Source organism: Cupressus sempervirens, chromosome 8, assembly GCF_028749045.1.
Source record: "Cupressus sempervirens isolate cs-2001-9-10 chromosome 8, ASM2874904v1, whole genome shotgun sequence".
NCBI lineage: Eukaryota > Viridiplantae > Streptophyta > Pinopsida > Cupressales > Cupressaceae > Cupressus > Cupressus sempervirens.
The window spans coordinates 766,810,591-766,882,679 of record NC_143125.1 but is presented as its reverse complement, the minus strand read 5'-3'; the positions used below and the strand labels follow the sequence as shown (position 1 = coordinate 766,882,679).

Here is a 72,089-nt window from a genome sequence, read left to right as displayed (position 1 = left end):
TTATCTTATCAAAAAGTTTAGCATCTTGAGAGAAGATCAAAGACAATGGAAGTATACAAGCTAGAGAAAGCCATTGAGAATGAAAAGTTGGATCTACATGTGGCCATGGAATAAATCAAGAAACTAAACAAGAAACTCTCTCAATCTCTAAAAAGAAGAATATAATTAGTAGAAAAGATGAATGACAATCTATACACAGAAGAAATAATTGAAGACATTTGCAAAGAATTTTTTTTAGATGAAGTAGATGTAGCCATAGAAGATCTACTTAGAAGGAACCTTATTCTTCAAGAAGAAGTTAGAAAAATGAAAAGAGAACATGAGATTCATTCAATTGGGATGTGTGAAGTCATGGAACAAAAGAACCAAGCTAAAAATGACAAAAATATGGCAAAAGAAGACAAAAGACTACTCAACACTAGGACAGAAGAAAAATATAATGAAATCCACCATATTTTGTTACATTAGGTAGATATGGAAAATTAGTTGAATAATGCAAATCAAGAAGTCATCAATCTAAGGACAGAAAATGAAAGACTCAGGAATGATCTTAGAGAAGAAAGATAAACCAATGAAAGAATGATGAGATCACAAGGAAGCATGGATTAGTTAGCTGAAATATCTCATGATAGACACAAAGGGAAAGTGGGATTGGGCTACATTGAACAAGGAGAATCATCAAAGCAAGAAGCTCAAAGCAAGAAGCTCAAAACAATAAAAGGCCTACATGCAATCATTGTGAAAAAATAAGGAATACTTCAAATAAATGTTGGAATAATGGAAAGTCAAAATTTAATGGAAAATGTTATAGTTGTAACAAATGTGGACATAGGGCAAGTTAATGCACAAAGAAAACTAAGTTTGAAGGAAAATGTTTTACATGCAACAAACAAGGTCATGAATCTTTAGAGCGTAGAACCAAAAATTAGAATCCTATTGACCAACTTGTTAAAGTAATATTTGGTTGGGATTAAAACACTTGGTATAGATGTTATCTATGTGGAGAGTTTAGATACATTGGAGCTAATTGCATGAAGATTCACCTTACAAAGAGAAATCCTACCAAAAGATGTTTTGTATGCAAAGAACTTGGTCATCTAGCAAAGAATTGCATGGATAGAGGTAAAGTTGAAGATGAAAAGAAATCAAAGGCTGACAAGATTAAGACTCAAATAAAGAAACAATGGGTGAGGAAATCTCCAGAGAATTCAAATGAAAATACTAAGATTATTGACACCCAAGACAATCGATTGGGTAATTCAATTATCTCTGCTTGAATAGGAAAGGAGATCACTCGAGTTGTGATCAAATTCATATTCCACATTAGTTCTAGTCATCCAAGCATGAAAGTTTAGATCAACATATCAAATGCACTTGAATAGAACAAAATTATTGGTTCTAATCGTGTCACTCCCTAGGTCTAACTAAGATGTTAGACCTAACCAAGTTACCTCTTAGGCCTAACTAAGTATGGGTAGACTTGATTGAGTCACTGACTCAACCAAGTACAATTAGTTAGTAATAGCTGAGCATTCAAGGGTGGAAGACCAAACTAAGCTTTTTCTACCCACCTAGGTACAAAGCATTTAATGAAGACCTAAAATCAAAAAATTGATAAAAAGGAGAAATCATAGTTTCATTTTCACCACGAATTTAGATTTTTCTAAAAAGTGTAGCATTCCTCGAGCCCCAAAGTGATTAGGCACAAGTTTGTTAAAGGAAATTCTTAGGAAAAAATAATAGCTTCAATATCCTTCATCAATTGAGTAGTATGGCAATATCTTCTAGTTCAAAGGTCAAAGAAGGGCTCAAAAATGTTGGTAAAAAGTTTAGATTGCATTCCTCTAAAATTCCAGCTTTATCCAACAATTACTAAGGAGAAGGATCCTTAAGGAGCTCAATCATTGATCCCTCCAAAGGTACTTCTTATTCATGACATCAGGTCATTTTATCATTTCTCTTTTCAAGAACTAGGGAATCTTCAACTAGATCAAGCATATGGTGCATTGTGCAAAAATGATGTGCTGAAGCTAGAGTACAAACATGTAGAGGTTAAGGGTTTGACCCACATCATTCACATGTCAAGAAACCTTTGAGTATTAGGATTAAACCATGGACATAAATAAAAATTATATGCAAATATTAACAATATCAGAAAATAATAGATCACACATAAAAGGACACAAGACACTAAGATTTAACGTGGTTCACCCAATCCCTAGGCTATGTCCACCAAAGAACAAGTCCAATATTATTATGATCCAGTGATTAAAACCTAATTACAATCTGTAATCCCTTACAGCTCAATACTAGTGCTGCAAGAACCAATTTTTGCATCATAATAATAAAACAATCCCTAACCCTAAGCCCTTTTATACAAGTATTTTTACCGCTTTAGGGTTATAATTAATTATTACATGTCGGCCCAAAATCTCGATAAAATAGGGCCCAATTTTTTTTAATAGAATTTATGATGTATGTACAATACTTTCTTGATCAATCACCACAAACTAACAATCTCCCACTTGGGGACTAGTTAGACTCCACACTAGACAACACCAAGTCAAATGGATCAGGCTTATACTAAGCCAAATCCATGATATGTCATTCTGGCTAGAACAAACCTATTCCATCATGAAGAAGAAGATTCATAGGATAATAGGGTATCCAATGATAGATAAATCTAAGGCTACTAAAACCCTAGGTTAGGAAAAATTGACAAAGCTAATCCTAGTTGATTGGGATGGTAGAGGCATAAAGCTGAATAATGTAACTAACATGAAAATCAAGTTTAACATCCATGCAATTGCACACAAAATCTACAATTCAAGTCATGTATACAGTGTACCATGTGAGGCAGTAGACTTGACATACAAGGTTGTAAAGAAGAATTTGTCCTTCAACCATGCTGAGCTTCAATGCACCTAGTTGAGCAAGAACATGGAGAGCATTCGTGCCTCAAAGAATAACTCATGTAAGTTTGGTTCACTCTTAGTCTATGTTTTATTTTATGTACATAAATTCTTTCCTTCAAAAGTAAATGTTGTTTGGAAGAAAGACACCCCATTTCTATATCAGATTAATGAATTCATAATGAGATGGGTGAAAAATTTGAAAGCATCATGGATGCATATACTTTGAAAACTTCAAAGAAATGATGCAAAGTAGGCTTAGGATCCCTAAGCAACTTGTAGAGGATTATGAGCAAGATATATACAAGCAGTCAGACCTAGGATTGCATGGGAAAAACCTATGACATATGAGGTGAATATTGATGATACAAGAGACCAAAAAAACCTCCACCAAGGAGAACTACAAGGTCTACTCCTATGATTACTACCTCCAAGCCAAGAAAACCAAAGAGGAAACTAAAGCTATAGGATGAAGATGATGAAGATGAAGACAATACCCCAATTATATCTTTGAAGAAGGAACCCCTTGTTGGAAATACAATAGGAAGTAAACTCTAAAAGGGGGGGTGGGTGAATTAGCACTTAAAAATTTCAACCTCTAAAACTATTCACCACACATCCATCTCACCATCTATGCATATAAACTGAAATACTAAATTAAGCATATACATCCATAACATGAAAGTAAATTATTGAATACATGTATGACACAAGATATTTTGTTACCTAGAAACTCTCCAAGGAGAAGGTAAAATTGGGTTGGGGATGACACCCATTAATCTTCACTATTGCAGTAATAAAGTGTATCCAATGAAGGTTACAATGGTTGACCATGAAACATGATCTACCTTGTGAAAGGTCTACCCTGTTAAAGGCTTATAGGATTTTTAGATCTTACCCTCTTAAAGAATTTAAACACCCTACTAAAAGGACTTTAACTTATAATGAAGTAAGCACCCTATTAAAGGATATACAACAACCTATTAAGACTATTCTATTAAGAGCTATAACTGATTCACCTAGTAACCAATTTAATGAAGCAAATAAAACATATGCCTCATGCCCCAAGTCCTCTAGTTATGCATCTCAGAGAGACTTAAGAACAATGGCACTCAAAGAAAATGAATAACAATCAAAACACAAAGAAAAGATCATGACATAGATCAAACATTAAGTGTTTATGTTTAAAAATTTAAGTGTGTTAACTGATATCGAGTTCTAAGGATAAGGATTGAATGCTTGCAAATAGGTAAGATTACATGATAAAACTAGGTTAGACCAAACTAAAAAGTGTTGAAAAATACTCAAAAATGTCTTAGTAATGATTGTTCGGTTAGCACTTTGTTGCTTGATGTTAGATCATCTCTATACTGATGTGTACTTGATCCTTTCGAATAAGATGTATCTCTATTGTCCTCTGATTCCTTTCCTCTATTCTCCTTTAACCAATTCTGCAATGTAACTCAATTCATAACACCTTAATCACCATGAATGCTCTATTTATGCGTGCAAACTATCTTCAATTCTCCTTCGTAGTCGTTAAAAAGTTTAGGGTTTGTCTTCCTTAAGAAGGCCTAGGTGACTTAGGGTTAGGTATGAATCAATGATAGTGATTCACCCATATTGCTACTTAACCCTTCCCTTTTTTTGATTGGATGCATGTAATGCATGGGTATGTGCAGGATCATGGTGTGCCAAAAAGTGGCAATGTGAAAAAAATAGAGTTTGAAAACGTCTAAAAGCATTTCAAAATCCACTCTGACTTTTTTCCACCCATCCTGATACCAAAGCTAAAAAGTAGGCCCAAGTCTTATCGAGTATTCATTTTCATATCGAATATCCAATATATTATTGGATATCTGATAATATTGCACATACCCGATACCTGTACTGTGATTTAAAAAAAAAAGTAAAACTTGAGGGCTATTTATAGCTATTTGTTCACACTCATTTTGTGTTTTGAGCTTTGACATCCGATCTGCGAATGGATACCTGATATAGGTTAGTGATTTAAAAAAAAAAAAATTCAATCAATTTTATTATAAATTTGTTACTTTTAGTTGAATTTGTTAAAATTTAGGTTTTTTTGATAGAAGTTGTTGAAATTTAGATTTTTTCAATATAAATTATGTTTTGCAAATTAATAGGTATGACTGACCAAAATGATGATATTGAGGCAAGAAATATTGTTCCTTGTAACCCCCCACAAAACAATCTAGTGCCCCCTCAAAATCATCTACCAAATGATCCCCTACCCCCTCAAAACCCTCCTTGAATTGAGGATTTGATATTTGAAAATCTCACCGAATTGAGGGCTTTGCAAACAACATATAATATTGTACCCACATTGGCTCATATGTTATCCACGTTAAACACCATAGTGGATAACATTGAAACACTTACCAACAAAAAAAATGCCACACTTCATTGGCGTGATGAAATGCATGAGATATTTGATGATGGGTTGGACTATGATGAGGTTGCGGCCCTCAATATAAGTAAAGATGATTTGGTTGCCCTTTTTGCGAACCCAAAAATTGGTTTACCAATTGATTGCAAAAAGCCCAAACTATCGATTAAATGGTGCACAAATGATGCCATACGTGTGAACTTTTGGGATCGTTGGTGGATGGTTTTTGACATCCCTCCACATAGAAATTTAGAGGTTCCATTTTATTTCCTTAGAAAATTGTATGCATAATTTGTGTTGGACCTCAAGGTGAACTAGTGGAGCATGAAGCCCAACATGGGTGTAGGAGGAAGAGCTCCTTAGGATAGGTCATCTTCCTAGTGAGAGAAAGCTGGCACTTTTGTCTCCCCTACTAATGTCTCCCCCCTCCTTGAGTGCAACATCCTGATATCATTGTAGAGGCTAGCTCTCAAACTATTAGAGCCATCCATAGATTGAGTAGCCTATTGATATCCTAGGCTAGGTTAGTGCTGCCTCTCCGTGTTGATGATGCTAGCACAAGTTCATCTCGGCAAGCTCATCACATGTTTGTGTGCCCCATACTTGCATAATATGCAAGAATATTTGTCTGGGTCCCATAGGTGATCTTTCTGAGTATCAATTTGTATTTGAGGAGGATACACTAGACGTGCGTGTAGAGGCTACAAACCCTAATGTGAGAGAGGAGGGGCATTCAGAGGCATGGCCTCCTTTTGTGTCAGTATGTGTATACATTTTTTTGTTACAACATATGCAATTTAAAGTTAATCTTTATAATAGAGTAATTTTAATTTTTAAGCCATACTGACTTATACATGTATGTGATCTTCATTCATGTTTAGTTGATGACTGAGGAGGAGCTGAGACAGGTTGATGATGCCACACTCTCGACTATTTCATTTGGCCTTGAGACATCTATGGTACATTATGTCGTATTCTCATTATTTTTTCTAATTGATATTGTAGCATATATGGTTTCTAATCTTTCTTTTTTCTTGCAGGTATCACCTGTTGCTAGGTGAAAAAGTGTAGGGGACGAGCCAGGACCCATTGACAAGGGAAAGGTAATTAGGTACTTTCTATTTGATTAAATATCGATGCATTCTTATAAAATGTTTGTGGTAATGAAATTTAATTACATTCTTTATTGTATAGGGTGTGACTACTAGCAATGAGCCCATGCAGATTTCACATTGTAGACACTTTGGCATTTCCATTTGCACTAAGAGCCCCATTGTATGTATAAATATCATTTATTTTTTATTTTCTTTATTTTTATAAATAAATTCAAAACTGATTTCTGTGATATTAAAAACTAGTATTTTGTATCTCATAGGAAACTCCTAGTGCAGACAAGGTTGGACGACAGAGTTTTGTATCTTTGATGATGCAACCACTATATCTTGAGGAGGAGCTGGCACAAGTAAGTTGAAGTTTGAATTCTTGATTATATGTTATAAATTTAGCATGCTATGAATTATAATGTTATAGTTTAAGTTTTAGATTCATCTAACAAACATATTTGAACATACACAACTCACAATCAGTGAGGTACAAGCATTGCCAAGGACATATGAGAGGACTCTTGACTATTGCAGGAGGTCGACAAGAGAGGTATTTATGATGAAATTTTAATAGTATAAATCTTCATTAAAAAAAAGATCATTATGCATTTGAGTAATTCAATGTTAGATACAAAGAATCATATAAATTTAGTAGTCTAACTTTGGATTTTCCTTTTTTGTTTATGTAGGAGGCATTCAATCCACCTAGTGTAGTGAAGAGGCTACATTTTGATTATCCACCAGCAACCTAGGATAATATAGTTGTTATAAGATGTGTCATGAGACATTTTGAGATGTCATATGCCACATTGTTTATAGAAACATTGATTTTATACACATTCAGATGGCATGATCAACCACATTTTGTATATGGATCTATGTATCTTGATATATATATATATAGATGGCATGATCAACCACATTTTGTATATGGATCTATGTATCTTGATATATATATATATATACATATATGTACATGTACATATGTACATGTACATATATGTACATGTATATATACATATATATATATACATATATATATATACACATATATACATATATATATATACATATATACATGTATATGTATATGTATATATACACATAGATATGTATATATACATATACATATATGTATATATATACATATATGTATATATATATATATATGTATATGTATACATATATGTATATATATATATGTGTGTGTGTGTGTGTGTGTGTGTGTGTGTATATATTTGTGTAATTTCTTTATGGATATATGAACTTTGATATATATTTGTGTAATTTGTTTATGGATACATGTATTTTGATATATATTTTTGTCATTTATATGCACAATGATATACACATTAATTTAATATCTAGTATTGTTCAATTTATCGTGGATCATGTGTATTGCTCATGTCTATGGAATATCATTAATTTTGATCATGTTTGTTATATTCAATTCAAATGCAATAATTTGTGAATAACATTTTAACAAACTTTATTATCAAATTTGGATGCAATGTTTAATTTGAAATGCTATCATGAGTTATATGTTTTTTCTATAAAAAATTCTATAGTTAATATATGAGAGTTCACTTTCTATCATGTGATTCAGAGTAAACAAAATAGGGAAACCTTATTTATAGAGAGAAACCATAGAAATAAGTGACATATGGAAAACCATTGTTTTCCTTGTGGTTTTAGTTTTAGATTGGATTTATTCCTTATCTTGGGAGAATGATGCAGAGCCCTTCAGTACACCTTTAATAAACAATAATTTAAGTAAGGGGATTCACAAAAGGATGGTAGTCTATTAAGGAATTGGGATGAACTCAAAGGTTTCAACAAAGATCCATGGCATTTTAGACAATAATATCAACACACTTTTTAACCTCCTACACAAGGTTCACATAACCCCGAATCTAATTTTAAACTCCACTTGGCTTCAAATATAATCTCAACACACTCAAGGACTCCACTCCTCAACCATGGATTCTATTCCCAACCATGAAATCATTCCTAGACTCATAATCTTTGATAACTATCCTTATACTATAACTTTTCAATTTCAACATAACCTCAAAATATCCCAACTTAAGATACTTGATTGGATCAAACCTTTTTAACTTTGTTCCCCAATACCATATCCATATGAATAACATCTATACATTTCTCACATTGATTAGATTACCCATACTGATCCACATAACAAAACTTAGAAACCAAATCATCCAAAACATACCTTCTTTTTGTCCTTTGTATAGACCCAAACACAATCATTCATAACTTTTGAACCATACTTCATTTCCTCAATCCAACCATTGAGTAATTAGATCACTTGAACCTCCATAACATATCCAAAAGATAGGCCAATCTAATGATGGAAAATTGAGATATGGCCCCCACAAAAGCACTAATAATTCTTTGATAAAATAATCTTCCTTTGACAATCTCATTAAAAACATGTTACCAACAAAGTGTAACAATGGAAAATGATACAAATTGCAGAAAGAAACTTTGTTTTATTATTTCTTATTAACCATACACCATACATTTTTTTCCCATTATTGATCTAATCAACATCTAAAGGCCCTAATAAGACATTTTCCACCCTATATAGTACTACAAACCCTATAATCCATTACATTCCCATGATTAGCCTTCTAGGCCATATTTTGCATATAATGCAACTTTTATGTAAACTAGCTTCATTAATGCATTCTATCATTTCACACCCTATATAGGTATTTCCAACCTTGTATGGTCATGCTCAAACCCCTAACTAACTCTTTGCACTCATTTTCACTTTGTAAGAAAAAGTTGCAAAATTGTAATTTTGCAACTCTTGCATTTTGAGAAATTTTTGCTATAACTCTAAATTCTTAATTAGATGAGTTCACCAAACTTGGTAAGGGGTTATCGATAGCCCTCAGGAGCTCTGAGTTATGACCCTCAAAAGATTGACCTCAATACACACTTAGAGCACCTTGGAGACTCTTCGGTACAAGGTGGTCATGGATGATGGAGGCTCTCCGTGGCTGGAACAAGGGTGTCACTAGGGTTCACCCACCCATCTGGAATTAATGGTGCTGATGATTCAATACCAAAATCAATGGTTTCAAAGTTACACTATGGTGCACCTATGAACTAAAGCACACTATGAGTTTTGGCATCGAGCAAGATCATTGTGCCAAATCCAAATGGAATGTGATCTCTCAAAAATGAGATAAGTTATTTTAGGCCTCGACATGGACATCCTGTAGCATTCAATATTTCATCGATAGCCCTCAACACTTAGAGCACCTTGGAGACTCTTCGGTACGGGGTGGCCGCGGACAATGGAGGCTCTCTGTGGCCGGAACAAGGGTGTCACTAGGGTTCAACCACCCATTCGGAGCTAACGATGCTGATGATTCAATGCCAATATCAATGGTTTCAAAGTTATGTTGTGGTGCACCTATGAACTAAGGCACACTGTGAGTTTTAGCATTGAGAGAGATCGCTATGCCAAATCCAAATGGAATGTGATCTCTCAAAAATGAGATAGGTTATTTTAGGCCTTGGCATGACAGTCCTGTAGCATTTAACATTTCATCAATAGCTCTCATGAGCTTCGTGTTATGATCCTTGGAAGATCAACCTCAAAATGCACTTAGAGCACCTTGGAGAATCTTCGGTACGAGGTGGCCTTGGATGATGGAGTCTCTCCATGGTTGCAACAAAGGTGTCACTAGGGTTCACCCACCCATCTAGAGCTAATGGTGATAATAATTTGATGCCAATATCAATGGTTTCAAAGTTACACTGTGGTGCACCTATGAACTGAGACACATTATGAGTTTTGGCATCGAGCAAAATCATTGTGCTAAATCCAAACGAAATGTGATCTCTTGAAAATGAGATAGGTTATTTTAGACCTCGGCATGACCATCCTATAGCATTTAACATTTCATCAATAGCTCTCATGAGCTTCGAGTTATGACCCTTGGAAGATTGACCTCGATACAAACTTAGAGCACCTTGGAGACTCTTTAGTATGGGGTGGCCGCAGATGATGGAGGCTCATTGCAACTAGAACAAGGGTGTCACTAGGGTTCACCTAGCCATCTAGAGCTAATGGTGCTTACGATTCAATGCCAAGATCAGCGGTTTCAGAGTTACACTGTGGTGCACTTATGAATTGGAGCACACTATGAGTTTTGGCATTGAGTGAGATCGCCGTGCTGAATCCAAATGGAATGTGATCTCTCAAAAATAAGATATATTATTTTAGGTCTTGGCATAAATTTCCTATAACATTTGATGTTTCATCAATAGCCCTAACGAGCTCTGAGTTATGACCCTTGGAAGATCGACCTCAATACACACTTAGAGTACCTTGGAGACTCTTTGGTATGGAGTGGCCGTGAATGATGGAGGCTCTTTGTGGCTGGAACAAGGGTGTCACTAGGGTTCACCCGCCCATCTAGAGCTAATGGTGCTAATAATTCAATGCCAAGATCAGCAGTTTCAAAATCACGCTGTGGTGCACCTATGAACTGAGGCACACTACAAGTTTTGACATCGAGCGAAATTATTGTACCAAATCAAAATAGAATGTGATCTCTCAAAAAAGAGATAGGTTATTTTAGGCCTTGACATGACCATCTTGTAGTATTTGACATTTCATCGATAGCCCTCAGGAGCTCTGAGTTACAACCCTCGGAAGATCGACTTTGATACGCACTTAGAGCACCTTGGAGACTCTTCAGTATGAGGTGGCCACAGATGATGGAGGCTCTCTGCAGCCAAAACAAGGGTGTCACTCTAGTTCACCAGCCCATCTAGAGTTAATGGCATTGACAATTTGATGCCAAGATTAGCTATTTCAAAGTTATGTTGTGGTGCACCTATGAATGGAGGCACACTGTGAGTTTTGACATCAAGCAAGATCGCTATGCAAAATCCAAATAGAATGTGATCTCTCAAAAATGAGATAGGTTATTTTAGGCCTCAATATGACCATCTTGTAGCATTCAACCTTTCATCGATAGCCCTCACGAGCTCTGAGTTACAACCTTCAGAAGATCAACATCGATACGTACTTAGGGCACCTTGGAGACTCTTCAGTATGGGGTGGCCACATATGATGGAAGCTCTTCATGGCCAGAAAAAGGGTGTCACTAGGGCTCACCTACCCATCAAGAGCTAATGACACTGATGATTTGATGCCAAGATCAATGGATTCAAAGTTATGCTATGGTGCACCTATGAGTTGAGGCACACTACGAGTTTTGGCATCAAGCAAGATCACTGTGCCAAATCCAAACGGAACATGATCTCTCAAAAATGAGATAGGTTATTTTAGGCCTCAACATGATTGTCCTATAGCATTTTACATTTCATTGACAGCCTTCATGAGCTCCAAGTTATGACCCTCGGAAGATCAACCTCGATACACACTTAGAGCACCTTGGAGACTCTTCAGTATAGGGTGGCCATGGATGATGGAGGCTCTCTGCAGTTGGAATAAAGTTGTCACTAGGGTTCACCCACCCATCCAGAGCTAATGGCACTAATGATTCGATGCCAAGATCAGCAGTTTCAAAGTTATACTGTGGTGCACCTATGAACTAGGGCACATTGCGAGTTTTGGCATCGAGAGAAATCGTTGTGCTAAATCCAAACAGAATGTGATCTCTCAAAAATGAGATAGGTTATTTTAGGCCTTGGCATGACCATCATGTACCATTCAATGTTTCATCGATAGCCCTCACGAGCTCTAGGTTACGACCCTCGAAAGATCAACCTCGATATGCACTTAGAGCACCTTAGAGACTCTTCAATATGGGGTGGCTGTGGACGATTGGAGGCTCTTTGTGGCTAGAATAAGGGTGTCACTAGGGTTCACCCACTATCCAGAGCTAATGTCACTGACAATTTTATGCCAAGATTAGCGGTTTCAAAGTTATGCTGTGGTGCACCTATGAACTGAGGCACACTGCGAGTTTTGGCATCGAGCAAAATTGTTGTGTAGAATCCAATTGGAATGTGATCTCTTGAAAATGAGATACACTATTTTAGGCCTCGACATGAATGTCCTATAGTATTTAACATTTCATCGATAGCCCTCATGAGCTCTGAGTTACGACCCTCAAAAGATTAACCTCGATACACACTTAGAGCACCTTGGAGACTCTTCAGTACGAGGTGGCTGTGGATGATGGAGGCTCTCTGTGATCAGAGAAAGGGTGTCACTAGGGTTAGTATTAAAAGAAAAAAACATTATTTTTTACCTCTCTCAAGTTTTTGACATTGGGCATAGTGTAGGTTTGGTGTTAGTATGTATTAAAATCATTATTTTTTAGGTCCATCCACATAAATTGCATTAATTAAAATCATCTTTGTTTCTTAGATTAAATCAACAAGTTTACATTTACAATATATCAAGTGTTTGATCATTATTACATCAATACAGAATTGCCAAAAATTGTAGTGTCAAAAATAGTAGTGTCAAAAATCATAGTGTCAAATATAGAATAGATTTTTCTTCATTCTGGTCCTTATTTAGTTTTTTATCTTCATGCATGGCTACTCTTCATGATGTACCTACATTCCAATATCATCAAAAATATTAGTAACTTATTGTATTAAACAAGATAATCATTGGTTCACGGAATCATTATGAACAAAATAACATAAGAAGTAAATATACCTAGTTGAGTGTTCCACTAGGGTCCTCTCTCTGTTTTAGGGTCTCTAATAAGGCTTCATGATCAAAATTAGTAATAGTAAAAGGTTCTTTTAATTTTGGCCTTCCTTGATGCTTCAACAACTTTACATTTGTTGCTATAATAAGATGTGAATCTATGAGAATTATTTTGTGCTTCTGATAGTCTTTGAATGTGGGAATTCCATTCCTTCTAAGCATGTATGTCCGTAGCCATGTTCCAATGACAACCACTGAACCAGTAGGATGTGTGAATCCATCATCATCTGTGATTGGTTGTGCAAGCTTTTTTTTACCTCTTACACAATGTGTTAGCCAATAATCTGATTTCTCATCATTCCCCTGTGGTGCAACCAATGCAAAGACATGTCCTAGCTGAAGTAGATTTGATAAATGGTTATGCTCAAGTGAACTTCCCATGTCATTATTTATGATAGAGGGTATGATAGACAATGGAGTAAGATAATGTGGAGACCATGTGTCCATCCACTCACTTGACTCATAGTTATCCCAATCACACTGAAAATAACTAGGACAAAAGCAAGCTGGCTGTTATGTCCAAATGGTCCATGTACTAGAATCAGAGCTTCAGAATGAATACATTTTTGGTGAGTCTCTCACTATAGCACAATCTGATCTATCACCTATGGAAACTTCTTCAACCAACCAAAAGAACCTGCATGCTATTGAATCAAGAGTCCCCCCCTGTGATAAATGTTGAACTACACCATTCAACAATGCTACGAGCATTGAGAAGCTCTGCTTTTGAAATCTTTAATTGCTCCTTAAGTAGAGCTCTCTTCCCACATGCCCCTGCTCCATCATGTTCCCCTTTCCCATGGTTGAACTCAAAGAACTCCAAAAATGAGGCACCCCCCTCTCTAAATGCATCCTACACAACCAATAAAACATGTGAGCATTCTTGAATTGACCCGTACAATTATCTAACCAAATGATATGTCTATCCATAGCAATTGCATGCTCATTTAAGAAATTAAAATAATTCTCGAAACAATGTTGCACAAAATTGTGAGAGTGAGATCTATCATCACTCATATAAAAATGATACTCTCTAATAATATTTTGATTATCTTCTGCACTATTAGGGGCATGTCGATATGTTATGTGGACAAAAAAAAATAATAAATGGAGTTGTAATATTGAGATTGTGTCATATTTTGAGGCTACAATGTGTAGTTCTCAACAAAGTCAACAACTGATATAATAGTGCCAATGGGAAAAGTCTCCTTACACATTCTAAATTGTTGATTCAACTATTGAGACCTGTGACTATGTCTTGCATACTTGTAGAAAAGATTTGTCTTGAAATTTGAAATAAAACTAGCCACACTGATTTCTTTTGCAACCAATTCACATCTAGAGCCCTCGCCCCCACTCTTCAATGAGTATTTCACCGTTTCATATACCTTTTTTTTACTATTGTCTTTCCAAGATCTTGTTTGTACCCCTCATGGAAACATGTGTGAAACTTGGATAAGCCACCACATTTTGAACACTTCTCATTTAAGCAACCATTTCTATAAAAGAAACAACCATCAATTCTATGCCATAAAAATTGATCTAGCAAGTCTCTTGATGCATTAGAACCAACCAAATGTGTCCCTAGGGCCCCTAGGGCCCCTAGGGACATATGTTGTCATGAAATGTGTCGATAGGGGTCATAAGTTAACCTATGATCCCTCTTAACGCATTAGAAACAACTAAATGGGTCCCTAGGGGTCCTAGGGCCCCTAGGGACATGTGTTGTCATGAAATGTGTTGAGAGGGAACCTATGAGCCCTCTTGACACATTCAAACCAACCAAATGCATCCCTAGGGGTCTTAGGGCCCCTAGGGACATATTTTGTCATGAAATATGTTGAGAGGGGTCATAGGTTAACCTATGACCCCTCTTGATGCATTAGAACCAACCAAATGCATCCCTAAGGGTATTAGGGCCCTTAGGGACATATGTTGTCATGACCCTAGGGACAAATTTGGTTGGTTCTAATGTGTCAAGAGGGGTCATACATTAACCTATGACCCCTCTTGATGCATTTCATGACAACATATGTCCCTAGGGACCCTAGTGATCCTTTTTGACGCACTCCTAATGGGTCCCTAGTGCATTAGAACTAACCAAATGGGTCCCTAGGGGTCCTAGGGCCCCTAGAGACATATGTTGTCATGAAATGCATCGAGATGGGTCATAAACCTATGACCCCTCTCAACCAATTCCATGACAACATATGTCCCTAGGGCCCCTAGTGAATCCTTTCGATGCATTCCCAATGGGTCCCTATGTTGTCATGAAATGCATCAAGAGTGGTCATAGATTAACCTATGACCCCTCTTGACACATTAGAACTGACCAAATGGGTCCCTAGGGGTCCTAGGGCCCCTAGGGACATATGTTGTCATGAAATGCATCAAGAGGGTTCATAGGTTAACCTATGACCCCTCTTGATGCATTAAAACCAACCAAATGTGTCCCTAGGGGCCCTAAGGACATTCGTTGTCATGAAATGCATCGAGAGGGGTCATAGGTTCCCTCTTGATGCATTTCATGACAACATATGTCCCTAGGGGCCTTAGGACCCCTAGGGACACATTTGGTTCATTTTAATGCGTCAAGAGGGGTCATAGGTTAACCTATAAGCCATATCGACTTATTTCATGATAGGACGCATTTGGTTGGTTCCAATGTGTCAAGATGAGTCATAGGTTAAAGCCCCTAGGGATGTATTTGATTGGTTCCAATGTGTCGAGAGGGGTCATAGGTTCCCTGTTGACGCATTTCATGACAACATATGTCCCTAGGGGCCCTAGGGACATTCATTGTCATGAAATGCATTGAGAGGGGTCATAGGTTCCCTCTCGATGCATTTCATGACAACATATGTCCCTAGGGGCCCTAGGACCCCTAGGGACACATTTGGTTAGTTTTAATGTATCGAGAGAGGTCATAGGTTAACCTATGACCCCTATTAACACATTTTATGATAGGACACATTTGGTTGGTTCCAATGCATCGAGAGGGGTCATAGGTTAACCTATGACCCCTCTCAATGTATTTCATGACAACATATGTCCCTAGGGGCCCTAGGACCCCTAGGGATCCATTTGGTTGGTTCTAATGCATTGAGAGGGGTCATAGGTTAACCTATGACCCCTCAAGATGCATTTCATGACAACATATGTCCCTAGGGGCCCTAAGACCCCTAGGGACAAATTTGGTTGATTTGAATACATTAAGAGGGCTCATAGGTTCCCTCTCGACACATTTCATAACAACATATGTTTTAGGGGCCTTAAGACCCCTAGGGATGCATTTGGTTGGTTCTAATGCATCGAGAGGGGTCATAGGTTAACTTATGACCCCTCTTGATGCATTTCACGACAACATATGTCCCTAGGGGCCCAAAGACCCCTAGGGACACATTTGGTTAGTTCAAATGTGTTGAGAGGGCTCATAGGTTCCCTCTTGATGCATTACATGACAACATATGTCCCTAGGGGCCCTAGGACCCCTAGGTACCCATTTGGTTGTTTCTAATGGGTTGAGAGGGGTCATAGGTTAACCTATGACCCCTATCAATGCATTTGATGACATCATATGTCTCGGGCCCCTAGGGACGCATTTGGTTGGTTCTATTGCATTAAGAGGGGTCATAGGTTAACCTATGAGCCCTCTTGACCTATTTCATGACAACATATGTCCCTAGGGGCCCTAGGACCCCTAGGGACCAATTTGGTTGGTTCCAATGCATCGAGAGGGGTCATAGGTTAAGCTATGACCCCTATTGACGCATTTCATGACAACATATGTCCCTAGGGACCCTAGGGCCCCTAGGGACACATTTGGTTGGTTCTAATGCATCGAGAGGGGTCATAGGTTCCCTCTCAATGCATTTCATGACAACATATGTCACTAGGGGCTCTAGGACCTCTAGGGATGCATTTGGTTGGTTCTAATGTGTTGAGAACCTATGACCCCTCTTGTTGCATTTCATGACAACATATGTCCCTAGGGGCCTTAGGAACCCTAGGGACCCATTTGGTTGGTTCTAATGCATCAAGAGGGGTTATAGGTTAACTTATAACCCCTCTCGATGCATTTCATAACAACATATGTCCCTAGGGATGCATTTGGTTATTTTGAATGCATCGAGAGGGGTCATAAGTTCCCTCTCAAAGAATTTCATGACAACATATGTCCTTAGGGGCCCTAGGACCCGTAGGGATGCTTTTGGTTGGTTCCAATGCATTGAGAGGGGTCATATGTTAACCTATGACCCTTGTCGACACATTTTATGACAACAAATGTCCCTAGGGGCCCTAGGGCCCCTAGGGATGCATTTGGTTGGTTCTAATGCATTGAGAGGGGTCATAGGTTAACCTATGACCCCTCTCGTTGCATTTTATGACAACGTATGTCCCTAAGGGCCCTAGGGCCCCTAGGGATGCATTTGGTTGGTTTGAATGTGTCGAGAGGGGTCATAGGTTAACCTATGTCCCTCTTAACACATTTCATGACAATGTATATCCCGATGGGCCCTAGGGCCCCTAGGGACACATTTGGTTGGTTCCAATGCATCAAGAGGTGTCATAGGTTAACCTGTGACCCCTATTGACACATTTCATGACAATGTATGTCCCTAGGGGCCCTAGGGACACATTTGGTTGGTTCTAATGCATTGAGCCTATGACCCCTCTTGACGCATTTTATAACAACACATATCCCTAGGGGCCCTAAGACCCCTATGGACTTATTGGGAATGCATCGAAAGGAGTCACTAGGGGCCCTAGGGACATATGTTGTCATGAAATGCATCGAGAGGATAATATTATATATTTTAATATAATAATAATATAATACTATATATTTAATATAATAGTAATATATTATTAGATTTGATGAGAGCATTTTATGTCCCAAATTATGCCATATTTTAACCTTTGGATAAGCCTTTATACGCATTTCAATCCCCATCTTCTATTCCATTTTCTCCTTTTATGTTACATATGATTGAATATTTATGAGTAATATTTAATATAGTTATTAGATAGAATATGTGAATAAATAGATGAAATTGTATTTATCTAACAAGTTATGGTTCTTCCTATCGCCTGCTACGCATCTTCCTATAGCTATTTCAAAAATATAAAGTTCCATCCACTTTGAAATGTATTTCTTTCTATATCTTATTGGCATTAATTATTTCCTCAATAATTTAAAGCATTATTCCTTCCAAGAGTACTGACCAAGGAGAATGTTGAGAAAGAACTTAGCCGAAAAATTAGCAACTAAAAATAAGGATAGGCAGTTTTGTATTTCCTTTTGTGAACAGATATGGGCGAATCTCAAAAGTTTGAGACATGGGTATTGTCCAGAATGTCCCCAATTACAATGCCACGCGACAGAATCTTCAAAAAGTGCATGATGGAAAAGTTAGAGGTCATTTTTAAAATGCGAATTTTCTATTACGAGTTTTTTTTTTGTTGCTGTTACCAGCTCAGCCGAATTCTCACGTGGACCAAATTCCATTATGCAATAACCATTTCCAACTGTTAATCAGCAATCACATATAATATAGTTTTGTTGGAATGATCAAAACAATTTCCTATTCTTGGCATTATTTGTATGGTGATGGAGGACTCCATACATGGCAGCAACCTTGGCTCAAAAATGGTGGATGAAGACAATATTGTTCTAAACCGATACAACAAAGTTATCTATTCTTTGCAAGTCACATATTTTTGTTATAGATTGTTCTATGCAATAGCCATTCTTTAGATGGCATGAATAACAAAGCTGTTAATAAGTTGTTAAGCCTGCTGTGTATATATAAGCAGTGTGAGACATAGTGTGGGAGGCAGACTAGAATATAGCTTTCAGAAGGAACAAGACTTTGATCAGAAATATACAACAACGTATGATTGAAACAGTTTAGGAGAAGCAGTTGAATTTCATCACTCAGCAAACTAAGGAGGAAGGGCCCACTCTGCAGAATGCTGGTGATATTTGTAATATAATTATGGTTTGTATAATTCATAATTCAGCAATTTAGTATGGTTTGTATTTAAGGTTTCATATGAGTACATATCTAATCTAGTTAATGTTTTAATTGAGAAAGATAGTGAAATGGTTTAAAGTTTGTATTCATTTTCTTGAAGTAATTGATATTGCAAATTTATGCTCTTAAACATGTACAAGAAATTATTTGTATTAATGTGTAGATTATTGGATGCATATCATATGTATAGAAATTCATGTCAAATTTCTATTTAGAGAATTATTGTATTATTATTTTCTTTGGAATGATGTTTGTTTGTTTCTTCTAGATTAATGTTCATCGGATTTGTAAATTTTTACATTTGTTATTATCATTGTCTTTATGTTCATTTATGTTTCTTATGTTCTTGTCGCTGGGATTTATTTGGCTTTTTCATAGATTAAATTTTGTGTGTCGTAGATGCATTCATAATTGCTCATATCACAAGCTGCACCCCTTGATAGCATCTTGCTCGGACACCTTTCGCAAGCTTACGCTCTCGGATTGACACGTATAGACCAGCCAGACTTCATCATAAAATTGCTAATTGTTTATTATTATTTACCCCAGTGTTGGCCTATCATTTTGGTGTCATTTTCGGGGAAAGGTGTCAAAGGCATGTTAGTTTGATGATTTGAGTTAGGAACAATGCTTTAGGATGAACGCTTTTGCAACTGCTAGCCTTGCTTAAGTAATTAATCTTAATTTGCATTGGTTAAATCATATGGATGCATTGCTTTCAAGTTTTGTTTTAAAGTTTGCAAGTAGGCTTAGAAATTAGATTTATTAGTTTCTTTAGAAGTTAATTAAATTTTACATTATCATAAGTTGTTGTGAGTTATTAGTAAAGACAAATATATTTTGAAGAAAAATGTTAAAAATGATGCCTTTTCAATGTTGTTCAAGTATATCAGTTTTGGCTAAAAATTGTTTCAAAAATACAAGATTTGAAGGAAATACAAGAGGCAAAATGTGCTTGGCATCAGAGCATTGCCCCTTGACCCCATTAGTGGCTGCCACCCCCAGATCCCCGCCTTCAAATTTAAAAACAAAAGAAGAAACTAGTAGGAAAATTGTGCCTACCAAAGGTGACATTTTTACACCCCCTGTACCTAATGAATGCATCGTAAATGATATTGATCTTCCATTATCACATGTATGCAAGAATTCTATCTCTATGTTTTAACATGAGCAAATCATTGATGAATTCTTAGAGCAATGTGATTTTGAGGATGAGCATTTAACAAATTGTTGTTCTAACTATTACAGGGAAGATAACCAATGTATATGCCCAAACAATCCCAAGCACATGCTGAATGAGGTGCAAGATATTTCTAATCCTTACCATGATAAGGGAGGAAGTGAACAAGCATTCCTTATAAATTATGAACCATTTGAAATACCAATCCAAGAAGATCAAGGTATGCATTATGTTGGTAAGATATATTATCACTCTATTTCATTAAAAAGCCAACAAATTTCTTCAAAATATAAATCTTTACATGATATGCACAATAAATGGAATCAAGAATACTCACAACAACCACTATACCCATCCTTACCATCTTCATTTCACCTATCCTACTTAATCTCATCTATGTTATCTCTTTCACACTGATTACCATATTCATTATCTCATTCACATCATATTCTACCCACTCCACCATATCCACCAAAGGCAACTATATTGCCTCATACAACACTTCATAATAAGGTGGTTAATGAACTTTCACAAATCCCTTTACCATCTACTGATGTGCTTGAATTTGGTAAATCAACATTGAGATATATTGATGCACTTAAGGAATGTGATTTTGGTTTAATTAAATTAAAAGAACAATATTATTATTTATTGAAATATAATCAACTTTGTTCTTCTTTTCTACTTAGTGAATTCCAAATACCTACAAATGAGACCATACTTCAAATTGCATCAATTTTAATTAATGGACTCATGAGTAGGTGTGTTAATATCAATCATGCACTAAGTAATATTAAACCATATGTATTCCATATTCCACAAATGTGTTGCCAAATCCTCCAAGATCTACATTCTATTACTCTTGTATTTATACATATTGATATTTGGAGGCCTATGGTTAAAATGTGCATCCCTCATATACTTGTTGATTTGGGACCAATAATTGATTAAGCACAGTCATACAAGGTTCTATGCATTAATGACCAAAATGGTAAAAGTGGATGATTGTTATTCCTCATTGTTGATTCATTCAATTGTCTTAAGATGGGAAAACAAACTATGGATTATTTGTTTGAACAAGGATCAAGGTATTAATATCCACATATCCTTCATTCTTGGTTCTTGTATCTTACGATGATCATTCATTGATAACAAGTACTAAATCCATTTCTTGATTCCTTGGATAATTCAAATTCCCTATGCTTTTATGACCTAGAATTAATTTGGAAGTATTGAACTATTTATCTATCATTCAAAAAGGCTCACAAAATTGTAACAGATGTGTTACTCTCTTTGTGTTACCTAATTTCTTTGGTTATCCTAATGATTTCATGACCTTGTAGCATGAAGTTAAGTTGGGGGGAATCCATCCAATCTTGTGGTTCTCAGATGATTTCAATAAAGCTTCATTGATTGTTTTATTGGTCTTTTTAGCCAACTTCACCATGTGACATCTCAACAATTCAAGGTATGTATTCTCATGTTGATTGACATTGGTATAATCATTATAAACACATTCTTTTATTTTTATCAAGTGCTTATATTAATGACTCTACCTACCATTTGTATAAATGCATTTAATGGTAGGGTTATCAATTGGATAAAATTGCTTTACTACACTTGATATGCTTGGTTTTGAGAATATGGTTACAGGTCCCTTGTTGTGGTGTGATGATCTTAGAACCAATACCAGTTAATGATGCTTCTCTACACAAGAACTCCATAACACACCACGTTAGCTTTGTTCACATTGTATGGGCTTGCTAGCTATATGGTGTATATCCATTTCACTGGTGCTTCACTATTCAAGATCACATGCACATTTTAGCATAAGAGTGTTTAACACCTTGAGATGAGATTTATTGTGTTTATCACTTGGAGGAAAATATGCAACATGGTCTATGAGATTCATGAATATTCAAGAACACTTCTAAAAATACTTTGAATACAGTGCCAGCTACTACACTCCTTCTTTGAGTTGTGTCTCTCTGGAGTTCTATGGACATATTGGTGACTATTATTGATTTTCACTCTATACTCATGTATTTGGTAATGAAGGTGTGCTACTTGCAACTTTACATTTTCCTACAATGGATATTTCACAAGATTCACAAGAATAGGGTTTCATATCATCAAGAGATGTCTTCTTATTCAGTTAGCATAGAGAAATATGAGAATCATCATCCTTGTGAGTAGTTCTTTCATCCAAGTGTGCTCGTATGTTCCCAAGTTCTCCAAGTATATTTCAGATTTAGTGGTGAAGAGATACACAGATCAAAAATGTTTCAAGTGTAGTAGTTTGTGGAGATCATTTCAAGTTCCTTATGCAATCAAGTTTCAATAGTGCCTTCTATGAGGTCATGGACAAAACTCAAACTTTGGATGGTATAATTTTCCATCATCCATATCAGAATTTCTTGTTCTTTGGTCATTTTATGCAATTATTGAAAAATTGAAAAAAAATGAAAAAAAAAGGGAAAAAAGAAAAGAAAAGAAAGGAAAATAAAAGATCCAACAATGAAAACCTTCAGGTGTTGTTGGCCAGTTAATATTTGAAAACCAGTTTCTAGCAGATGTTAACTGCAAAATAAATCCTTAATGGTGAAAACTATTTTTACAACGCCATTAAGCGGTGAGTGATTGAAAATTGGCTTGCCAACAGTCACTTGTCATTATCAAAATGTGAAAAAGAAAACAAAAAAAGGAAAAAAGGAAAAAAGAAAAAAAAAAGCAAAAATTGAAAACAATGCAATAATTGGTGTTCCTAGTTTTTCTACTCATCCTTATTTTCAAGAACACTCATTGGTTTCAGTGCTTCTTTCCTTTTTGGCACCTCCTGTTGCTCACTCCTACAACTCTACTCTTCTTCAGTGTGATTGTCAAATCTTTGATCCCTGATAGTCTGAGTTGCCTATTCAGTTGAGGTGTTTTCAGTAGAGTATGCTATTTTTATATGATCTATACTAGTTCAGTTGATGATGGCAGCCCCTCCAATTGCAGTCACTCTCCTAGTTTTCTAGTTCCTTCCAAGGCTCTTCTCTTTGATGCTTTCAGTCAGATGGTGGTATTTTGTGGTGTTTCAGTTGTGGATGCTTCTTCATTCATTGTTGTAGATTCCTCCATTTTGGTGGCTATTTTTGCTGAGTTACTCTTTATTCCAGCCTTGGTCTCTCTGCACATGCATGTTGGTAAAATAATCAATTTTGTTTTTCCTTATTTTATCTATTGACTTTATTTGTATTGCTTATTATATTTGATCATTATGCAACACCCTATCCTCTCCTTGTTTCCTGTGGACGGTCAACCCTTAAGTTGGGGGGAAGACTATCATCATCTTCCATCCATCACCCTTAATAATCCCATCCTACTATCCATTATATCCATCATACAAACACCTTTTTTTTACTCTCTCATCTCCCCTATTTTACCCATTTAAACTCCTCTTAAGCAAATTGAGATAAATTTCTCCTACATGTAACCCTTTGAACCATGATGCTATAAAAAAAAAGAAAAAAAGAAAAGAAAAGAAAAGAAAAGAAACATTATGAGAAGTCGAAAGTGATATCCCTATTGAAGAAGAAACATAACAAAGCTTGTTATGTAAAGCAAAAGAAAGGGATTTGTGCTTATGAGTTATCATGGTTTGGGGTGGAGACAAAGCCAAAAATATAAATTCAAAGTGCTTTTAGTTAAAACTAAAGACCTCGTGATCATAATGATTGCACGAGGACGTGCAATGAGCTAAGTTGGGGGGAATGATGAGAGCATTTTATGTCCCAAATTATACCATATTTTAACCTTTGTATAAGCCTTTACACGCATTTCAATCCCCATCTTCTATTCCATTTTCTCCTTCTATGTTACATATGATTGAATATTCATGAGTAATATTTAATATAGTTATTAGATAGAATATGCGAATAAATAGATGAAATTGTATTTATCTAACAAGTTATGGTTCTTCCTATCGCCTGCTACACATCTTCCTATAGCTATTTCAAAAATATAAAGTTCCATCCACGTTGAAATGTATTTCTTTCTATATATTATTGGCATTAATTATTTCCTTAATAATTTAAAGCATTATTCCTTCCAAGAGTACTGACCAAGGAGAATGTTGAGAAAGAACTTAGCCAGAAAATTAGCAACTAAAAATAAGGATAGAAAATTTTGTATTTCCTTTTGTGAACAGATATGGCGAATCTCAAAAATCTGAGACATGGGTATTGTCCAAAATGTCCCCAATTACAATCCCACGCGACAGAATCTTCAAAAAAAGCATGATGGAAAAGTTAGAGGTCATTTTTAAAACGTGAATTTTCTATTATGGGTTTTTCTTTTGCTGCTATTACCAGCTCAGCTGAATTCTCACGTGGACCAAATTCCATTATGCAATAACTATTTCCAACTGTTAATCAACAATCACATTTAATATAGTTTTGTTGGAATGATCAAAAACAATTTCCTATTCTTGGCATTATTTGTATGGTGATGGAGGACTCCATATGTGGCAGCAACCTTGGCTCAAAAATGGTGGATGAAGACAATATTGTTCTGAACCGATACAACAAAGTTATCTATTCTTTGCAAGTCACATATTTCTGTTATAGATTGTTCTATGTAATAGCCATTCTTTAGATGGCATGAATAACAAAGCTGTTAATAAGTTGTTAAGCTTGCTGTGTATATATAAGCAGTGTGAGACATAGTGTGGGAGGCATATTAGAATATAGCTTTCAACAGGAACAAGACTTTGATTAGAAATATACAATAACGTATGAATGAAACAGTTTAAGAGAAGCATTTGAATTTCATCACTCAACAAACTGAGGAGGAAAGGCCCACTTTGCAAAATGCTGGTGATATTTGTAATATAATTATGGTTTGTATAATTCATAATTCAGCAATTTAGTATGGTTTGTATTTAAGGTTTCATATGAGTAAGTATCTAATCTAGTTAATGTTTTAATTGAGAAAGATAGTGAAATGGTTTAAAGTTTGTATTCATTTTCTTGAAGTAATTGATAATGCAAATTTATGCTCTTAAACATGTACATGAAATTATTTGTATTAATGTGTAGATTATTGGATGCGTATCATATGCATAGAAATTCATGTCAGATTTCTATTTAGAAAATTATTGTATTATTATTTTCTTTGGAATGATGTTTGTTTGTTTCTTCTAGATTAATGTTCATTAGATTTGTAAATTTTTACATTTGTTATTATCATTGTCTTTATGTTCATTTATGTTTCTTATGTTCCTGTCGCCAGGAAGTGACAGTTCCTGTCGCTGGAATTTATTTGGCTTTTTCATAGATTCAATTTTGCGTATCGTAGATGCATTCATAATTGCTCATATCACAAGCTGCACCCCTTGATAGCATATTGCTCGGACACCTTTCGCAAGCTTACGATCTTGGATTGACACATATAGACTAGCCGGACTTCATCATAAAATTGCTAATTGTTTATTATTATTTACCCCAGTGTTGGCCTATCAAGATTATATAACAATAATAATCATATATATTACTAGATTATATATTTAATAATAATAATAGCCATATATATTATTATATATAATAATAATCATATAATATTACTATATATGTTTAATAATAATAATATTTATCATATATATTACTATATTATATTTAGTTATAATAATAATTATATTTATAACTATATTATATTTAATAATAATAATCATAATAATCATACATATTACTATATGTAATAATAATTATAATCATATATAATAATATACTTAATAATAATAATCATAATCATATGTAATTATAATATAATTCTCACACTTCGTAAAAATAAATTTCCCTCTAAAAGTTTCTTATGAAAATTCCCTCCAAAATTTCCAATGTGGGTAGTTTCCCTCCCAATTGGAAAATTCAGAGTAATTAGATACCTGATTTAATCTCGGGTATCTGATCTGAAATTGGATACCTAATTTGAATCGATTAGGCTTGGTATTTACCAAACCTATTTGATCAACCCAAAAAACGTGTTTGAGAAGGGTTTCATTGACACTTAGACTTCAAGTAGCCATTTGAGAATGTTATTTTCATTGAAATTGAATGAAATGAAAAGGGTTTTTTAATAACACTCTCAAGATTCCATCGATATAATATCTGTCAAATTCTGAGTTTGATAAGTATTTATTTGTTAATTTTCAATGAAGATAATTATAAAGTGTTGATTGACATACTAATTGAAAAATAAATATAACTTTCAAATGGTATAACATTTTTTAAATCCAAAAGTTGCGTCAAATTCTATGCTTCGCCTAGTATAAGGAAAAAAAATAAAAATAATTTGGTAAAGTTTTCAATTAGTTAAGGTGGTTAGATAGGGGAGTTTTTTAATTCTGAAATTATTTTAGTAGAAAATTCATATTTAATTATTTATTTGGAATAAAAATACCCAAAAATATGTGTCACATCTGAGCATGAGTTTACTTTTTATATCCATAATTATATTAAAAAAATTATCATTTGATTTTGATTAAGGTGGTCAGACATACACCTACTTTTTGTTTTCGCTCTGAAATTTTCATAGTACTACATTAAAATCCAAACTTTTGACCAATCAAATATTTTTTTCATTAGATAAGGCCTAGTAGTTTAGAAACTACATTCAATTTCCTACAGATTATTTTCTTACAACTTTTTGATATAAAGTCTAGAACCACTTTAAAATTATCTATCAAGTTGACATAACCCTGATTTCCTGATTTTTCACTACCACTTAAGGCCATAGTTTGGTTGACCATGATCTTGCACATACCTGCATAGGGATTCACAATTAAGATTTGTCCTTATCAACAAAGATCATAAAACAATCCTTCAGTCAGCTCAAAAATGGTTTATATAGTAGTTTGTGCCAATACAAACAACTGCCAAAATTGTATTACTTGACATTTGAATGACTTGGCATGCATTGGTTACTCAATACTTGAACCACTTGACACATACTACCTGCTCAACATCTAAGTGACTCAACACTCACTGTTTACTCGACATTCTCTATCTTATATGTTATGCTTGACATATGTTACTTGTTCATGATGAACTAAGTAAATGACTTATAATGACTTAAGTGTATAGACACTGATTTGTCAAAACCAATCTAAGTTCAACAATTTCCCCCTTTGGCATGAGTGTCAAAAACACTTGGTCATGCATTAATGATCTTATCCTTACAAGCATAACTTAGATATCTAATATCTATTTGGCTTCTATACAAAATTTCAAAATATTAAAATTTCACAACACATGACTTATTAGTGGTACCTCAAAATTTCATAACTCGCCTTGAGTTGATTGTTCTATTCTATACTCCGTATCTAAACCAAAATCTTTCTCCCGTTGAGTAGATTTTCATAAGCTGAGTTGATACTCTATTTCTATCTATTTATCTTTGTCTCTATCTCCCACATACTCTTTTTCATTTCTTGTTCTCTTACTCCCCCTTTTCTCTCACTGCCCCTTTTTGACACTTATGTCAAAGGGTTATACACTATTAGTGTGTTTGTTCAAAAATTATTTGTGGATCTCTAGTATAATCTTTAGAGTTTCATCCCAATTATTAGAAGCTACCTCCAATGACTTGATTTAGATGGCCATCTTATTAGTAAGGTGTACTAATCCTTCAAGTGTAGAAAGATGAGGATCTTTCTTCATGAGAGTTTTAGCATAGGCTAGTTCCTTGTGTAGTATCTCTATGTGTGGAGTCAATGTAGAATAGATGCATATCATTTTAGCCTTGATGTTGGCTTCATCTACATGTAATGTTGCTAACTAGATTTGAGATTGTAGGAGGGTGTTGAAGTGTTTCTCACTTTGGGTTGGAGAGTTTGGTAGAGTTATGCTAGCTATTTGCATAATGCTCTCCAAGTTTAGGATATGACTCCTAACTTCCCTTGTGAAGAGTGTAGTATTATTCAATTTGGTATACAAAGAGAAAATATTCTCTAGTACCTTCTTCACACTCTCTATTTTGGTTTCTAATTCAACCTGTGATAGTGCAATAGCACTTGACATCTTTTCATTAACTTTATTCAGAAACTTTCTCTTACACCATTCAAGTAATTTGATATTTGTGTATAGGTCTGTGTCATTAACTATATCCACTATATTGGTTAATTGTTCAATTATTGGATTGTTTTCTTCTGGAGTCAACAGACTGAATACATCAAGAGAAATCTCTTTGATATCAATCAAGGTTTGTCTCTGCCTATGCTCCCTTCTGAGTAGTTCTTGATTTTTCTTCTTTGCTAGAGCCTATTGAGGAATGCCAATCTGCTCAATTATGATGGTTGCAAGATCAAATTTAGGTAACACAACCACTTCATCAAAGCTCACATCACCATATGATGTTTCCTCATCTCCCTTAGATGTGTTTGGACTTGGCCTTGAGGATTGTAATGGTGTAGCTTCTATGCTTAGCCTCTAAAGAGCTTGACTAGGAGGCGTAGCAAATTCTAGTAATGGTACCAGTGCTTGTATTGCTAATTGCTCCTCTGGCTTTGTTCTCAAACTTGACTCTTCAATATTGTCCTTCTCTTTCTCTGTATTACTAGTAACACCTTGGTTTTGTGCTTTAGGTGTAGGAATGCCATCCTGACCTATTTGAGCTTGAGCTCCATCTTGCTCTACTACTATAATCTCATCCTTCTACTCACTAGATTTTTCAAGTTTGTCATTTTTCTTTGCAGGTTCATCTCTGATGACTAGAGCACTTTGTACTATTGTACTAGTAGTGGAAATTGATTTCTCCTTTCTGTGATACACCACAATAGGTAATGGTGGTTGTACCATGGTAGATTGAGAAAGGGGTGTAGATGTTTCTAGTGTTTTTGTTTCCTCCCCTGCAAATGCCTTATCTGCCCTCTCAATTTCATCAACACTTACTAGGACAGGCACCTATGTAGTGGATCTTATAAAAATATTCCTCAAGTATTTCTCCAAAAGGGGATTGATGTTATGAGTGATAGTCTAAGAAACATCCTTAATCTTAATAGTGTCAATAATTGCACTTGTCTCTTGTTGAGGATTGGAACTCGACACTTGTGTATCTGGTACACTCTGTTCTATTTGTTTCTCATCTACAGTTGGTGCTTGTGTGTCTATGTTCATGTTTGTGGCTCCCTCAACTGTATCTTGTTCAATGTCTTCTTCTTTTTCTTCTTCTATTTCCTCACCCACTTCAATAGGTGTTTTCACAACTTCCTTAGATGCTAACAGTCCATATGTTAGCTTCCATATTTGTTTAGACATCAATACAATATCATCAATGTCATTCTGCAATTTATTTAATGTCTTATACTTTGGAACAAATTTTCCAATATATCTCTTAATGGCTTTTTCCATTACAACCTTACTCATTTATAGCATCACCTATGCAAGTGTTGTCTCTCTTATTTTTCTTTCAGTATCTGGACAATAGTGCCACTTCTGCTCAACTCTATCATACAAACTTTTGGGTATGGAGTTGGCAAGTTCAAGAGGAGTCTTTTTAAATATTGTCATCATGGCATATATTGTCTCTTCAACTCGATTCTTTTCAATCTTATCAAGATTGTCAAACTCAATGTGAGAGAGTCTAGATAAATCAACATTATTTCTAATATTCTAACATAGATTATCTAAATCTGAAGAAGAACAACACAATATTCCAAAGTTCACTTGCATTGGGAAAGATTCCTTGTTTATGCTGAAGAGATAGTACTACCTTTAGTATAAAGCCTTAGAGAGGCTCATTGTACAGAAGTACTTGCTGATTCTAAACTTCAAAGTGCATCTAGTTTTTAGACCAAAGTTGTTGTAATTCATGCCCAAGAGACACATAAGGGCATCTTCTAGAGGTAAGTTCCAGTATCAAGAACTTTCTCTTTCTAACCCAAGAAGAAAAATTAGAGTATCCTTATCACCAATTAGGAGTAGGATAGTAGTGCACACCCCTGCAAGATCTATCTCCACTCCTATTGTTAGATCTTAGCCTGGGATACCATTTGCTCATATCAATAGAACATTTTCTTAAATGGCTAGAGCTCATGCTTTTGCCACCTTTAATGGTGGGAGCCCCCTCCTATTAGATCAAATGCATGCCATACTAGTATTAGCTCTCAAAAGTGTACTTGAGTTTACTAGTGAAACCTCCACATCCTCTATCAAACATATTCAAGAATTGTTTAATGTCTATAATATCCATGGTGTCTCTAAAGATGATGTAGTGGTCAAGATTCTAGCTTCATCCTTGAAAGGAAAGACATTACAATGGTATAGAGATTTTCCTCATAGCACTATAACTAATTAGGATGGGTTAGGGGTAGCCCTATGTAAGAATTTTGAGGAAAAAAATGACCACCTGTCACTTTTACAACAACTACAACAACTAAAACTATCAAGAGGCCCCCCCATGAATGTATGATTGATTTGAATTATAGATTTTAGAAAACATGGGACAGAGTACCTATTGTAGTGAAGCCCTCTTCTGGTAATGCATTTTTGTATTATCTCAGAGCCTTCAACTATGATATCACTACCACCTTGCAATCTACGAAGGGGTACACTTTACCAAATGCTTATGAGGTTGCCATAAGGGCTAAAAATATTTTGATACAGGGAGGTAAGTTATCTCCAAGGCTCCAAATGCATTTCTTCCCTGACATGCTTAACCATTAGCCAACCATAGCCCGTATTCATGTTTGCTTTGTAAGTCAACCTATTGTTGTGGTTACGATAGCCTCTACATCCTCTAGTGGAGTTGATAGGATTGAGGCTATGATGCAGACATTGATGCATAATATAGATAGAAGGATGTGGGATCAAGAAAGGAAGATGGATGAGAATAGTGCAGTTGTGCAGAAAATGGGAAATGAGTTGGTGACCATGAAGAGGTAACAAGCTCATAATAATAAGCCTCTTTAACTCCAGAGTCAAGGTCCCATTCATGGTAGACCTCCAAACTAGAGTCATACCCGCTACAATCAGAATAGACCTATCAATCACCCTCACAATCAGAATAAATAAAAAATTGAAATAAAGAAAAAATTAAAATAAAGAAAAAATTCTATCAAAAGACAGGCAGATGAAGAGTTAAATTAAATGTACTTATTTAGAGTGGTGAAAAAGTAGTCAATAATTAAATGAACTATTAGTCTTGGGCACCACAATAGTGTTTTGGATTAAGGTAAAAATAGGTTTTGAGGGGACCCAAAACCCCTTTACATCATAGAAACAAAAGATATTCGAACAAAGCCCAAACATCCCAAAGGGATCCAAACAAAGGTTTTGTAGGGACCAAATACCCCAAGTAAGACCCCAAAACTTGAAGTGAGCTACCATAGAAAAACATTATAATTATATAAATAAATATTTCTAGCAACACCATTGACAAAAAGGCTAGAAAACAAAACCAATAGGAACTCTTAACCAGTCATCCAATAAGGGAACTAAGAATTCCCTTGTACTCCCTTTTTGTGGGAGCATAAATTCACATCGAATTGAGGAAGGCCCTTTTCAGATCATTTATTGGTAATAGATATTCACCCCTCCTTCACCATCACAACCTTAGATTTCCAAACTTGAGAATCTAGAATAGAGGGAAACTTGTCCAACTTTTGACAAGGACCAATTGTCATCACTTCTACCAACAAACTGGAACTCATACCAGTAGTTTGATTACCAACAACAGAAGTACAACCACTAGAGCCAAAAGTGGCAATACTAGAACCAGAAGAAGAAACATTACCAACGACATCAGATATACCTTGACCAGATAACAAATATATTAGAACACTCATCTTATTATTTTGTTTCTAATGAATTTAAGAAATCAATTATTTATAATTTCTTTTCAAATACTCAATAAATCAAATGTTTCAAATACTAACTTGTAGGAAAAATTTAATATCTTTTGCTTTTTATTAGACATTACAATTAAAAATACTAAAAATTAGAATTTAAAATATAATTTATATTTATTAATAAATACAAATAAAATAAAATTTTATAATTGAAATACATTTGAGATTAATTATTAGTTACTTGACTTGTGTCCCCTCTCAATCTACTGTGAAAACTTTATAATAAAATTACATAGGTAAAAATAAAGTAATTCATAGAATATATAATAGTTTTCCTTTTGTCACTTGAAAATTAGTTTCTACCACCCATAAGGTAGCTCTTATTTGAAACTTTAATTGACGTTCTTCCATGATTGGAAATTAATTTTTGGTTTTCCATCTTGTTCATTGCATGGGTTTGGCCAAGTGCGAGGCTTTTGGTATTCTTCTTTATTGATGAGATTATCAAAAAGAAGAAGTGATTTAATTTGTAGAACATTTTTCCTTTTGTTCACTCTGAATAAACCATTTCAAATTATTGGAGTCTTCATCATAATTTTCAAAAACAGGCTACCTTATTAATTAAATAATTAATTTTATATTTACCACTCTTTTTTTGAGTTTTCCAAAAGACTTTTTTTTCCAATCTATTCGTAATTCATAAACTAAAATCATCAAATGAAAAAATAAATCTAAAAGATATTCCTAGCAAAATTATTTATCTTAGAGATAGACCTATATCTTACTGCAAAAACTATTTTACAGTTAGAGGGAATTTTCCTGAAATAATATTTGGAAAAAAAATCTTTATTTACTACTCTTTAACACCAAAAGAAAAGAAAAGAAACTTATTGAAAACACATGCATCCATAAATTGTGATGATAACATGAAATTTTTTATGGTATAAAATGAAATCGAACAATCAAATCCTTGTTGTGTGTAGCCTAAAACTTGCTCTCTAAACTAACAATGAACATTGTAATATACAAATAAATTACTATTTTTCATAAAAGTCAACGATGCACTCTACAATAAATTTTAAAAAGTAAAAGGATTATTAAACAAAAAAAATTCCCATTCATGTAAAATTGAACGTTACATATTTAAACAAACGAAAATTGAAGCATACACATGCAAATGAAATCAAATATAAGTATCTATTGCTAGAATCAAAAGATTTGATTTTTAAAAAAAATTTCATTGTCTTATATAACTTTGTATTTTCAAAAAATCTCTAGTAATACAATGTAAAAAAAATTACAAAAACTTTGAAGTAAAAAAAAGTTAACTATAAAATAATATTTTTTCTCTAAAACAAGTTCTATGTAGCACATCAAGATATTAAATTTACCATTATCTTTTGACCTAAAAATATTAAAAATGATTTTATTTTTGTCAAATGATCTTCTGATTTCTTGGTGAAGTTGAATTACTCACAAAAAATATACATTAGACAAATTAATATAGCCAAGCAGCTACAAACAGTCTTATTTTTAATTCACACAAACTATACTAATAATAAAGATAGATAGATAGATAGAATAGGCACACGCTAGACTAAAGACAAAAACAAGTCAAATAGTTTTATTTTCCAGATTTCCACCAAGTTTATTCAATATGCAAATCATAAAGATTAAATTTTGACAATTTCGAAAAAGAAAAAAAAAAAAATCACTACTTTTCGCATATTCTGAAATTTGATCACGAGTACATTTTGTGAGGAGGATAAGTGTTTCAAAAGAATCATGATAAAATATAACTACATAGTTTCCAATATTATTATTGACAACGCCATACATGTGAGAGGAACTAGAAAAGAGACGCTCTTATGCGTACAACTACCGCACGCAGTCTAAGGAAAATAGTCGCAAGCAACACAAATATTATATCCCAACACAAAATCGGGGTGGCTTTGGCTGCACAACCTTTCGGGTTGAAGGAAAAGGTGATGAATATAAGATTAGCAAATAAAAGCGTGAATGCCAGTGTATACCAGAAAGGGTGAATCTTCTCCCTTTCGACAACCATTCCTTTTCCCGAAAGCTGGCTTTGCTTGTGAGATTGATACGGAGCTGTGATAGAGTTATACTTCTTCCCTTTGCGGACATACCTTATCCCCTGTATGCTCTTTCCCCCTCAGCCACTCCCACTCTCTCAATGCTTCTGGCGCGCTTACGCCACTCAAGCTTCAGAAGGTTTCATCCTCCGTAAAGTGCTCCAGAACAAATTTTACATCTTGATAAGGAAGATCATTTTCAGCAGTGCCGCGAATGACCTCCACCTCATCAGATTCCCAACTCAGTTTGATTTCCTCTAATCGTGGGAACACTCCCATGTCTGGCAGTTGTTTCATGTTGTCGTTGTACACTAGATGGAATACCTGCAATTCGTTTCACTCAGATATATCAGGAGGATCTTCAACCCTCCAGCAATTATACAGTCTCAGAATCTTCAATTTCTTAAGTGCTGAGAAGTTGGGAAACCTTCGTAAATTTTCTAGTGTGGCAAAACAAATATCCTCAAACAAGACAGATGACGAGAGATCTGGCGGCTCTAGTATTCCACACTTGCCGATTTTGAGCACAGTCAAATTTGATAGAAGCCTGAAGTTCAAGAGCTTCTCTACATATCTGAAATTCCAAAGTTGAAGGTTTTTTAGGCAGTCACAAGACTCTAATATTTTGAGTGCTGAAATAACATATAATGGAACAAACGACTCTACCTCGACATCTTTTATATGTGAACATGTCTCTAAAGCACTTGACACGTCTACATCTGGAAATGCCTTTACTGCATCACTATCCCACAATACAGTTTTGGATAGTTTCTTATATTTAGAATTCCAGCCCGACCGATCACTTTCAATGACGGTACTTTGAAGCTCCACGCATTCTGTACAGTCGAAGGGAACATTTACTTTATCAGAAACACTAAATTCCACTTTCTCCAGATGCCGTAAACCCTTCAACCTTGGGAACTCCCACAGAGATCTACAACAAACATTAATCTCTCTCAGAAAAACACAACCACTAAGATCCGCGCGCTGATTAAGCACCTGACTGCCTACTATTTTGATCTCAAGATATTGTAAACCTTTGAGGGTTCCTAGCTTGGGGAATCTAAACATTGGATTTACTTCGCTTATCTAAAGCCACGCTAGCCATTGCAATTTTCCCATGCCTTTAAGCTCTTTCAAGTCTTTGCAATTGTGTACTGTAATACTTCTCAGATGGCCCATCCCGCCCAAGTCAAGCTTGCTCATATTCCGCACATCTACAAGCTGAAGCACCAGTAGATTTTGAAGGTCGCCTAGATCGATTTGCGTCAGTCTTGCATGTATGCACTGCTCCAACCTTGCCAATTCAAACCCCGCAACGTCATTTGATATTAGCTGACATGGACTACATGGCTTTCCCTTCCACCACAGCCATCTCCTCATTTCATTCGCTTTGCTTTTGTGCGAATTCAACATAAAGATCGTGGATAAGAATTTTTGGTTCAGATTCTTCGATAAAAGCATTCCTATATAGATCGCCCACCTGAAACCACGTATAAAGTAAGTCTTTAGCGTTTTCTTATTTAACAGAAATCTAAATCACAAACTAAAAATTCTAAAAGGACATATTCAAACTCACTGCCTTCTCAATAGAGGAGATCTCTTCGTTGAGTATCATTGCCAGCCACTCATTGACTTTATGTGGAGATGTATTAGGCGGCATATATAGGGCGAGAAGCATGAAGGTGGTGCGATATGCAGGAGACATGTTGTCAATAGCTTTGCCCAGGAAAGCCAACAAGTCATCCAAACCATAACCCGATCGGTTGACCAAGCCTTCTGCCTTATCAATCCATGCTGACAAATCTGAACCATATTTACTGGAGAGGTGGCCGCGAAGAATTTTTAGAGCCAACGGGTGAAATGTTCGATCTTTTGAGCCGATGTCTTTGAAGGAACATCTCTGGGCACATCTGATAGCGAAAGCCCTGTCCTCTGCCGTCAAAGTGGACTCCTGTAAAATCATACTTTCCAACAAGATGCGTATGGCCTCTTCCTCTTTGAGCTCTGGCACGCCAATGCATGACTTCTTATCTATTTTGAAGTGCTTGTCTGGAACATCTACGCTTCTTCCGCTCAAAATGACGCAGCTGTCCACTCCCAACTCTGCCTCAAGATAATACTTCACTTCGTCTATGCTTTCCTCTGTGATATTGTCCAGAACCAGCAATACCCTTTGACACTTCACCCTTCTATACAGCTCAACTTGTGCCTGTAAGATATTGAAGAAACCAGTCAGATAACACACAGATGTAAACCAGTTACATAACACACAAATGTATGTGGTTAGGCCGTAGTCTACATGAGTGTTATTATTCATGGTAGTAAGAATGGAGATTGCAACAGCTCTATATATAGAGATACATTAGCCTTAATTAGTGGCAGTAAAATTAGAGGCACAGATTAAGGAGAATCACACAAATTATGCACTCTCCATAAATAGCTCAAGTAACAAGCAATCCACACATAGAAACAACGCTCCCATCAGTCTCTCTCCTCCAACAAATATATATTACAATATTGTAGAATACTTAGACATCTTCTTCACCAGTCACTTCCACACAAACACTTGAGTTTTAAAAAAACTGAATCGTATTGAATTGCTCACCTGATCTTTGTCTGTCAGTGTTTGGAGATGTGACTGAGGGCAGTGAGTGAGATAGTGCAGGGCATGTTGTACTCTTTCGAATGAATTGCCTCTAGATAAATCCAGATGGCATACTTTACCTTGAAATTCCCCCAATTTGAAATTGCAGAAAGCCTTGCCAAGAGTGGTTTTCCCTCGGCCCGCTATTCCATACAATCCTCCGATACGGATTAGCTTTTCGTTAGGCTGAACACTGCTGATGAAATGTGCAACCTCCTGCAACCAATACATATAATAAATACATTAGCTATGAATATACGTGTGATAAAAACAAATGCATGAGAATTGTGAAATGTAATGGCAATTCAACTTGATGAGAAATAGTGTTTTCAAAAGTTGCTTGCTTGAAAAAAGCGGTTATATATATTTTCATTAGCCCTAACAAAACGGCCGTTTCTTGACGTGAAACACGATTTGTCCCTCGAAAGCCGAAAGTTGCGTTTCTGGTAAAGGAAAAAAATGGTTTCTTTTTTTAAAGCCTGGCGAGAATACAATGAATTTTTTCCAAACTCTTTGCTGTATTCAAATGTTAAAAATTTCGATTTTTTTTTGGAAATTTAGATCACCATACATTTGGTCTGAGCTTAGCCTCGTTCAAAAGTGAGATTTTTATTTCACCTGACACATGCGTTCTTCTCCTTGCATACGATGGACGTGATACCTTGGCGAGGGTGTTGGAAGTATCTGCCAGATTTGCGTCGCTACATCATCTCTAAACTTCACTTCTTCACCACCTTCACTGAACTTCAACCCATTAATTGGCCTTACTGCTTTCAGAGCTTTCTCCCATTTGTCTCGCTTTTCCTCGGAATTCTCCAACTCTGTCCACTTTGCATTGTCTGCAGTAATATTTTTAAGATCATCCGGTGACATTTTGAAGAACAAGGGTAGAATTTTGAGATGGGGATTCGTACGAGTTCCGTATTTCGCTTCCACGAAGGCAGAGAGTTCGTTCATTGGCCACTTTGATTCTAGGAATTCCACAGACAGAAGTAAAAGTGCTACTTTGCATGTCTTTGTTGCTTCAAATATATGAGGTGGGAATTCTTCTCCAACTGGCAAACTATCAGGGTCTTGATCAAAGAAGCAGGACACGCCCTAGTTTGTGAGGTCTCTGTATAGCTGCCTAACAAAGTTTTTCTGCCTGCCACTGTGGCTGAGAAATACATCTTTACGCAAAGAATTCTTTCCTGAGTCACTGTTAATTGAAATAATTAGTTATAGAATTGAACTTCTATTACAGAGAAATATTGAAATATTCATATTAAAATGTGTTTCACCTCATAATGAGTGTGTTGGGCGGGGTGCACTCAGTTGTGGCTAAATTTGTTCGGGGGCATTCTTCGCTCTTTGAGGGCCGTCAACGTGATCCGACCTCGGGGACATTCTTCTTCTATTTCTTTACACAAAAAAATTTCCAAACATAAGAAATAAAGTTATTAAAAGTAAAATAACAAATTGTAAATATTTTAAAATATTATATAGGTAATGAGAGGGAAAATTGTAGTTTTAGTAGGCTTTTGTAATATTATAATACAATTTGTGAGATTTTAGTTTTCTATGTTTTTTAATATTTGGACAAGAGGAACAAAAGCAAAGTGACAAAATCACTATCAACTATGTTTTTTATTTTCGTTTCATATGTTAATATTTATTTATTCTAGTAATATTTGGACTTTAACATGAATGAGTATTTTTTAACATTTTGAATGAACTTGTTCAATTGTGCATACCATTGTAGTGTCCATGGTAACGAGTGGGAATTTTTTTGCTTTAGTAGGCTTTTGTCATATTATAATACATTTTGTGAGATTTTAGTTTTTTTTAAAATATTTGGTCAAGAGGAACAAAAGCAAAGGGACAAAATCACTATCAACTGTGTTTTTTATTTTCATTTTCTATGTTAATATTTATTTGTTCGAATAATATTTAACCTTTAACATGAATGAGTATTTTTTAACATTTTGAATGAACTTGTTCAATTATGCATACCCTTGTAGTGTCCATGGTAATGAGTGGGAATTTTTTTGCTTTAGTAGGCTTTTGTCATATTATAATGCATTTTGTGAGATTTTAGTTTTTTTTCTAATATTTGGTCAAGAGGAACAAAAGCAAAGGGACAAAATCACTATCAACTGTGTTTTTTATTTTCATTTTCTATGTTAATATTTATTAGTTCTAATAATATTTAACCTTTAACATTAATGAGTATTTTTTAACATTTTGAATGAACTTGTTCAATTGTGCATACCATTGCAGTGTCCATAGTCAAGCACCATGCAAGATTTTTTATTTAAATTTTTAAATATTAGGGCATTTCACATACACATACACACACAGACACATGTGCACACATGGACATTTATATATCTATTTAAATTTTTATCTCTTGTTTGTTAGATGATGGAGTTTACTTTCAGACTTTGTTGTCATGTTCTTTGGTCACTAACCTTGCATAATTGTTCTTGTCTATTTTCTTTGACTATTTGGTGATGTACTCAACTCTCTCATTCAACATTTTTGATATGATATGCTTATTATGTCTTGACAATTTAACTTATTTTTGATGCAAAATGAATATTTAAAAAAATATATTAAAGGAACAAATGCATAGACTCTAGATACTAAACAACACTTGACTATAACAAATAGAACATAGTTTTATTCATAAAATAAATCATAATTAGAAAGCAATATAGATTTGACCTCTTGAATTACCTCACTTCAACTCACTAATAAAACCCTTTACTTTGGGATGATCCTCTTGTGCCCACAACCCTCTCATACTCACACACAACATCTCTAGATTCTACTATCATAAATTGTAATAGCTAGAGTTGTACAAAATTTTTAGGGAATCCAATATTCCATGATTGATCAAAGCACACTGAGACTCAATATAACTTTGTTAGATATATTGTAGTAAGGAGTGTGATTAAATTGAAATATGTTACTAAAAATGAATACACTACAAACATTCTCACTAAGATTCTATCAAAGATAGAGGTTGCACACTTCACGATAAATTTGGTATAGTTGAAATATAACTTAATTTGACAATAAGTCTAAATTCATTTGAACTTATATTAGGAAAGATGTCTAATGAGCAAAGTCTTTTATTTGCTATGCGTGTAACTTCATGGCTTTATGTTCCCTATAAACATCCTTGAAATTTGATAATTATTTAATGATGAACACTTGCATTTGGATAATACTGTAAAGCAATGACTATGAAATAATTAGCTCATTCATCATGATAGATACCATGAGATCTTATATCTGTGGACATATCATGATGAACTATGCCTTATTATACATTATGATGGATATCATGAGACTTGATATCACTAGGTAAACCACAATATTTTTTAGATAATCATGGTGTATATTATGTGATTTAATATCCATGGATATGCCATGATTTGATATCTCTATGACAAGCATCATGTAGAATGATGTTAGTGGACATATCATATAGATATATCTTTGAATGTAATCGTGAATTGCATGTGACTTGATATTTTTGGATATGCCATCTCTCTCCAAACAGGTCATTTCTTCTTTTCTAGTGTATCTATTGTGGAATAGAATTTATCCACCCTAGCTAATCTAGGGAGTGTTAATATTTTGTATCTTTGATAAGATTATTCTAACTGATGAAATTTAAAAATCAATAAACACATCACCCTTTACCAATTGATATCTATCTGCCACAAGATAATATTTGATTACACATACAATATTATATTATGATTATGTAAACATCATAATGTAATATTGTATTAATAATATCAAGTTTTCACAATCTATTTCTAATGATTTTTTGTTTGAGGATTTGATTGAGTTTTTTTTTTGGCATCAATATTTTAGATCACACTTTGTGTTCCACCATTAAGATAACATCCTTCTCTTAAACTAATGATGGATCATAGAGTGTGATCTGAAATGTTGATGCTAATAAAACATATACAATCAAATCTAGAAACAAAAAAATCATCATTACATTATATGGTGTTATTATTATATATGTTATAGTTGTTTTCAAAATTCACCAAAAATTGATATTGAATTTGAAATTATTTGTGATTATTATGATAATATTTATCATTATTGATAACATGAAGGTAGCAAGATTCAACATACCTAAAGTCAATGCCAAATGTAAAACAGTGTGAAACCCTCCCTTGATCTCCTAGATGAAACTTAACTTTCATGACTCGACTATAGTTGGAAGGACTGTGACTGGTGGGGATATTCAGTTTAGTATGGGGAAGATGCTAGTGGCCTATCTGAGATATTCTGCGGGGGTGTCAAATAATGAAGCGAAATCCTTGACCCTTGTATGGGGTATGAGGATAGCAATTTCTATAAGAATTGATAGCCTACATATCAAGGGTGATTCTTTGTTAATCATCAAGCTTGTTAGAGAAGATGGAAACTGCAGTTGGAATGTTAAGGCTATAATCCAAGAAATCTATAGTTTGATGAATGGGTTCTATGAGGTCCATGTGAACCACATCTATCGAGAAGGCAATGGCATGGCTAATGACTTGGCTAAACTGGTTCATAGCTATGTGGGTGTAAAAGAATGGGATGATGTCAGCTAGACCCCACTATCCATGCAACATTTAGTTGATAGCAAGTGATTTCATTGTGGTGAAATATGATGAAGTACAATAGGTTGCAATGTGTCATTGATCATATAGGTGGGAAGCTCTTTGGGTTGAGTGTCAATTTTTTTAATGACAAGAGAGATTTTTAGATCATTTCTCCTGAGGGCATTCACACCATAAATATTTATGATGATGGTGAGAGGATGATTCATGAGGATCACGTCAGAGGAGTAAAGCCACAAAGGATGGGCATTTTCAAAGATAATAATGACATTTACCTTATATATCATTCTAAGGGAAGGGGGCATAGCTGGTACTACTCTACCACGAGGGCAAAGTTATCGTTCATACATGCAAACAAGAGATGAAAGTTGGAAACTCATGATGCCTCATGATCATAACTTAGGTATTGGTTATTTCATTATTGATCATTCCCAACGTTATATTTTTGAATGGCCTTTGCTTTCAAGTTTTATCCTATAGCAAGGGAGTGTTGTTACAAACCAAGGTTTTGGTGATTGAACTCAAAGAAGGCAACATGGGTGGTAGCTTGAACTGTATTGAACCAAATGAAATTGAAGTCTGCATCAAAGATAGTGAGGCAGCGTGGGTCTATTTGTGGGTAGTAGGGCTTTTTCTAGTCATGTAATGCATTGGAGGGTATGATGAGCATGTCTTCCTACAATTTATGAATTTTTGGGTGAACACAAAGTTGAGCATTAATGTGGTGGCCTTTGAAATGAAGGAGGACCTCATTGCTAAGGTTGGTGGCCTGTCTTTTGATGGCAATAGTTGGCATAAACAACCTAGATTCTCAGATGAAACAAGTCTAGAATTTTTTTTTTGTACTAAGGAGGAACCTATGCATATGTCTGGTGGCTTCTCTCGTGGAGAGCTACCCAAGACTTGGGACATTGTGTGCTACGCCATCATGTTAGATTATGGTGACTGATCAGGAAAGCACTATACATACTTCATAATTAGTGGGGTTTGGTTTTTTTGGTACAATTTTCCATTCGTAGAAATTTTTTTGGTACTATTCGCCATTCATAGATTTTCCACTAAAGTTATGGCTGACATATGGCCGGCATGTTGTAGCCCTAAAACAACATAAAATACTTGTATAAAAGGGTTTAGGGTTAGGTATTTTTTCATTATGTTGTGATGCGAAATTGGTTCTTGCGGCGGTATTGAGCTGTAAGGGATTACAGATTGTAATCAGGTTGTAATCACTGGATTGTAATAAGATCGGACTTGCTGTTTGGTGGACGTAGCCTAGGGATTGGGTGAACCACGTTAAATCTTGGTGCCTTGTGTTTATTTCTGTGTGATCTATTATTTTTTGATATTGGTTATATTTGCATGTAGTTTTCTTTTCTGTTCGTGGTTTATCCTAACACATCATGCACTACATTATGCTTGAGGATCGGTTCTAGGTGATGTATTATTACCATTTCCCCATCTTAAATCACTTTAGGAATATGGACTTAATCTCGTTTCTGCACCTTATTTTGCATTCTATGGAGGATAGTGTATTTAAAGTCCAAAAAATAGAGAAGAAGGGAAACCCTTTTATATCTTACACCAGGCCTTCATGTTCAAAATCTATAAGTTTTAGTTTTCCCTTAACCCACCTCTTTTGGTTAATCCCCTTGCCACTATGACATTGCAAGCCTCTGTTGACCTAAGCCCTAGGCCATCTTAAAAAGGACTTGCTAAAAACTTCCCTACCACTGGAAATTACATTAGCATAATTGATTCAGATATTGATAAAGGGAAGAGAAATAAGATTGCTAGGAGATCTAGCAAGAGGCTCAAAATGGAGAAATTCAGGAACCCCCAACTCCCTCCTCACCCCCCGCACCCTTCCCCTCCCCCAACCCTACCCCCACAAGAAAGAGGTGAGCTCAAGATCAACAGAGAAAGAAACCTACTAGGAAGAGGAAGATAAAAGTGAGCCACCCTAGCTCTAGGAGTAAAGATATCTATAGTCCTTCACATGTTTCATATATCATGGAATGTAATCTATTCCTAGATAAGACCTTGACTAAGGATATTACCCTCCCAATGAAGGAGGCTTCTAAGGATCGCGGGAAGATGGGGAGTCACCACTAGAGACAGGATAAAAGAAAAATTAGGATGGATAGGCTAGAGAAGTCTATGCATGATCTTACTGACAATCGGGAGACCTTGTATTGGAAATTTGAGACTCTTGCTGAGTTTACTACGAAGGTTATGAATTCAGTGGCCACCACTTTGTATTTCCTGTAGGTGAACAAAGAGAAGGAAGTGGGAAAAGAAAGTGAAACCACCCGTTCCCTCTATAGTTTTGTAGCAGATGATTGGCTCAAGACCCTATTGGGCAAACTTATATGTTAAGGAGTAGGAGGACGAACCAGCTAAGGAGGATCCAAATGATAAAGAGAAGAGCTAGCCTTGTGCTCTTTTTATTTTGTATTTTTTGGTATGTTTTTGGCATATGGTAAACTTTGGGCCTTGTGAGGCAATCCTATTTAAGTTAGCCTACTAGTGGTTGTACAGCAGCACCGATTTCTTATGCTGTCATTTTTGGTTCAGACTTCTTAGTTGTATGGATTTTTATGTTAATATTGTTGGTAAGATGAACTTGGATATTTTCATGGTTGTTAAAATATTTTTGATGTCTAGAAAAGGCAAAGATTGATCGTAGGGGTGTACCTATCGTCTATCTTCCAGCCTGCTGTACTTCGGGGTCAGCCCCCCTTTTGACTACTTTTTAATACATCAAAAACTGTCATAATTATTATTAACAATGACTACCACACATAACGATAACAATTATCTCAAGTCAATATTGGCATCAAACACCTCACAATACAGATTAATAATATACAAACTCAAATGCAATTACTTTGTACTACATGATATTAAGATTAGTTTCATGACGATACTCATCACTTCGTGAGACATACAATCTCACGAGGAGACATACCTTGGATGATATTCATATGAGATCAAAATCATTTTTTGAATAGTAGTGATCAACATACATTCACTCTTCAATACATATCAAACGTGAGTTTATCAAGTTATATTGATATTGATAAAAAGAGATTGACTATTGAATATCAATTGTGTAGATCAATATTGACATAACACTGAGATTGACTATTTATATTGTTAAACTGTGTAGATTTCAATAATGTCAATATTGATTTTCTATATATATACAGACACCTGCACAATTTGAATTTAAGATTAGAAAATTATACACAAATCTGATCAAAACTTCAACAGAAATTGTTATTTTGTCCCTTCTAAATAAATGACTTCAGACGATAGAAATCAAGTTCACTATAAAATCTCATATCTTTGATTTACTGTTTACTTCCAACCTCTTATTTTAAATATCAACTGATCTTTGTTCTTCAATGATTTATTCCTAATTCTTGCAATAGCTTAAACTGATACAGAAAACCAAAGAGATCCAATTTCCTTCACCATTGTTGATAGAAAATATAACACAGAGCTGATCTGTTTAATGCTCTTGTCAATTTGAATCTCGGGACGTTTGGCAGTCTTACTTTTCTTCAGTTCAAATAAATCCCTTAGCTAATAGTATATAATGGTTCCCGAAAATCAAATCAGTTAGCCACTATGACCGTTGACCATTTTATCAGAAGATTAATCCTTAATCAGAACCCATAATCCTTAATTCTAACGTACCTTAATACAGTCTCCCTTTTTCCTAATGATGTCTGCTGATGGTGACGAGTCCTGATGCCATCTTATCGCTAATTCAACAACATATCATATCATATGGCCAATCTCCGAGATCTCCGAATTACGTTGGAAGACGGAGGAAACAACGCGGGAAAAAAGAGAACGCCGGCCAAGAAGTATCGAGCATAAAAACCAACCATTTCAATCTTTCTATGAGGAATATATTTCGCAAGGTTGGTCCCTGGAGGGGAATATGAACTACTATTAAGCCCTCGTCAAAATTAGGATTAGTATTACATTTAAATAGGAAATTTTGAAATTAGTGATATAAAAAGAAGTGACAGATTTGTATAAACATTCTATTTCTTTCTCACATTCCCCTTCCCCATTCCCTCTAACTTCACTCACAGTTCACCATTATTTCTTTCTTACCTTCATCTTAAAGCAACCTTTGCGATTTGTTCTGTTCCTATGTGACAGCTACCATTCTTCACTATACTAGTCTCATTTTCCATATTAAATATAATATTTAAAAGTTTGTTTAATCTGGTTTTATTGTTGGAAGTGTTTATGTTTATATATACTGATGGAGGTTCTTTATAAAATCTGTTTAGCTATCTGATTTGATTCTCTTTTAGCTAAGAGCCAAGGACTAAAAGATATCTATTCTACATTATTTTATTGGGGTACAATTTTTGGCCTAATCTATTTCAACATTAGAATCTTACATTGAACAAGACTCAATCTCTAGTGAGCTCTTTAAGAACCTTTCAACTTCATCAATAGACCATGGACCTATTGATTGTTTTGATATTTTTAAATTTTGTGTATGCCAAATATAAATTTGAAATTTGATCCTTTGTCTTTAAAAATAGTGAAATTAAAAGTTTAAAAATAACGAAAAGAAAAGGTTAAATCTAATATGTCAAATCAATAATAGAAACTAGAGAGTGACTATTGTAAAAAACAATAAAATTTTAATCACAATAAAAAAATTATAATTCAGTTTTTTAAGAGTTATTTAAAATAAATATTATACTTTTAAGAAAATATCAAATCAAAATATTACATAACAATTCTACTTCTAAAATTATCTAATTTTTTTTTAATGTTTTAATTTAATTTTAAGTTTAATTAAAAAGTAAACAATTTTTTTAATCATATCTAGATAAAATAATAATTTAATTATGAAATAAGTTATTTCCTTAGATAGTTTCAATGCGATTGTTAATGTTTTTCAACTTCATTTAATTTTACAAGTTGTTGGTTTTTGGGATTCAATTTCATACCTAAGGGTTATATAATTCATTTTAATTTATCGATTGTAGAATTTTGAATGGAACTAGTGTAGTTCACATAATTTTGAATGATTGGGTATTCAATTAACTTCCACAATCCCACCCTATGCATCACCCTTCATGCCAATATCTTATGTTGCCACCTATACCTGCAACATTGAAGTTGAATACTTTTTCAAGATAAATCTTGTATAAGGACAAGATAATTATATGTTCTTATCATGATGAAATCTTCTGGTGAAAGTCAAGTTTGTTCTTGAATCACTTCAAAATCTAGTTGCACCAAGAGATTTCTATTTATAGAGAAGTATGAAATGGCATTTACTATGTCACAACATGTTTGGCTAAGTTGTGTACACATATTAATAGTTGGAATCAAATAGAACAAGAACACTCTACCAATTGAAGATTTTTATACTCACTAGTTGTGTTGTAAAGTGTATTCAATGTGATTATTTGAGTGCAACATAATTGAATAGTAGAAATGTTTAAAACATAAGAGTTTCCTTGTTGTATTGGATATTAGTAGTGCTATGTGCAAACCTATTTGTGAATGCTTTAGTACAACTTTATCACTTGTTTGTGACTTTTTAAATCCACATCGATGTGTAATGGGGTCTAGGTACTAATGTATGGGACCCTATAATATCCACTACCATCACAATTTTTGGACCGAGTGCACTTATTGACTCCTCTCCACAAAGAACTTAATTGTTTGGGTTTGTTCAATTTATTTACACCTTGGCCTAGTCATTGTATTGGACGTCTCAAGTCATATTAGAAAAGAGGATGTTAATAGAATTTTATTTTCTTGACCTTTTAAGTTAGGGTGAGAACATGCATTACAATCATACAGGTGCTCAAAACTATACAAAGTGCATTTTAATATACATAGATGCTTACATACATGTAGTTGCATAGGAAAATATTAGATGCATGCATACATACATACATACACAAATGTACACATACATATGCACATGTATGTATGTACATTTGTATGTACAGATTAATGTTTACATGCATGCATGCATAGATACATCCATATAAATTTTTAGATGTATGTATGCTAGAGGATTACAAAATCCAATTTCTATTTTTATGGGATTTCAATGACATTATGCTCATGTAAGAGATTATGTAATCATTTTAATTTATTAGTTTTAGTCCTTCAATTTTAGTGACAAGGGTTTGTGGTTTCTTTTCCAATGTTAATGATCATGGGTTTCAAAAGTTATCTACTTTATGGTCTAAAAAAAAAGACCAAGGGTATAACAAGTTATCTATTTTATGGTTTCAATATGAATTAATATTTACCATCTCTTTTATTTTATATGTTAGGTGGTTTCATATTGTAGGGATAACAAGATGTTCACTTGATGCAAATGCAAAGATCCCAAATTGACAAAAGTTTGGTAAAAGTAAGACTGAAAATGCCATAACCAAATAAGAAGAAGGAATGTGACTTCTATTATAATGCCCATTTGTTATCTCTAGATAATCCACACTTACACTTAGGAAAAATATAATGTTCATTGTAATCATACATGTAGTTGCATGTATACAAAGTGAGTTGCATTCCTAATTGAAATGTACATTTTAATTATACAAAAGAATTGAAAGCCACTTTGTAATTCAGGATGTATGATTTCTATAAGTTATAAGGAATTATAAGTCACAAAGTTTTGATATGTTTAATTTTGTTCATGTCAAAATCACTTATTTTAGAACTCCAAATAATTTCAACACGCTACTCCTAGTTGGCAATGATGATTTTCTAGGATCCATGTTGCTTGTCATAAGTCCTCTAGATTTTTCCTTTCTTAGTTCAGCTTTTGGTAAGCCAAGAGGTGTGGAGTCCCTGGAATCTAAATCCTTCAACAACTCCTTTGCTAAGAAAGTCTCAAGGACTTCCAAGTCCTCACCCAATAATGTTAAAATCTCATGTATGATCTTGGGTCATACTTGAAACAATATCATTGATGAAACTATTAATGATCTAGGGTTAACATTAGTGGGCAGATTCCCCTTGTTCATAATTTTTTTTTAATAATGAAAGATTTGGGAAGCCTCCACTTGGTCCTTAAAAGGAAATATTAAAATTAATGCTCTAGTTAATGGTATGTTTGTGTTTTCCTTTGTCCACTTTGTGGACCTCACTACTGCTCTTAGAAATGGGCCTTGGAAGCTAGGCCCAAACTCTAGAAATATTCTAAATATATGCAAGTGGAAACCTAATCTGGATCATGTTGTTGACTTGGGTTCTCAAGACCCTATATGGATTATATTACTAGGGTTTCCTTTAGAATTATAGAAAAATGAGGTGTTTAGGATCTTGTTATTTCTTTTGATTCTCTAGAACAGTGAGGTGTTTGGGAGAAAAAATTACTTAAAGGAAGGAAAAAAGTCTATTTTTCGTGTGTATTTTAATGAGAAGATTGATGTTGGGTTGTTGCTTCTAGAAGAGTTGAGTGGAATTAATGCATTATGTTCTACAATAGTTCCATTTTCAAGTCTATTGGTGAGTTCTACTATTAAAGATAGTTGTCATTATGATATGGTTCTTAAGATTGACTATAGGTATACTTAGACAAAAAACAAAAAAAAAACTGTGAAAAAAATATTTTTAGTACGAAATGGAAAATAATGTAGTGACCCATACAAGAGGGATTTCATTTTTTTTATTCTCAAAGTTTTATGTCCTAAACTGACGACAAATTGATACAAGTTACATAAGCTTTAGTTTCACCTTCTCTGTCAAAAATTCTCAATACATTTACTTATTTACAAACTAATTATATATTATTTGATGTTTTGACTATGCAAGAATTTTATCTGGTAATGTTTCTATTCTTGGACTTTCTGTTGTTCAAGTTGTTCCCCTATCCTAGAACCACACAAGTAAAATAGCTTCAACTAAACAAGGAGACAATATAAGTCATGTAGATAGAAAATTTTATCTGAAGAATTTGTAATTATTGTTGTATAGGTTGTTATGACTACAATCACCACAAGGTTGATTGGTAGAGATATAATACATCTCTTTCTCCTAGTATGTAAATGACCCATTCTTCTTTTAGATAGTTTAATTATAGAAAACTAAAACAAACTTGTAAACATGCTATTGATAAAAATATCTAATTAATATTTCTATTCATTTAACAAGGTATCATTTGGAGGAATGCCAATATTCCTTTTCATAGTTGTAGGACTGTATTCTATGCTAAGGAAGTCAACTATTTTGGAATCGTTAATACTTATGATTGTCAAATAGTTCTCTAGATTTAACGATAACTAGCAAAAATAATAAGCTTGAGTTCTTAATAATTTGTGGCACTTCTTAAAGACACTTGTCAAGAGATCAACAACTTGAACTATTCATTAGTCTTTTGACCTTGACAATTATTTTGGTAAGCTCATATTTTAGCTACTATTCGATTTCCTACAATCCATACTAGTGCACTAATATCTTTACATGTATTTTTTTAAGTTATCAATTCGACTATTTAACTACATGTACACATTATCTCCCTCTCACTTGATATTGGAGCTATCCCTTGGATCAAGGGATTGCTACTTAATATTATTGTACATAGCAGGAACAATTTGATGTTTTGAACACACATGCCTAACATCAATAGGTGGGGAAGATTAGATATTTAGACTTCTTTAAAGCTACAAGGGCACCTTGATTACACAATGTGGACATCACTACAACAAGGAAATTAACTTTTTAATAATTATCTTGATTCAATTGTTGACCATTCATCCCTAGAATGGGATTTGTAGCATCCTTAACTCACTAAAACCCCTTTCAAATATTTTATAAATAGAATATATTAATGATGTGAAAGTTATCTAAAATTTATTACTCTTGTCCATCTATCAGCAAGAGTCAATTTAGGTAGAGAAACACAATTTTTAAAAAATGACATATTTTTGAACTGTTTCAAATGGTTTCTTTGAACACTATGTAGAACTCACTATGCTTTGTCAAATTATATTTACTATTATTGTATCAAAATATATCTAAATATTGAAATGATTTCTTCGTTGTCACTTTAGTAAGATATAATGTAACCAGTTTCTTGGTTTTCCATATATGTATAGGATTTCCCCACATGAATTCTCTTTTAAATAGAGAGAATCAATTTAAATTTTAAAAGAACTAAAGCAATTGAAGAATTCAATGGTGATATATATATATATATATGATTTCCCCACATGAATTCTCTTTTAAATGGAGAGAATTAGTTTAAACTTTAAACTGATTCTCTCCATTTAAAAAAGAATTCATGTGGGGAAATCCTATTCATTCTATGATGCAATTGAATTCATACTAAAGTAAGATAAGCCCTATAGAATTCTTTGCCTAGGCTAATAAGTTTCAGCCGCTTCTTGTAGTACACTTCTTCCTGCTTACCAATGTTTTCCCATATGTATTCATGAACTATATCTTTCATAACACCTTCAAACTCTTCAATTTCTTTAATTTTTTAAAGTTTTAACTGATTCTCTCTATTGTAAAGAGGATCTCATGGGGAAATCTTTTTCATTCCATGCTAATATTGGATTGGTATTAAATCACCATATGTAACACCTAGCTAGGAAACCCAAAAGAAATTAACCTAAAGTTTCACTAAGTTTTCCAAACACTTTTTATTTTAAAGATATTAACTTAATAACAATAGATATAATAAAGTGGAAGTATTAATCACATACATAACCACAATCCATAAAAATAGATTACATCTCTTAAGGGTGTCGTGACGTTGAATCATATTTAATTTTAATTAATATTAAATCCAACACATAATAAATCCACATCAAAGAATAACTACAAGTAAAAATCCACTTAAATAATATACAATTATATAAGATACCACTTGGCAACAATTAGAATGCTTAATCATCCACTGTACAAGTCATAGGGGATGAAAATCTCAAAGAATATACAACATAGAATAAAATACATGATCTTGTAAGATCTTTGAAATCAATTAAAATACAATAGAGTATAACCATCCATCATAATGCATAAGGTAATAAAGAAAGGAAATACAACACAAAGACATCTAATAACAACATCCAACTGTTGGATCTCAGTGGTATATAAGAAATATACACTACTGCCTAACCTCGTGGAACCTAAACGGCCCACTCCCACTGCCCTAAGGAGAGAGTCTCAAGTCCCAAACAAATAAAATTCCCAAAAGACATAACCAGGATCCAGGTCAATGAAATCCTTATAGAAATCTATCTCAAAGGGTACCAGGACACAAATGATATCTAACCCCAAAGGAAACAAAGATACACAAGAAGTCTACTATGAAAGTGGGCAAGTGTCATCAAATCAGCCAACTCTAAGGTTACCTTGGTAGCCTCTCTTGACTCCAGCCCCCTAGTGTCTCTATGCAACATCAATATCCTTTTATACAAACAAGACATACTAACAAAGAAAGATTGCAACCAAGTATCTCCTCTGCTCCCATCCTAGCCTACACTAGCACTTGATGCATGTGTGAGGAAAAAACAATGACTCTTATTAATTCATTTTACTATCATTTAATGAAATGGTATCACTTCTTATAAAAAATTACAATGGGTTACCCAAGAAGTTAGTTAGGGTTCCAACCTCCATTCTAAGCCATTTCCCAATGTACACATAGATTACCTACACTAGTCTCATGAAGAGTTCAACTCATAAAATCACAATTTTCACCTCATTCCTTTACAAGCAATTGGAAAGCACCTATAGATAAAAAAAAGTATTCACCTTAGTCCTAAAGATCAACTAGAAAAAACCTATCGACCAAACACAATAATCGCCCCAGTCCTATACAAGCAACTAGAAAGAACCAAAAAATAACCAACAAAAACTCAAAGGTTATAGCAAGAAATCCACCACCTTAGTTTTATACAAGTAACTAGAATGAATGCAACACCTCACCAGGGAACCCAAAAAAAATTAGCCTAAAATTTTAGTAAGTTTGCCAATTTTTTTTATTTTTATAATAAAAAATAATAACTTAAAAACAATAGATATAATATAGCATAAGTAATAATCACATACATAACCACAATCCATATAAATAGATTACATCTCTTAAAGGTTCCATGATGTTGAACCATATTTAAGTTTAATTAATATAAAATCTAATACATAACAAATCCAAATCAAAGAATAACTACAAGTTTGAATCTACTTAAATAATATACAATTATATATCATGCCACTTGGCAACAATCAAAATGTGTAATTATCTGATGTACAAGTCATAGGGTATGGAAAGCTCAAAGAATATACATCATAAACTTAAATACATCATCTCGTAAGATCTTTGAAATTAAATACAATACAATACAATACATATAAGCATCCATCTTAGTACATAAGGTTAGAATGAAAGGAAATACAACACAAATACATCCAACAAAAACATCCAATTGTCAAATCTCAATGGTATAAGAAAAATGCACTACCACCCGATCTCATGGAACCTAAATGGCCCACTCCCACTACACTGAGGAGATAGTCTCAAGTCCCAAAAAAATAACAATCCCATAAGACATAACTAACATCTAGGTCAAGGAAATCTTGTCAAAAATCTATCTCAAAGGGTACCAATACACAAATGATATCTAAACCCAGAGGCAAAAAAGACACCTAAGAAATATATTATGCAAGTGGGAAAGTATCATCACATGAGCCATCTCTAAGGTTACCCTGGCAACCTCTCTGGACTCAGACCCCCTAATGCCTTTATGTGGCATCAATATCCTTTCGTATAGTCAAGGCATACTAATGAAGCAAGGTCAAAACCAAGCTTCCTCTCTACTCCCATCCTAGCCTATACTAGCACTTGAGGCATGGGCGAGGAAAAAATAATGACTCAAGTATTAATTCATTTTACTCTCATTTAATGAAATGTTATCACTTATTAAAACAACTTACAGTGGGTTACCCAAGCAACCATTTAGGGCTCTGACCTCCATTGCAAGCCACTTCTCAATGTACACATAGATTACCTACACTAGGCTCACGAAAAGTTCAACTCTAAAATCACAATTTTCACCTCAGTCCTTTACAAGCAACTAGAAAGCACCTATAGATAAAAAAATAACATTCACCTTAGTCCTTTACAAGAAATGTGAAGACCCCTTTCTCCATCCATGTTTTAATAAGATAAATTTTAGTCCAGAATGATATAATTCCCCCCAAAAATGATATCCTTATATATTTTCCATATTTGAAGAGACGTGTCTATTCTAATGCCCTTATTATAATTATTATTTATATGATTAATATATTATTATTATTAGGCTTTTTATAATTGTTATTCTTTGCTTGCTTATTAATTACCATATATATTATTTATTCTTTATCAAATAAGTACACATCATAGTATCTGATGTATTACTATTTAATATTATATTTATTATTATATTAATATAATATAATTATTATATCAATATGTTGATATAAAAATTATGTTATATTATGGTAACATATATAACCTTATATCATACTTAATGAATATATTGTATTTATTTATCACTATATCAATAGTTAATAGTAATGCATTTTTTATATCATTTATCTATCTCTCGTAGGTGGAGAACACTATAGTTAGGGTTCTAAGTTGGGGCCATGATAGTCCACCCCTCTAGAGTTTGCTTGTCCTCAAGAAATTTGTAACTCAAGTTCATTCTTTTCCCTACATATGTTTAAGCACTTGAAAAGTTTGCATGTTAGCAACCAATGAAAGAACATGTGAATGTAGACACAAAGTAGACACATTAATGCATGAAGATGCGATGCAAACACAATGTAGACACATGAATGTAAGAAGAAACAAAGAAGACACAAAGCAAACACATTGATGCATGAAGACACAATGTAGACACATAGTATACATGTTAGAACATTGCTTACAAATTGAAATAAGAAAAGGTAAGGAAATGTTTTACCATTTCCATCATGAATGTCGTGCTCCTTTCCCCTATCTTGAAATCAAAAGTTCTCGAAGATGCATATTTTTAACAACTTTTCTATAGCTAGTAATATAATAAGGTGTATAATTCCATAGTGGATGGTAGATTTATTGTTGCTTGAGTTTGCACATGCTCAACTTGGGGCTCCCTCAGATCTTAATCCAAATTGGGGTTTTCTTGCCCCAATGTGACCAATTTACTCCTCACCCTATGCACACTCCCTACTCACTACGAACATGTTTAATTTTGATGTGGATGGTAGATTTACTTCTTCTCAAGTTTGGACATGCTCAGCTTGGGGCTCCCTCAGATTTTAATCCATATTGGGATTTTCTTACCCCAACATGACCAATTCACTTCTCCCCCTGTACACACTCCCTATCCACTCAGTACAATTAGAAAAATATTTCAATCAATCATATTTAAACCAATTTGTAAAGGCCATCATTTGTAATTTTGGATATTGTCAGTAGTTTGTAAAGTATCAAATCTTGCAATGGATAGCAGATTTACAACTATTCAATTTTATAAATGATCTACATAAGGTTCTCTTTTCCCAATGTGAACAATTTACTTTCACCCATTTGCACCATCAAAGTCAGGCCCACCTAGAATGATACAGTCACCACATTCTTCAAGTTGAACACCATCACATTCTTTTTTATAAGCAAAAGCATATTACTTCCCTAGGTTTCCCATTTTTCTTTAGAAATGTTGTAGAGTCCCAATTGAAGCCAAGGTGCTTAAGCCCCATACCTAGACCCAAACCATACACTATGCCAACCAATTTTGCTAAATCCCTTAGTATAGTTTCTTTTACTATTATATTTTAAAAAAAAATTGTGTATAGAAACCAAAGATACCCTACAATCCCTAAATTAATCAAGAGGCATTTTAATGTCTTCCCTAAAATCCTAGAAATGGGATGGCATCCCATGACATTTCAAAGACATCCCTATTAATGCTATCGTTTAACAATAAACTCTCAATTCAATAGGAAAGTTTTAGGGATGTTAATGTCTAATGATGATGTCCCAATATAACAATAAATCCAATGACATCCTTGGGATTTTTTCCAAGAAGTGCAAGGGGACATTTCAACCTTGTCCCAAGAATATTATCTAGAACCCTGTGGACACATCCCATAGATGTGTGGAAATGTCATGTCTCCTCCTCAATCAAGTCCTATTTGCAATCCATTCTTATTGTTCATATAGTTGCCTATGAGTTATCAGGTGTTGCTAAGAAGTCCAATTTGGGTGGAACACTCACATGTTACTCTTCCTTGGTGCGAACCTATATTAAACTTCATATATGGTGCCATTCTTTTCTAACCAACTAGCTTGTCTTGATTTTCCTTGGACATCATAAATATATCAGCATTGATTTGCCTTTCTATTTCTTCATCAAAATTCATTTGGACATTGCAATTTCGAAACTGAGAGATCCTCCCTATTCTACCGTCAATCCCAAATTGGTGAAGTCTCTTAAATGCCAAACTAGATTAACAAGATTACAAACATAGTCAACATTTCCTAATTTCATATCTTGCAATTTGAAGGTTATCATTTTACACAAGCAATTCACTTGGTATACTAACATCTTTCTTGTAGGAGCAATAAATAAGAAGTATTACATTTGGAGATTAGAAATCCATCACCTATGAGATTCACATTAAAAACCATATATGCTTCAACCATAATAGAATCAACAATATATCCAGTATCAAACATCCATGAGCATCACTTTATGATAGCAAGAGTAGTGAAGAGTATATTACTGTGGTGACACATAAAAGAGAATCCACAACATATACTCCATCCTATCTCTACCATGTAAATACAATGACATTATTCATACATATCACTACGACAAGTGCAGTTGATTATTACAATTAAAATGGAGTCGAGGAGACCTTGCACTTTGGTCTTCTAATGGTAGCTCTATGTTGGAAGTCCCAGAGGATGGCGACACTATTGAGATGATGTTCCATGGAACTACTATTAAATTACAAGTCTAACAAAGTATTGTCATAACTACTACTAGATATATATCTGATATGTAATGACTTCAAGGAAGTATGGCAATTCACTATTTTATGTATATTTGACATGTGGCTACCTCCACAAATGTATATCAAATCTCCTTTATCTATCCCTGTTGCATCTTTGATAAAGACATTGATGTTGATGACACTACCATTTGATATATGCAACCCCACCGTCTTTGCTTAAATACCTCAAGTAGAGGCTCTTGATTGTGATCTTTGGAGGCCTTGGTGTATCTCTGATATATATTCAATCACATATGATAGTCTTCTCTGATGCAAGGCAAAGTGTGTATCCAAGTGTATACAATGAGCTCTGATACTATTTATGATGACCCCTTTCTCCATCCATGTTTTAATAAGATAAATTTTAGTCTAGAATGATATAATTCCCCCCAAAAATGATATCCTTATATATTGGCCATGTTTGAAGGGCTGTATCTATTCTAATGCCCTTATTATAATTATTATTTATATGATTAATATATTATTATTATTAAGGTTTTCATAATTATTATTCTTTGTTTGATTATTAATTACCATAAATATTATTTATTCTTTATCAAATAAGTATACATCATAGTATTTGATGGATTACTATTTTATATTATATTTATTATTATATTAATATAATAAAATTATTATATCAATATGTTGATATAAAAATTACGTCATATTATGGTAACATATATAACCTTATATCATACTTAAAGAATATATTATATTTATTTATCATTACATCAATAGTTAATAGTAACGTATTTTTTTATATCATTTATCTTTCCCTCATAGGTGAAAAACACTATAATTAAGGGTCTAAATTTGGGGCCATGACAAGAAATTGGAAAGGACCTAAAGACCAAATACAATAATCACCACAGTCCTATACTTGAGCAACTAGAAAGCACCAAAAGATAACCAATTGAAAAATAAAAGGTTACAATAAGAAAGTCACAATAATAACCCTAGTTCTATACAAGCAACTAGTAAGCACAAACAAGCATATGATCAAAACTCATCATATAAATATGTGCATACATCACCATGGTCGAGTATAAAAGATGATGACCAAAATATACCATAACATCATCAAAGAACAAAACCCCCAAGCCTTTGGTAAACATCTTAATTGATCAACATAATAGATCAAACCTGAACCCCAAGCACAAAAAATAACATACATCTTTTCAAGTCTAGCTACATTGTTCATTTGGTTTTTAAAACACAAAGATTTGATATACAACTAGGGTTTCAATTTTCATTACCAAAGCATCAAAATTACTAAGATTTTCAAATTATAAAAAGCTGTAATAAAATTCCCCTAGTAATTTAGAAAACATTTTCATATAAAACTGACCCATCTAAGGAATACCTGAGATTATTAAAACATTTCATTTTCCAAATTGAATTTCAAATTATTATTTTTCTTTACACATAATTTAAAAAAATAAGGTAATTAATAAATTCTTCAAGTAAATATTATAAAAAATATCAACAATAATTATTAAATTCTTGATGATACCAAAATTTATTAATTATTAATAAAAAAATTATATTAATTTTTAATAAAATGATTATTAAAAACTATTAATAAAATAACATTAATTATTAGTTATTAATCAAAAACATTATTTACAATAATTAATATGAAATATATTAACAAACTTATGCATAAACTAATATATATATTAAAATTAATAAATTTAGAAAAAAACTAAAACAACAATCTTACCTTCGATAGGTTATGTGTTAAGCAGCTGTGGGCTGCCTTTGACAACCATGTCTGTTGTAAGTCGTTGGCCACTGGTAGAAGGGTAGGAGGGGGAGGTGGGAGGTGGTGGCTCGCCTCCTTTCTACACACACACACACACACACACACACACACACACACACACATATATGTATATGTATATGTATATGTGTATATATAAAAATATAAATATAAATAAATAAATAAATAAATATATATATATATATGTATGTATATATAAATATATACACATATATACATATATATACACATATATGTATATATATATCTATACATATATACATATATAAGTATATATACATATACACATATACCTGTATATATGTACACACACACACACACACACACACACACACACACACACACACACACACACATATACATATACATGTATATGTGTATATGTATATATACATGTATATGTGTGTATGTATATATATACATGTACATGTGTGTGTGTGCATATATATATATAGAGAGTCCCCTCCCTCCAATAATTTTTTTTCTATATTTTATATGATAGATATTTATAATCATATATATGTGTGTGTGTAATAAATGTATATGTAATTGCATATGGATAGTGTGATTGGAAATCTTGATGCTAAAAAAAGTTTACACAATGAAATTCAAAATTAGAAATGAAATTGAGAATTGCAAATAATGTCATGTATTGTGAATATGCATATCGATTTCCACACACACACACACACACACACACACACACACACACACACACACACATATATATATCTGATAGGGAAATCATGAACAACCAATTGAATTTTGCATATCAAAGTTCGATTTCTTTTCTAAACCCTACCCAAATTGTTATCAATCAAAAATACAAATATGTAAAATTTACAAAATAAGGGTTTCCGATCTTCAATTCATTTAATATGTTTTTGAAACAAAGAACAATAAAATTACAAACAAGGGTTTCAACCCATTTAAATTTTGAAGATAGATCCACAACAGATATGGAGAAGACAATGATTTCAAAGAAAGAAACTACTAGCAAAACCAACAAGATCATACCTGGATCTAATATTAAACAAACAAATGCACGAAGCTCGCAAGAAAACCCCTTTCTTTCAAAAACCCTCTTCTCAAAAATTGGCTCCTCCAAATTTGTGTGTGGAGAAATGAGCTCTAATTTCTTAATAAAATTATTTTTCCAATTAGGGTTTTGGTGTTGCAATTGTGCAAAACATTTTCTTTATTATTTTATTATATTTTAATTTCATGTGCAAGTTTTTTTGCATTTAATTAAAATAAATTTTATTAAATTTATTCTTTCTCTCTAACTGATCGAAAAATAAAAGGTTATAATAAGAAAGTCACAATAACAACCCCAATTCTATACAAGCAATTAGTAAGCACAAACAAGCATTTGATCAAAACTCATCATAGAAATATGTGCATACATCACCATGGTCGAGTATAAAAGATGATGACCAAAATATACCATAACATCATCAAAGAACAAAACCCCCAAGCCTTTGGTAAACATCCTAATTAATCAACATACTAGATCAAACCCAAACCCCAAGCATGAAAAATAACATACATCTTTTCAAGTCTAGCTACATTGTTCATTTGGTTTTTAAAACACAAAGATTCAATAAACAACTAGGGTTTCAATTTTTATTACCAAAGCATCAAAATTACTAAAGTTTTCAAATTATAAAAAGCTATAATAAAATTCCCCTAGTAATTTGGAAATAATTTTCATATACAACTAACCAATCTAAGGAATACTTGAGATTATTAAAACATTCCATTTTCCAAATTTAATTACAAATTATTATTTTACGTTACATATAATTTTAAAAAACAAGGTAATCAATAAATTCTTTGAAAGTAAATATTATAAAAAATATCAACAATAATTATTAAATTCTTGATGATACAAAAATTTATTAATTATTAATAAAAAAATTATATTAATTTTTAATAAAATGATCATTAAAAACTATTAATAAAATAAAATTAATTATTAATTATTAATCAAAAGAATTATTTACAATAATTAATATTAAATATATTAACAAATTTATATTTAAACTAATATATATTAAAATTAATAAATTAAAAAAAAACTAAAACAACAATCTTACCTTTGACAGGGTATCCATTAAGCAGTTGTGGGCTACCTTTGGTAGCCATGTCTGTTGTAAGTCATTGGCCACTGGTAGAAGGGTAGGAGAGGGAGGTGGGAGGTGGTGGCTTGCCTACTTTCTAATACACACACACACACACACACACACACACACACATACATATATATACACATATATGTATATATACATATATACACATATACATATATACACATATATATATATATATATGTATATACATATACACACACACACACACATATATATATATATATATATATGTATATACATATATACATATATATATACATGTACATGTGTATATATACACACATGTACACATGTATATATACACACATGTGTATATATATATATATATAGTCCCCTCCTCCTAATAATTTTTTTTCTATATTTTATATGATAGATATTTATAATCATAAATATATGTGTGTGTGTGTGTGTGTGTGTGTATAATATATGTATATGGATATGTATATGCATATGTATATGTATATATATACATATACATATGCATATGCAATTACATATACATATACATATATATATGCATATGCATATCCATATATATGTGTGTGTGTGTGTGTGTGTGTGATGCACAACATAGTGTGATTGGAAATGTTGATGCTAAAAAAACTTTAAACAATGAAATTCAAAATTGGAAATGAAATTGAAAATTGCAAATAATGTCATGTATTGCGAATATGCATATGTATATGTATATCTATATATATACATATATATGTATATATATACATATATATGTATATATACATACATACATGTATGTATATACATACATGTATGTATATATATATATGTATGTATATACATATACATATATATATATATATATATATATGTATATACATACATATATATATATATATATATATATATATATATATATATACATACATATATATGTATATACATACATATATATATATATATATGTATATGTATATACATACATATATATATACATATATATATATATATGCATATATACATATGTATATATATATATATATACATATACATATGTATATGTATATACATATACATATGTATATATATATATATATGTATGTATATACATATACATATATATATATATATATATATATATATATATATATATATATAAAATCTACCAATATAGATCTAATAGGGAAATCATGAACAACCAATTAAATTTTTCATATCAAATTTTGATTTGTTTTCCAAACCCTACCCAAATTGTTATCAATCAAAAATACAAATATGTAAAATTTACAAAATAAGGGTTTCCAATCTTCAATTCCTTTATAGATGTTTTTGAAAAAAAGAACAATAAAATTACAAACAAGGGTTTCAACCCAATTAAATTTTGAATATAGATCCACAACAAATATGGAGAAGACAATGATTTCAAAGAAAGAAACTACTAGCAAAACCCACAAGATCATATCTGGATCTAATATTAAACAAACAAACGAACGAAGCTCACAAGCAAATCCCTTTCTTTCAAAAACCCTCTTCTCAAAAATTGGCTCGTCCAAATTTGTGTGTGGAGAAATGAGCTCTAATTTCTTAATAAAATAATTTTTCCAATTAGGGTTTTGGTGTTGCAATCATGCGAAACATTTTCTTTATTATATTATTATATTTTAATTTTATGTGCAAGCTTTTTTGCATTTAATTAAAATAAATTTAACTAAATTTATTCCTTCTCTCTTTTATTAAATCATAAGACATCTTTTAATAAAATGTTTATTAATTTAACTAATAATAATATTTAGAATTTATTATAAAAATGAAACTCATAAATAAACTATTATTAAATTAAATAAATATAATTACGCCAAAATTAGAACTTTAATTAAATCTTTTAAATTTAATTCTTTTATTTTATTAATTTATCAATTTATTAAATATAATTAAACTTTCATTTCTCTTTATAAAATTTTCATTAAATTAAATCATTTAATAATCTTTTAATTTTATTTAATTATAACTAAAAATTACAACAAATTCACAAATCCAAATATGAAAACTCAACTAAAAGATAAAACACAGATTCAAACTCTAGGGTCAAAATAAAGAATTTATGTCACTTTGAGGAATCTAGAAGGGTAAATAACTCAAATACTTGTCCAACTTTCTAGGAAATTGCCTTAGAGCTAGGATTTGGAGTCAAAAAATATCTCCCCTCTTTTATCATTGAGATACTACAATAGGGCACACTCATCCTAGCATTTTAGGGAAGTCAATGCTCAGTACTTGTAATTTGCATAAAATTCAAGCATGTACATACAATATAATCTAAACTAAATAGGCAATGGTGGGGAGAGGTGCATCATTTATATCTTGTCAAGTGACTACGAATCCCTCCCTCAACCACATCAAAAATGTCAAACATAAAGTAAAACATACAAGTACACCATACACATGCAAGTATGGGTAAGTATCCATAGAAATTGCATATATATCATCTGTTTAACTATCATAGTAAGATAATTGAAATCACTGTATGAACATACATATATCATTATTGAAATAATCACAAACACATAAAACAACTGAGTATCAAGTAGCTTATCACATATATCAACTAACTAAGAAATAACATCTAATCAAATTTAGTAACTAAGTAACACTAATCATTAAAAAAAATCATAAAACTAGCCTAAGAGAATCCAACAATCCAACATGAAAAGTAAACTAGAGGTAGGCATCACATGATAATCCCTATAGAGTTATTCACCCAGGTTGATAAGTTCTCACCTTATGCCAGCATACCAAATAAGCTTATATCCTCTACTTTTATATCCATATCTAACAAGAGTAAAAAATTAGTAGACATTACACTATCTTATAATTTTTATTAAAAAGAAATGCATTAATATTTGTGCATACTTGTATTTGGTGGTACATGGTAGAGTCTAGGAAATGCTTTACTATTTGAATTTAAGGATTCTCTCATTTATGATTTGGGATACATTATACTCTATCCCAAAGCTCCCATTTTGGCACATGAAAGGAAGATGTTAATAAATGATGCCAAGTTTGGCTTACATATTGTTAAAAAAATATTTTTGTCGATATCTTGTAGTCATGGAATTTCATTTGATCAAATTTGTTTGAGGCAATAAGAAAACAATCCACCTACATTGTCCATGTCCATTTTGTGTTGGTTTATCATTAGTGTGATGGGAAGCCTTTGGTTCTACAACTCAAACTCACTCATTTTCCTTTCATGATATTTACTCTTGAGAAATAAATCTTCTACTCAATCTAACTTATCTATTGAATCAATTGGCTCCCGAGAATGCTATTGGATGATGGGCACAACCTCCTCTATCAAATTTTGTTCTTCCATTTTTCTAATTAGTTCTTCACTCTTGATTCTCAAAAAGTGCATATTGGACTTTAAAATCAATATATTGAAATGAGTATTCCTTCTTGGTGTTCGTCTTTGTAAATGAGATTATCTCCCTCAATATTTTTTTTGTTTTGCATTTGAATCATTAATTCTTTCTTCATGTTGTGCATCCATATCAAAATCTCTTAAATTGTTCTAGTTATTCTTTGAAATTTTCTTCTTTGAAAGGTAAAATATTTTCTACCCTAGTGTCTTCGTGTAAAACATCCTTTGAATTGTCACTTACACTTTCTCATTTCTCTTTCCCCTACCTTTCAAAAAAACCCTTAAAAACCTTTGAATCAATCTCTCCATATTGACAAGGTCCATTTTCATGAGATACACCTTCACCTAAAACTATAAATTACCTAGAATCAATTGCTTCCGAATGTTGTTGTTTATCTTCATGAGCTACATCTAGCTTGTGTTACCCAACTCCTCTAAATCAACTATCTTTTGTTGGTAGTTCTTTGAATGTTATTCAAATGTGTCCTTATTAGGCCTTGTTTTTTTCTTAGAACTACATGTTCATATGTGTCAAATATTAGGCCTTGCTCTTTGATTAGAACTACATGTTCATATGTGGTAACTATTTGATTATGGTGTCCATCTTTATCTAATCTCCTTCTAGAGTTACGCTTTTTTAGGACTCAAATATTAATCAAATCTACCATTTCTTTGTTTTGGAAAATTCTATCAATGTCATTATGATTTAGAATTGCAAAAACATTAGAATCTAATTTAATTATAATGGATTTCTTCATCATTGTGGACTTCATTTAACTTGCAATTTTCAGTTCTCTCTTGAATGCGATTCTCTATATTATATTCAAAGTTCTCCTCTTGTGAGTATTGTTCTTTGCATGGAAGCCCCTTTTCATTTTCTTCAACTATACAATTCTATTGCCATTGTAGCGAATGTGTATATGAACTCTTGTACATTTGATTTTCCTAAGTATTCACTACTAGAGTTGCTCTATGATCTAACCAAAATGTTCCTCTAGTTCTTGAGCTTCTCCATTTAGACCATTTTCATCCCAATAGATACCACCTTCGTTGTAATTTGAACTTTCAAAATCCTTAATATTATTACTTGATACCAAGTGGCTCGAAAAATGGTCCAAAACAATTTGTAAATCAATATCAACTCTTAGGGTTGAGAACCTTGAGACAAATATTATACTTAAATATTTCCCTCATTTAGCTTCTCATATTCTAAACTCACTCAAAATTTTCTTTCCACTATTACACTTTTTTGTGCAAGTGATCTATAGCTCTGATGGTTCTTTCATTTGTTTAATTGTGATACGAATTAGCATCCTTCAGTATATCTCCTAGTGAAGATTGGCTAAGCTGTGTTTATTCTTTTCTATATCTTTTATTGAAGCTTGGATAAACTTCATTCATTCTTCAACAAAGTATGATAGATCTAGGATTTCTTTAATGTGCAACCTGCTTCATTGTTGGCTTTTAATTTATAGAAAATTGAACTATACATTTTTCTAGTCTCCCTACTCCTACATGGATGAATTTTAAATGTCATTTCTCATTCTTTCTCTACCACCAATGCAACCCTTAGCTAAGGTAGGAACTATAACTGCATGCAACCCTTGTTAAAAGTGAATTCGCATTGCACTACAACTGCTACTTCCATTTACTAATTGCTAACACAATCGCTGCAAGTCTAACCACATCAGTAAATTTCTAGTAATTGATTGATTATTGAAACTATTCTATTTGATTCTTGAGGTAGCATCTCTTAATGTGTCATTCTATAGATCTTCTCATAGAAATGTTTAGGGGCATGGTCTATGATTCAACAGATATTGCAATTCATTAATTTAAAGAATTTGGGAGGCTCACTGCAAGATTATACAAGTTATGTAGTGACAAAATACTGTGTATTTCATGCCCTTTTGAATGCCCATATGCTATTCAAATAATTTGATCTTAGCACATGCATATAGTGCAATGTATGAGTGGGAAGGACAAGAAGGTAGCAGGGGCAAAAACTATATTAGAATATTACCCAAAGTAAAATATTTTCAATATCAAACTTTGTGGTTTTCATAAAATATTTTGAGAGACAAAAAAGGTATATCAGCATAGATAAAAACTAATCATGAAATTTACTAGAAGTTCAATAGAAATCATTCTTATTATTTTCAAGTGTTTTTTTAAACTAAACAAGTCTCATAAAAATCATTTGTAAGCTATAAATTAGATTTATAGTTAAAAATTTGACATATAAATTGTTTCTATTTAATATTTCATTAAAAATACTATTTTATTATTTAAAGTAAGCGTTATCAAGAAAAACATAGTTCCCTTATAATATGGACTTGCAAAAAATGATTTCATGATAGAAGTTGTGTGGAAAGAAAAATTCCACATCATAATGTAGAACTCTATTGACTTCTACCTAAGAAAATAGATCTAATTTTCTTGGTAGTTCTTATAATCCCCTTCCTTTCTTCTTCAACCCAAAGATTTTAGATGACACACCTCCATTCATTTCATTTAAGGCTGTAAAAACTAGAGGCTAGTTGTGTGACATTACCAAGTTACTTCCAATATGACATCTACACTATTTAAAGTCTCAATTGTTCGAGAGAGAAAAAACACTTATATATTAGTCTATCACAGATGTTACTACCACCAAAAAAACCTCCACTAACCACCTACCTTATTCCTCTACTAATTAATCATAGTCACATAGAAAGAGGTGTCTGGATTGTTCTTTGGTTTCTTTCTTATAGAGTACTTTTCTTGAAAGATCATCATCAATCTTGTTTACTTTTCAATTACTATCACACTACAACCTTTGATCTTTTTTTGTTGATTTGACAAAACTCTAATTTGTAAGTAAGATTTTAAGATTACATCAACAAATATAATGTCACATAAAATATTCTTTACTAAGGTGTCTAATTTTAGATTAAATCATATCTATCAAATATTTATAAAAGAATTAGTAAATATAATTTAAATCTAGCATACATCTGAAGGAAGTTAAAAAAAGAGAGTATCCTCTTGATAAGTTATGCTTTTTAGTTTTCTATATAGACATTTCTAGTAAATACAATGACTCTTTATGAATGGACTAGATGTGGAATGGCCAATGGAATATAGCCCTCCATTAATGCAATCATCTTCAATCTTGGGACGATTATCAATGGAAAGATGCCCTTGTCTTCATTTTCTTGGCTTTTGTAGTTCATACTGTTAGTTTTAGGTAGCTTGGACAACTATTCATCCACATGTGATTAATTGGAAAATAATTGTTAGAGTTAAAAAATATATTTGTTAATTAATTGACTCCTTCTAGAAGCCACTAGTAACCTACTGGTTAGGTTGTTTTAATCGAGAAGCAATTAGAAACTTCTTGGTTAGGAAACAGCCAGAAACTTCTTGGTTTAGTTTTCTTGATCAAGAAGAAACTAGAAACCTCTTGGATAAGTAGTATAAAAGGAGGTCAAGGGAGGAATTTGGAGAATAGAATAGTATAGAGAATAACAATTGTAGAAGCATATGCACTGATAGCAAATAGTCTTGCAGTGTTAGCAAGGGCACAGTGATAGCAGTGGGAATATCAGTAGGAGAAATTAGGAGGTTGTATAAATTCTACCAGTGAGAGGCAAGGAATTTTGTATCTCTTGATTTGCTGAAGTTAATATATTTTCCATCTACAAAATTGGTTTTCCCTTAGGAGTTTTTCCAGAGAAAATTTGTCCAAAAATATTGTGTTCTCTGTGTTTTGAATTTCTTTTAGTATTTTATTGGTGAAGTTGTAGTTGTGTTATTTTTAAATATTAGCTATGAATTTGATTCCAATAGTTTAATAATCATTTATGATAGGAGATTAATAACTAGTGATTGTAATAGTGTTAATTTTCACATGGTATCAGAGCAGTGTTAAGGGTAGAATAGCTCTACCCTAGGAAAGAAATTGTGATCTCTTTAGAATTATTGATTGAATTCCTTGAGATGGCTTCAACTAGTTTGAGAGATTAGGACAAATTGGATTTTGCCTCAAATTTTGGTGTTTGGAAGGCCAAAAATTCTTTATTATTAGAAGAGAATGGTATCAAAGATTATGCTACCATTGGTATAGCTATACCTATAGATGCTATACAACTTGCAATATATAAAAAGGATGATGCTAAGGTGACGAGGATTATCCTTGATGGTGTCAAGGATCATATTGTTCCACATATTGTAGAGCTAGATACAATGAAGAAGATGTGGGATGCCATTCTGAATCTATACTAGAATGCTACCACCAATAGGAAGATGATTCCCAGAGAGAAGCTAAAGAATACTTGGATGAACTAGGGAGAAGATGTCACAAGTTACCTCACCAGGCTTAGAATTGTCAAGGATGAGTTAGTGACTATTGGAGATAGTCATAGTGATGATGAGCTAGTGAGAATAGCCCTAAATGGGTTTTCTAAACAGTGTAGTGTCTTTGTTCAAGTTATCAATGGACAAGATACCTTACCAAGTTGGGATCAACTATGGATGGATTTCACTTAGAAGGAGTTTAGAGTAAGTCTTGTCAATGGGGCCAACAAGAGTTAGAAAAGTAAGGTGGAATAGGAGAACATTTCCCTAGCGGGGAAAGGGAAAGAAAAGAAGGGATCTAGCAAATGATCTAGCTCACAAAGTGAGAAGAAGAAGAAGGACCTTTCTAAGGTCAAGTTCTTTGGATGTCACAAGTTTGGTCACTATGTCAGTGATTGCCTAGAAAGGAAGAAGGCAAAGAAGTAGGTGGTAGCTTCAACAAGTGTAGAACTCTCCAGAAGATTGGAAGATGAGTTTGCACTTATAGCTTGTATGGTGAGCTCAACCTCAAACACTATCTAGTATATAGATAGTGGGGCATCATTTCATATGATAGGAGTTAGAGAGTACTTCCCAAGTTATAAAGAGGAGAACACCAATATCCAGATTTCTATGGGAGACTTGTCCAAACTCAACCTAGTTGGGAAAGGGACTATTCAATTTTAGAGGGAGAATGGAAAGATAGTTCCAGTTCATGATGTGTTGCATATGCTAGGATTAGGTATCAATTTGATTTATGCATTTTTTCTTTAGGATAGGGGGTATAATGTACTCTTTAGAGGGACACATGTGTTGATTAAGCACAAGGATTGGAAATCACCCATAACTATTGGAGTTAGGAGTGGTTGCTTTTACAAGTTGCAGTTTGATACTCCTAAGGCACTCATGAGCATCACTAATCCTAGAGATCTTGGAGAGTTATGGCATAGAAGGATGGGCCATATTCATCATGGAGCACTCAAGTTTCTCTATGAGATAGTGATAGGTGTTCTAAAGGTGAGCACAAAACATGATGATGCATTTAAGGGATGTGTGTTGGGGAAGTTTGTGAAAGCATCTTTTCTAGGGAGTGACATTAGATTTGAAGGTGTTCTTGATCTAGTATATTTATATGTATGTGGACGGATGTTAAAAAAGTCTATCAGAGGATATGAGTACTATGTTACTTTTATCGATGATTTCTCTAAGAAGACCTAGCTATACTTCTTGAAGAACAAGGATGAGGTTTTCAGTTGATTCCAAGACTTCAAGGCTCTAGTGGAGAACTTGACAGGAAGGAAGATAAAGGTTCCTTGGTTAGACAATGGAGGCAAGTACAAAGGAAATAACTTCTAGGAGTTTTGTACTGGGGAAGAAATCAAGAGAGAGTTGACAGTTCCTCACAATAAATAATAGAATGGAGTTGCTGAGAGGAAGAACCATCCTATATCAAAGGCAGCAAGAGTGATGCTACATGACTAGGATATGCCCCACATCCTATGGGTAGAGGCATGTAGTACAATAGTCTACATTGAGAATAGGGCTCCACATAAGGTGCTAGGGAGGATGACACTAGATGAAGCTTTCACAAGTAGGAAGCCTAATGTTAGCCATTTTAGAATATTTGGAGGTTTAGCATATTGTCATATTCTAGGTGATACACATACCAAGTTAGATCAGACTACATAGAGGGGGAACTATGTTGGGTATAGTGAAACCTCAAAGGCATATAGGATTTTTATCCTCGGGAATAGAAGAATTATTGTTAGATGTGATGTTAAGTTAATGGAAGACAAGGCATTTAGAAGGTCCAAAGATTTTTCCAAAAAATGATCAAAGTGAGTTGCCAACAGAAGCTCTAGGGCCTAGTCAAGGACAACAAAGAACAAGTACAGTTATAAGTACAAGTGTAGGCTTAGGTGGTGAGGATTCACAGAGCATGGAGTAGTAGGTGTAATAGAAAATGCATCTAGAAGACTTAGATGTTGATATCTCATCCTCTATAGTTGGCAATAGGAATTGTAATGTTCAAGAGATAGAAAAGGATACCTAAAAGTTTGTGGAAGCTCCTAGGAAGAGTAATAGATAGCGAAGAAAACCATATAAGTTCAATGACTATGTGGCATTAGTTAGTCAGTTGGTAGATAGTGAACCATCCAGCTATTAGGAGGCTATAGAGCATCAGGTATAGTGGGATGCTATGTTTGAGGAGTATTCCTTAATAATGTAAAATGATGTGTGGGAGGTAGTTCCTAGACCAACTGATAGAGTAGTAGTTGGATCACACTAGATATAAAAGATAAAACATGGTGCAAATGGTAGCATCAAGAAATACAAGGCAAGGTTCTTGGCTAAGGGGTTCTCTTAGAAAGAGGGAATAGACTATGAGGAGACACTTTCTATAGTGGCTAGGTATACTTCTATATGAGCTTTGATCTCATTTGCAACATAGATGGGATGGTAGATCCATCAAATGGATGTCAAGAAAACATTCCTTAATGGTGAGTTAAAGGAGGAGGTAAACATAGAGCAACTAGAAGGCTTTGTAACACACAACAAAGAGACTCATGTGTGCAGATTAAAAAGAGCATTGTACAGACTCAAGCAAGCTCCTAGAGCATGGTATGAGAACATTGAAACAAACTTGTAGGAAATGGGCTTTGTAAAGAGTGAAGTGGATGCTAACCTCTACTACTTGGTGGTTGGGGGTGAGATTCTCATTCTTGTTCTTTATGTGAATGACTTGTTTCTTATAGTTTCACTAGGGCTCATAGAAGACTACAAGAGGGACCTTGTAGGAGAGTTTGAGATGAAGGACTTATGACTTATTCACTACTTTCTAGGCATGGAGTTGTGGCAGATAGATGGAGAGATTTTCCCTGGTCAAGGGAAATATTGCGTTAAAATATTGAAGAGATTTGGGATGGAAGATTGCAAAGTGATGTCTACACTCATGCTCATGAATTGAAGGAAGGTAGATACATCTAAGGAGAAGGAAATAGATCCCACCTTATATAGATAGTTGATTGGTTCGCTTATGTATTTGGTGAACACTAGGCTAGATATAACATTTGTAGTAAAATCTCTTAGTCAGTTCATGGTTGAACCAAAGAGAATGCATTGGACAGTGGCCAAACATGTGCTACATTGCTTGCATGGTATAGGTAAGTATGGGATTAGATATGTCCAAGGTAGGTATCAAGTTGATGGGCTATATTGATGCAATTGGGTAGGAAGTACAACAGACAAAAGGAGCACTTCATGATGTTGTATTAGTTTGTGATTAGAAATTGTATCTTGGTTCAATAGGAAGTAGAAATCCTTGGCTCTAAGTTTAGTAGAAGCAAAATGCATAGCAGCTAGCATGGCGACATGTGAAGCTATATGGCTTTGGAAGTTGTTAGTATCCTTGTTTGGTCAAAAGGTTGAGACTACTATGATACACTATGACAATCAGAGTTGCATCGAGTTGTCTAAGAATCCAGTGTTTCATGATAGTTCTAAACATATAGACATCAGATATCACTTCTTCAAAGATTGTGTACAATGGGGTGTTGTTCAGCTATAGTACATACCTATAGAGGAGTAGGTAGTAGGCATTCTGACAAAAGAATTGGGGAAGGCAAAATTCATCTTCTTCAGAGATAAGTTGGGTGTCATGCAAAATAAATTTCTCGCTAAGAGGGACTGTTAGTTTTAGGTAGCTTGGACAATTGTTCATCCACATGTGATTAATTGAAAAATAATTTTTACAGTTACAAAAAATGTTTAGGAAGCAACAAGTAACCTATTGGTTAGGTTGTTTTAATTGAGAAGCAACTAGAAACTTCTTGTTTAGGAA

The 72,089-nt window shown here is 33.4% G+C and overlaps 1 pseudogene; it reads right to left on the bottom strand.

Annotated features, from left to right (window-relative positions):
* Positions 1-34,058: 34,058 nt before the first annotated feature.
* Positions 34,059-38,338, bottom strand: LOC149544671 (disease resistance protein RML1A-like; annotated as a pseudogene).
* Positions 38,339-72,089: the final 33,751 nt, after the last annotated feature.